This window comes from Zea mays, chromosome 10 (genome assembly GCF_902167145.1).
Source record: "Zea mays cultivar B73 chromosome 10, Zm-B73-REFERENCE-NAM-5.0, whole genome shotgun sequence".
Lineage (NCBI taxonomy): Eukaryota > Viridiplantae > Streptophyta > Magnoliopsida > Poales > Poaceae > Zea > Zea mays.
Window position 1 is genome coordinate 35,363,040 of NC_050105.1, and position 72,089 is coordinate 35,435,128.

The window sequence follows — 72,089 nt, forward strand, 5'->3', positions numbered from 1 at the left end:
GATAAGTATAGAAAGAACCAGAATAAGGTAAGTGGGTAAGGGTTTGTCCATTTCTATCTAGGTTCCGTCCTACAGTCAACATTTCCTCTGATACCACTTCTGTCACACCCCGGATTTAAGGGACAAAGCTGGGTGCATCTCATACATGTGCCAAAGAAGACAACATATATAATAACAGAGTGTATAGAGATAAATGTCACAATATAATCAGAGTACTTATTACATAGAGGAAGTCTTACAAAATAAAAGATAAATATAACAGGATCTAAAATCCATCCTTGGCGCCAGAAAGTCAACTGGGAGACGCCACCTAGATTGAATCGAACTCCTCGATATGCGGCTCCTCTTGAACCACCTGTACTTCTCCTGTGGGGGGGTGTGAGACAGCAAGGGTGAGCTCACACATGTTCATCGCTCAACAAGTTGTGGGGAATAATGTGCATAAAGTCACCAAAGGTGGGAGTTCATGTGATGTGTAAGGCTGATCAACAATAGGGGTTAAAGCTGAGCATTGCTTTTAATAAGTTGGTCAAATTTTATTAGCAGTTACTAAATGTAAGTTAATACCAAACCATAATAAATAATAGAACAAAATTAATAACAAATCTCATGCAATGCATATGACCAATTGAGTTTAAGTTCCATAATTTAATCATGTGAGGGTCCGAGCTGCTCATGACCGTGACCACTACTAGTATACCAGTTTTACACTCTGTAGAGGTTGCGCGTCTTTACCCACAAGTCATGATACCCATCTGCCAAGGGGTCATGAATCCCATACACCTCTACCAAGGAGGCGAGGTAGGGTAACACTATGAGGCCTTTACAAACTTCTACTAGATTCAGAAAACTCGCTACAGTTTATAGGAAGCTCCAGTGCTGGAATCCCTCGCCTGACCGCCATCGCAGCAAAATCAACCCAAGGACCTCCCTACACTGACCACTCCCCTACTGCCCTTGCCCCTTTCGGGTAAGGTAGTCATCCACTAGCTTTCCTAATTAATCAGCCAAAGGCGTCCCATTAAACCCTTTTGGTTGCACTGTTTTCCCGGGTTGTCGCTCCATGTTCCCATTAACATAATGATCTTATCATGAACATAAATAACATAACGGAATAATAGGAACATGGATATAATGAAATATTAACCCGAAACCACATAATGCAAAAGCATAAGTACCCAAGTGAATCAGGGGTAAACAAGGTAAACTGGATAAACAGACTAGGGTGACCTATTGGGTCCCATCAAAATTAAACCTATGCATGAATAGTGATAATAATGAGTATTATTGGGTAAATGGAAGTGATCAAGGGCACAACTTGCCTGGCACTTGAGATTCCAGTTACCAGGGTGATTCTTCAGATCCTCGTGACCGCACTGCTAGTCATAGCAATACAAACATACATGGTATAGACAAGATTAACATCACACCAAACATAAGTACAAACTGAATAATAGTAATCTACGCGTTGCTACGAGATCGCGGGATGGATAACTACTAAGGTCGGAGTTACAATTAAGAAGTTATGATTTTATAGAAGATCTATGTGATTAAAATACTAAACTATATTATAAATGGGTTAGTGTAAATCATATGAGAGGTTATTCTATAAATAATTATCTCAACTTTAATCTAAGTTATAAATTGATCATAGATCATCTTCTACTACATTAATAAGCAGATTAACAAAACTAACCAACATAAATTAAACAAAGATCTAATTATAAAAGAATGAGGCATGGTATAATAAATGTTATTACTAGGTAGTAAATATTTATACGAAGCTAACGCAACTGGAACGGATCAAATCGGAGTTATAGATTTTAAGTTATGAATTTCTAAAGATTTTATGTGTCTTGTACAAGATTAAATAAGATGTAAATTTAATGTGACTTTCATATGAAAACAGAGGTACTATGTGATAAACAATAATATTATAGAATTATAGAAACTGGAATGAACTAATTTGGACATCATATGAATTTTCTAGGAATTAAATAATTTCTATAGTTATTTCTATATTCACAAATCAATTTATAAATATTTTCTCTGATTTCTTTAATTCTTGGACTGCTCAACCATTTCTGAAAAGCCCAGGGGCACTGGCGCAATTTGCACAAGACTCAGGCGAACCTTATATGGACGGTGGGTTGATTTATAAAGTCTAAAGGGTCTCTTTTGCAAATGGTGCCGGCTGAAGGGGTATCCAGGATTGTTAGCCGTCCGATCAAGAACGGACACGCCAGATTAGAATCAGGCGCGCCACTCACCCGCGCACACCCCTGGCCGTTGGATCCGAGATTCTAGGGTTTAGATTTTATGAAGCCTAACGCATTCCGAACCGTCCGATTAAACCTACGGCCCGGATTGACCCATCCAGGAGGTATCTCCGATTAGATCTGCACCGCATATCTACAAACCCACGGTTATCTTTTGCCCAACACTTCCTCTAATCCCGTCCGGTCATCTCACAATCCACGGTGACAACCTACGCGCCCCAGGGAAGCACCGCTCCACCAGCGATCGAAGGGGCCCTCGAATGCGCACTGACACACGTTCTCGCCACCGCGTCTAACCCAAGTCGAACCAGTAGTGGTGCCGCGCCCTGCTACGTCGAGCAGTACGCCGACCCTTCTACCTCGCGCACAGATTAGCGCCTAACGGCTGCGAGTCCGCCAACGGTACGCCAAGCTAGAGAATTACCAAGGTATGTCGAGGCTGCAACCTACCACGCGCAAGCACTAATCACTAGGGAGATAAGAGCGAGGAAGAACATGGAGATATGTTTTACCGTGGCTCTGCACAGGAACGAGCAGCGTCGCACCTCGGCCGCGTAGTTCGGTCTTCTACACGCGGCTGGAAGCCTAGTCCTCCCGCCGCGCGGTGGTTTCTCGGCAACCACCACATCCCGAGCTCCGAGGGTGACCCCTTATCACCACCGCTTGCTACCTTCAATGGCGAGGCCGCGAACCTGGCGGTATGGTGGTGGCACCCGGTGGTGCTGGTTCGGATGACCCAGGACTTGCGTGCGAGAGGCAGTGGGGAAGGGAAGAGAGCACGGGTCGGTCGGGCGATGGGAGCGGAAGGGAGGCTCAGCTTTATACAAGCTACGAGGTCCGAGCCTAGGGGAGCCGGTCCACGGCAGTTTAGAACAGCAAGCGAGAGACCCGGGGATCCCAACGACCCCCATCTGGAAGGAGCACCTGACAAAATGGTCCCACTAGTCGGTGTTATGGGTGGCATGCACGGTGCAACTGGTGAATGGGCCCACGTCTGCACAAAGTCAAGGCTGGCGAGCGGGGATGCCTGGCGACGTTGGGGAATCCGTCCGACACATGGGACCCACCCCACAGTGACCCCATGGGAGGCCAGCGTGCGGCGTGCAGTCCATGGTTGGGCTGCCACCCAGCCCATGCGGGTGAGGGGAATTAGGGTTGGCTGGCGCGGAAGATGGGCCAGGAGCAAGGATTCGGCCCATTCGCTGGTATGTCCTTATCTTTTTCTTTTCTTCCTTTTATTCTCTTCTCAAATTCCAAACTCATGTATTCAACTTAAATTTAAACTCCTATTTTTGAACATCAAATTTCCTAGTGAGTATAACTACTAGTATTTACAATACTATTATTTATTATTTCTTGTTATTCATGTAGGGAAGGAATAAATGGTTTCTCATTTTCTACTTTATGTTTTTATTTAGAATTGAAGGTCAAGTTTAAATTATGATTACTTATTTCAATAAAATGTATTTCCCCAAATTCATAAGTATGAGATGCCCAATTTCTCACATGACTGTTTTAATATCTTTAATTGATTATGAACAAGAAATGTCCCACTAATTCTAAGGTTTCAAAAAAAATTCTAGAATTATTATCCTAGATATTCTTATTTCTTTATTTTATTATTTTATGATAGATATTTTTTTCTTCTACCAAATTTAGGTCTTACACACTTGTACAAGAGAAACAAGATGGCCAAGTAAAAACGCAAGCACCAGTATACTTCGTCTCTGAAGTACTCAGTCCGTTAAAGAAGAATTACACGGAGTGGGAGAAGGTACTGTATGCTGTATTGATGGCCTCCAGGAAGCTTCAGCATTACATCCAAGCATACCACATAATAGTTCCTTCATCACAACCCCTGAAGGACATAACGAGGAACATAGAAACAACAGGAAGGGTCAGAAAATGGGTTGCAGAACTCAATGAATTTACCATTGATTATGTTCATAGATCTTCGATCCAGTCTCAGGCGTTAGCGGACTTCACTGCTGATTGGACACCAGGGGCTCAGGATGAAGAAAGAATAAATAATGATGAAACTTGGACGGTATTTTGTGATGGGTCTTGGGGGACCTTCGGCGCAGGGGCAGCTGTCGTTCTACTTGCACCATCCAAAGCCAAAACCTGTAATGCAGTAAAATTAAACTTCAGCTGTACAAATAATATTGCAGAGTACGAAGATCTTCTCTTGGGGCTTCGAAAACTTAAGGCAATGGGTATAAGAAGGGCAATCCTTAAGACTGATTCATAAGTTATCTCGGGTCATGTAGACAAAAGCAGTATGGCAAGAGACCCGAAGCTTGAAAAGTACCTAGATGCAGTCCGAAGGTTGGCGGCCTCTTTTGAAGGTTTCTCTGTAAAGAATATCCCAAGGGGAGAAAATGAACATGCAAACTTGTTAGCCAAATCAGCGGCACAGGGGCTCCCATTACCTTCAGAAGTATTTTTTGAAACAATAAAAGCACCTTCAGTCGAGCTCATGGAAAGAGCGGTGCTCACAATTTCACTAGTACATAGTGAAGATTGGAGGACTGAGATTGTATCTTTCCTCCAGTGCAACTGTCTTTCGCATGATGAAGTTTATAATAAAAGAATGAAAGCAAGGAAAAGGCCATATGTAATAATAGAAGGGGAATTATACAAGCACGAAGTTTGCTCTCCATTGCTTAAGTGCTTGTCAAGAGCCGAAGGGCAAGAATTAATGAAGGAGATATATGCGGGGTTATGTGGGGCCCACATTGAGGCCTCTGCTGGGGAAGGTTTTCAAACAAGGTTTTTACTGGCCAAAGGCAGCTTCGGATGCAGCAGATTTAGTTAAAAAATGTGAAAATTGCCAAAATTTGCTAGAGACTAGAAGCAACCTTCGTCTTTAACCTAGCTAATACAGCCAACCTGGCCATTGCAAAGATGGGGCCTGGATTTATTATGTCCGCTCCCACCAGCACAAGGCAACTTGAAGTATGTTGTAGTGGCAGTAGAATATTTTTCTAAGTGGATTGAGGCAAAGCCCTTTGCTACAATAGCTTCGTCCATGGTCCAAAAATTCTTCTGGCAGAATATTGTTTTGTTCGCTTCGATGTGCCAAAAGCTATAACAGTTGATAACGGAACTCAGTTTGATGCTGAGACATTCAAAACCTTCTGTAGCCAGATTGGCCCAAAAATACACTTCGCATCACTGAGGCATCCGAAGTCAAATGGATTGGTAGAAAGAGCTAATGGAATCATAATAATAGGAATGATGAAGTCAATCTTCAATCAGCCTAAAGGAAAGTGGCCAGATGAATTAATAAAAGTGGTGTGGAACCACAACACTGTTGTGTCAAGTTCAACAAGATTTACCCCGTTCAAACTTCTGTTCGGTGACGAAGCAATTACACCGAAAGAAGCAAGAATGGACTCAATAAGAATTCTCGCTTCGACAGAGGACGAACGTGATTGCCAAATAACAAAAGACAACATAGAAGGGACCAGACTTCAAGCCATAGAGCACATCAATTAATACCAGGCCAAAAACAATCAAATGGCGTGACAGAAAAGTAAGATTGAAAACATCAAGCCAGGTCATTTGGTGCTTCGAAGGGTGGCCAACCCTGATACAGTGGGGAAGCTTCAGCTCAAATGGGAAGGCCCCTTTTTGGTGGTATCTTCGTAAAGACCCGGTTCTTACAGACTGAAAGATATGGATGGAAACGACTTACCCAGGTCTTGGAATGCGGATGAGCTTCGACGATATTATGTATAGACAATGTAATTTTCTTATTTTTTTCCTATGGTACCCTTTTCCTTTCAAGAGGGGAGAAAGGTTTTTAATGGGCTCGTAAGTTGTAATTTTCATTTTTTTTGTTTAGCCCTCTGCAATACAAGGGCCAAATTCCCCCACATGTAAAATGTAACACCAGGATTCACACCATCGAGTGCAAAAGATCATGGAGAAGCTCTAAAGTCGTCCCTATGGGGATGCAGAGCTAAAATGTCACCTAAGAGGTGAAGAAGCTACAAAGTCGTTCCTAAAGGGACGCAGAGTAAGTGAAGAAGCTACAAAGCCATTCCTAAAGGAACACAGAGTAAGTGAAGAAGCTCCAAAGTCGTTCCTAAGGGAATATAGAGCTAAAATACCACCTAAATCAAATGTGAAGAAGCTCCAAAGTCCTTCCTAAAGGGATGCAGAGCTTAAATGCCACCAAAATCAAAGGTGAAGAAGCTCCAAAGTCGTTCCTAAGGGGATGCAGAGCTTGGCTCCATAGTCGTTCCTCAGGCGATGCAGAGCCGAAATACCACCTAAGTAAAAGGTGAAGAGACTCCAAAGTCGTTCCTAAGGGGATGCAGAGTCTGGGTGTGTTCTTGGCATACATTTGCATATTTCATCACATCATTTTTTGCATTCATACAAACATTCATTAGACATTCGTAGGATCATCATCATCATGACATAGAGCACAAACATCAATAGGAAAGGCAGAAGATGATTATCTCCAGTGACAAAATGCTTTGTTGAATACAAAGTTTTGTCTCAGATAAAGCCTCATGACATATGGAGGTGCTTCGTCTTTAACGAAAAAATGCTTCGATGTGAACGAAAAGAAGGGAAGGTGTTTTTCGCCTTCGGCTCAAAAGAATGCAAACGTTGGTTTCGTCCACAACAAAGCAGTCTAAACAGGAGCGAAAAGGTGAAATTATATTACAAGGTATTCACAAGTAAGTACAATATTTTGTTCAACTGACAGTTACAGTTCGTTGCGAGAAGATGCAAATTTGTTGCCAATGAAAGTTTCAAGAATCTTCAGCCCTTCGGAACAAGCTTCGGCTTAACGGCCTTCGGCGCCACCATCTTGAAGAGAGAAGAAGGTATAAAGAAGTTAGGAAATATGGTAAAGGAAAACCAAGGTAAAGAAGATAGGTAAAAGTTTCATACTGAGTTAAGTAGTTTTCATGCTTCATCCCCGGCCAGTTCACGCCCGCCTTTTGCCCAAATTTGGGTGATAAATCTGTTTCCTATGCTTCGAGCTTCGGCTGGAATATCAACTAGATCTAACATTGAAAGATTGAAATTTGGCTTATTCACAATTTTGGCGTGAGTGCACCCGGCCTTCATAAAAGCTACAGTTGTGTCGCGTGAAGCCACCAGGGCACAGAAGTCTCTGTGCCTGGTTATAACTTCATCAAGGGCTTCAACTTCATTTTCAATATGATCAAAGGCCCTGGGGATGTCTTCGGCCGAAGAGGTAATCTCTTCAGAAGCAGCTCCAACCGAGTTGAATATCCCCTTCAGCCGATTAACGCACCGAGTGGCAAAATCAGCACACTTGTTCTGAAGGTTCTCAAAAGCTTCATGTAGGTTCGTATTTCTTTCAGTTTCAGCTTTGACCTTTGCTTCGAGCTCCTTTGTCTCGTGGTTAAAGCGCTGTGAACTTTCGTCCAAAATTGTTCGAGCTTTGTCAAGTTCCTCGCTCAACTTAGTATTTTGAGATCATACTTCTGCGAGGGAACCTTCGGCTGTTTGTAGCAGGATGTCTTTTTCCTTTAGAGAAGCTTCAAGTTATTTTATCCTCTAAGCCTTTAATTATGAGTTCGTTTTTCCTATCCTTAGTATCCTGCTGCATTTTCAACGCCTTGCTTAACAACATGCTCTGTAAAACAAGTTAGAGTTAGAACACTCAATCCACCACGAAGGTAATAAAAATCTAGACAAAGGTCCCACCTTGAAGTTGGAAATGTTCTATTTGCTAAATATTCTTGCACTAGGTCCCTAGTACTAATCTCTGCAGCTACCACTCTAAATTCAACTTCGGCCAGCTGGCACGGGGAGCCAAGTTGCATGTGGCACAAAGGCCTTGTCATTCCGAAGCTTAATCTCATCGGACTCATGACCATAGTCATCAATTTTTCTCTCCTCTTCTCATCAGCTTTTATATAGAACCACTCACTCGTCCACCCGGTCGGCCACTTGGTGCGGTAGCCGATTACCGGGGGCTTGGTATCTTTTCGATACGCAAAGTTATAGCAGCCAAAGTTCTTATGAAGGTCGTCCGCTCTGGCCTTCGTCTAGTAGTGCAGCTCATGCACCCGACAGAAAGCTTCAGCATTAGCACTCATACCCTGGCTTTGGAGAGCCCATATGGGTCTGTTTGGTTGCCTGTATCTGCGCACAGGATGCGGGTAGCTGCTGTTTGGTTGCTGTGAGCCAGGCTATGTGCGTGCGAGCTCTGTGTTTGGTTGTCTGCATGTAGATTTGGATCCAGGCTCGCACGATCCTTAAAGCACCCTAGGCCAGGCTCACCAGATACGAACAGATTGGTCGCATCTCCAGAGCCAGGCTCCAATGATCCTGGCTCACACAGGCAGGTTGGCAAGAGAAACCAACCAAACAAACCCTATGTAAATACTGAGTCTAATGATGGCATTGGGTGTTAACTGATGAAGATATATCTCAAAATTCTTTAAAACTTCTCCTATCATGTCTTGTAAAGGCAACCGAAGCCCTGCCCTGAAGAAGCTCTTGAAAACAACAACTTTGTCCTCTCTTGGCTCCAGAACCACCTCCTCCCCAGGAAAGCGGTCAAGTTTGCTCTCGGCCTCCCCAAAATAACCCAGCTTTTTCATCATAACCAAGTTGTCTGCTCTTACAGTAGATTTCCCAAATTTATTGTGGCTTGGCTTCGACAGGCTTAAAATATTGTAATCTTCCTCAACCTCGTCATCACTTCTGTCCTCAGCTGCAATCTGCTCAACTTCAGAAATAGCTTTTTCTGATGTCACTAGACCTGATTGCCTCATCATTTCTGATATCGGCATTGTCTCTATCGTCTCAGCATCATCTCCCTCGCGTGATACCCTAGCGGTGGATCCTACTCAAGCCATTTTGAGTTTTGTGATTCCTTAAAGCCGAAGGTGATTTCGAATGACGAAGTGTGTGTCTGCAGCAAACAATCTGGAAAAGCTTCGGCTATGGTTAAAATTTTTAATAGCACAACAGTCCAATGGCAATGAATGTTGTGGTAACTCCTCACCAACCTGTCTATTTATATAGTGCTGCAGGGGAAGAAGGCGAACGACCATACCGCCTACACTGGCTGAGCGGTGGACCGTCCGACATCGGAATATTTTAATCGTTTCTCGGCAACGAGCTTAGGGAAGGTGTTTTTCGGACCTTCGGCATTACGAAGCCTTTGTGTTTTTCGTGGATCGAGCTCGTTACAAAAAAACAATCTAGCACCGCGAAGGGGCTACTGTTGGGGGTCTTCTTCTCCGCCGAAGGTCCTCAAGGCAAAAACACCTTCGGCAAAAAAATACAAAGGCTCGTCAAAGCTACCTTCAGCCTCGGTTTAGCCCCTCAAGACGAAGACTCCGCGTAGAGACGACAATGCAGAATGACGAAGCTCAATACCTTCAGCCCAGACCAAGCAGAGAAGGAAAAAGGACTAGATGTACCTTATTAGTTTTAGTTGCTTGTAAACAAATGTCTAAGGGCATGGATGTAATTTTACCTGGGCTGTGTCTCGTGCCTATAAATAGATGAACAGTACCCTCGTACTGTTCACTCTGGATTGTAATCACTCTTGTGTCATTCTCGCATCCACACCTTCTGACGAGCTGAAGGTACTAATGTAATATGAATATTATTGAGGCTTCTTCATGTTCAAAGAATATAATAATAAACAGTGATACATAATTGTTGTTATCCTTATTCCTTTGTATTCTTTTACTTTCTTATTTGCATTTATATTTGTGTATTGAAATGACAAAGGTATGTTCTTCATGACCTTCGTCTGATGATCATTATATCCGAGAGGAAATAATGCTTCGAAAGACGAAGGTCTTTTACCATTAACAATTGTGTTGCCTTGTTCTTGATTTATAGCATTTAAGAACAAGTGACCAACAGGTCATGAATCCCATACACCTCTATCAAGGAGGCGAGGCAGGGTAACACTAAGAGGTCTTTACAAAGTTCCACTAGCTTTAGAAAACCCGCTACAGTTTCTAGGAAGCTCCAATGCAGGGATCCCTCGCCTGACTGCCATCGCAGCAAAATCAACCCGAGGACCTCCCTACACTGACCACTCCCCTACTGCCCTTGCCCCTTTCGGGTAAGGTAGTCCACCATTAGCTTTCCTAATTAGTCAGCCAAGGGCGTCCCATACCACCCTTGTGGTAGCACTGTTTTCCCGGGTGGTTCTCCATGTTCCAATTAACAATATGATCCTATCATGAACAATAATTAAACAACAACATAATTGGAACATGATCATAATGAACATTAGTTTCCCAAAACCAGGTAGAGCAAAAGCAAATCTACCCAATAATTCATCTGTTTGCAAGGTGGGGAATAAACAATGCTAGGGAAACCTATTAGGTCCCATCAAATTAACCTGAGCATGTCATAGTAATTAATAGTGAACATTATTAGGTAAAAAGGAGTGATCAAGGGCACAACTTGCCTGAGACTCAAGTTTCCCAGGTACCAGGATGATCTTTAGATGACTCGTAACCTCGCTCTAGACGTAGCAATACAAACAAACAGGGTATAGGCAAAATTAACATCACACCAAACATAAGATCAAACTGCATAAGAATATTCTACGCGTCATAACGAGATCGTGGGTTTGAGAATCACTAAATTCGAAGTTACGGTTATAAAGTTATGATTTATGGAAGATCTATTTGATTAAAATTTTAAACCACAATATGGACTGATTAGTCTACATCGTATGAGAGAATATTTTATAAATAATGAACTCAACTTTAATCTGGATTATAACTTGATTAAAGATTATCCTTTAGTCAAATTATAAATATAAGATCAAAACACTATATTAATCTTAGAAAAGCTAATCCAATGAACATAGATTAATCAAATTAGTTACCTAATTATAAAAGTATGTGATATCGTATAATTGGTGTTGCTACTGTGTAGTAAATATTTATACAAAACTAAGCAATTTAAACGGCTCAATCGGGGTTGAAACAGAGTAGTTATGGATTTTCTAAGTGTTTATATAAATTCATATTACAAATTAATTCCAGAATTGATTTTATAAAAATTTTGATCACCGAGGACTGCGAGCATTAATTCCCGAGAACACAGGAGCTAAAACATAATTTTCTAGGCTCGGCAGGGAGTGCGAGTGCGCCAAGAAATATGGGCCGCACGGTGATGAAGGGAAAATGGGCTGGTAGTGAGAGATTGGGAGTGTGGACCGAGCGAGGTGGAGTGGGCCGATTTCAAGGATTTGGTATAATTGGTGTTTTGTTTTTTCTTTATTTCCTTGTTTTATTTCTATGGCTTCATCTAAATTTGAATTCTTTTCAATTCCCAATTTCACAAAGTCAAGTGTTGTAGTAAATAATTTAGCATGGAATGCATCCTTCCTTTTATTAAATAATCATTAATGGCCTAACTTGATCTCCTTATTTGGATATGTAAAAAGAAGGAAAAAGAAAGAAGTAATCCCATGGTCTTTTACGTTTTCAAGACATTATAGAATATATATATATATATATATATATATTAAACCCCAAAATTTGGGTATTACACCAATTTACAAGAAACATTTGCCAATTTTAGAAAGGTCGGCCTCAAGCTCAACCCAGAGAAATGTGTCTTCGGAGTGAAGAAGGGGAAATTTCTTGGGTGCCTTGCGTCAACAAAAGGAATTGAAGCTAACCCAAACAAGATAGAAGCTATACTTCAGATGGAGCCATCGAAGTCAAGAAAAGGTGCCCAGAGATTGACAGGAAGGTTGGCCTCATTGAACAGATTTATTTCAAGATCAGCAAAAAGGAACTTGCCATTCTTTGAAGTGCTAAAATCAGCCAAAGTCTTTCAATGGGGACCAACCCAACAAAAGGCTTTCGAAGAGCTGAAGCAATATCTAGTAGAACTAACAACATTAACCCCACCTTCGTGAGGAGCCCCATTGTTGTTGTATGTAGCTGCTTCTCACGCTGCAGTTAGTGGTGCAAGAAAAGCAAGATGGCCAAGTGAAGAAGCAAGTGCCAGTGTACTTCGTCTCTGAAGTACTTAGTCCATCAAAGAGAAATTACACCAGAGCTGGAGAAGGTACTATATGTTGTATTGATGGCCTCCAGAAAGCTTCGGCATTATTTCCAGTCATACCATATTATAGTACCTTCTTCTCAGCCTCTCAAGGACATAATAAGGAATGGAGAAGCCACAGGAAGAGTTGGAAAGTGGGCTGCAGAGCTAAATGAATTCAATATAGATTATGTCCATAGGTCTTCAATCCAATCTCAAACGTTACCAGACTTTATTGCTGATTGACGCCAGGGGCTCAGGACGAAGAAACAAGAAATGATAACGAAGCTTGGACAGTGTTCTATGATGGGTCATGGGGAACCTTCGGTGCAGGTGCAGCTGCTATCCTAATTTCACCATCTAAGATTAGAACTTGTTACGCAGCCAGGCTGGAGTTCAACTGCCCAAATAACATTGCAGAATACGAAGCCCTTCTCTTGGGGCTTCAAAAGCTCAAGGCAATGGGAGTAAGAAGGGCAGTCCTCAAGTCTTATTCACATATTATCATAGGCCATATTGATGAAAGCAGCAAAGCAAGACATCCGAAGCTTGAGAAATATCTGGATACAGTCCGAAGAATGGAAGCCTTTTTCGAAGGCTTCTCAGTAAAGAATATCCCAAGAGGACAAAATGAGCACGCATATTTGTTAGCTAAGTTAGCGGCACAGGGGCTCCCACTATCTTCGGAAGTATTCTTTGAAATAATAAAAGCACCTTCTATTGAGCTCATGGAGTGAGCCGTGCTTACAATCTCACCAGTGCACAGTGAAGATTGGAGGACTGAGATTGTATCTTTCTTGCAATGCATTTATCCTTCGGACAACAAAGTCTATATAAAACGAATGGAAGCCAGGACAAGGCCTTACATGATCATAGAAGGAGAATTGTATAAACAAGAAGTTTGCTCTCCATTGCTGAAGTGTTTATCCAGAGCCGAAGGCCATGAGCTAATGCAATAAATACATGCAGGGGTATGCGGAGCTCATATTGGGTCCAGGTCGTTGCTTAGAAAAGTTTTCAGACAAGGATTTTATTAGCCAAAGGCAGCTTTGGATGCAGCAGATTTAGTTCAAAAATGTGAAAACTGCCAGAAATGTGCTAAAGACCAAAAACACCCTTCGTCTTTAACTCAGCTAATCTAGCCCACTTGGCCATTGCAAAGGTGGGGCCTAGATTTATTAGGCCCACTTCCACCAGCGCAAGGAAGTTTAAAATATGTTGTGGTAGCGGTGGAGTATTTTTCAAAATTGATTGAAGCTAAACCTCTAGCTACAATCACTTCGGCCATGGTCCAGAAGTTTTTATGGCAGAATACTGTTTGCCGCTTCGGTGTGCCGAAGGCCATTATAGTTGATAACAGAACTCAGTTTGATGCTGAAACGTTCAAAGCCTTTTGTGACCAAAACGATACAAAAATACATTTTGCATCTGTGAGACATTCAGAATCAAATGGACTGGTAGAACGAGCTAATGGAATCATAATAACAGGAATAATGAAGTCAATCTTCAATCAGCCAAAAGGAAAGTGGCCAGATGAATTAATAAAAGTGGTATGGAACCACAACACTATTGTCTCATGGTCAACATGATTTACCCCATTCAAGCTTTTATTCGGTGATGAAGCAATACCACCGGAAGAAGCAAGAGCGGGTTCGATAAGGACCTCAGCTTCGGCAGAAGACGAAGAGGATTGTAAAATAACAAAAGACACCATAGAAGGGACTAGACTTCAAGCAATAGATCACATCAATAAGTATCAAGCTGAAACAGTCAAATGGAGAGATTGGAAGGTGTTATTAAAGAATATCAAGCCAGGACACTTGGTACTTCGGAGAGTGGCCAACCCGGATAAAGTGGGAAAACTTCAGCTTAAATGGGAAGGTCCTTTCTTGGTGGTATCTTCATCAAGACCTAGGTCATACAGGTTGAAAGACATCGACGGCAATGACATTCCAAGATCTTGGAATGCAGATGAGCTTCGGAGATATTATGTGTAAATTTTGTAATTTTCTTACTTTTCCTTATGGCACCCTTTTCCTTTCAAGAGGGGATAAATGTTTTTAATGGGGCCATAGGTTGTAATTTTTATTTTTTGTGCAGCCCTGTGCAATACAAGGGCCAGATTCCCCCACATGTAAAATGTAAAGATCTAGGATTACACCATCGAGTGTAAAAAAGTATGAAGAAGCTTCAAAGTCGTTCCTAAGTGAATGCAGAGCTAGAATGCCACCTAAGTGAAAGGTGAATAAGCTCCAAAGTCGTTCCCAAGGGGATGCAGAGCTTAAATGCCACCTAAGTAAAAGGTGAAGAAGCTCCAAAGTCGTTCTTAAGAGGATGCAGAGCTTAGCTCCATAGTCGTTCCCCAGGGAATGCATAGCTGAAGTACCACCTAAGTAAAATGTGAAGAGACTCCAAAGTCATTCCTAAGGGGATGCAGAGTCTAGGTATGCGTTTGTGTGAGTTTTTTACATCCGACATACATTTGCACACTTCATTACATCATCTTTTGCATTCATACAAACATGCATTAGGCATTCGTAGATTCATCATCATGACATAAAGCATTAACAGGAAAAGCGAAGGTTTCTATATACGAAGATGCTTCGTCTCATTCCATATGAGGGAGCCGATGTTTGATTCTGCTGAAAAGGTGCTTCGATGCGAACGAAAAGAAGGGAAGGTGTTTTTCGTCTTCGGCTCAAAAAACTACGAGCACTAGTTTCGTTCACAGCAAAGCAGATAACGCACGGAGGTGAGGTAAAATAGCATTACAAAGCATTTACAAATATTTACAACTATTTGTTCACATTCAATTACAATTTTTTGTCAAATAATACCTCTCTTTCCACAAAGAGCTTCCAAAAGTGTTTTTACAGATACTAGCAAACAAAGCTTCCGAAGTTTCCTCTAATGCTTTAGATATAGCTTCGACCAGCTAGCTTTTGGCAACATCATCCTGAAGAACAACAAAGGCAGGTACTGAGGAACATGGTAAGATAAAATATAAAATAAAAGCACAAAGGTAAAAAGATTTTTTTACCTTGTTGAGCAAATTTCGAGCTTCGTCTCTAGCCAGTTCTCGGACGCCCTTTGCCCAGATCTGGGTAATAAATCTATTACCTATGCTTCGGGCTTCGGGCGGAATGTCAATAAGGTCATTTGGAGACAGGCTGAAGTTTGGCCTATTAACAGCCCTTGCATGATTGCATCTGGCTTTTATGAAAGCAGCAGCCATACCATGAGAAGCTACTAGCGCACAGAAGTCACTGTGGCCAGTTATGACTTCATCGAGGATGTCAACTTCTTTCTCAATGCATTCAAGTGCTCCTGGGATATCTTCGGTAGAAAGACTGGCTTCTTTGGATGTGGCTCCGACTGAAATGAATATACTTTTTAGCCGAGCAGTGCATTGGGCCGCAAAGTTGAAACATTTATTCTTAAGAGCTTTAAGTGCTTCACTCAGTTTCAGGTTCTTCTCGGCTTCAACCTTGATTGTCATATTTAAAGCTTGGAGTTCTTTTCCAAAAGTGTTTGAGTCTCCTTCAACTCTTTGCTTAATTTCTCATTCTGAGCCTGAGGTTCGACAAATGATCCTTCGGTTGAATGCAGCAGGCTATCTTTTTCTTTCAAAGGATCTTCAAGTTTTCTGATTTTATCTTCAAAGCCTTTGACGATAATTTCATTCTTCCTATCTTTGTCATCTTGTTGCATCTTCAAGGCTTTGCTTAGCAATAAACTCTGAAAAAAGAACGAAAGTTAGAATACCTAAATCAACACGAAGATACCATCGATAACTTGCAAAGGGGTCTTACTTTGAAGTTTGAGTAAAATAAGCTACCAATGATGCACTAACGTCTATAGCAGCTAATATCCTTTTCAAGCTTCGGGAATCCAATGCTCTTAGACAAAGTGCTTATAATCTTAGCCCCCGGCGGAGTAGCGAATGCATCCCACAATTTCTTCATCAACCCCACCGAAGAGCATTGATCCAGGTTGGTAGCCGCGGGATATGGCAAATTCCTTTTATTCTGATATGTCCTCTTCGGAAAGCTGTTGGCCGCCCAGGTGCCGAAGGTCGAAATTCATATTTTCCAACGAGGTTTCTTCAATTCTTTTCCCCTTATCAGAAGGCACTGTGGCTACATCTTTCCAAATAAGTCTGTCGATTTCAGATAGGGTGGTTGCAAGATTCTCGGCTTCGGCAGTATCTTCGGCATCGATGGGTATAGTAGCTTTGTCCGCCGAAGCTGAGGGCAGAGTCTATTCAATAGCTTTCATTATATTCATCATACGCCGCTTCTTTTGCCCCCCTGTTTTCCCCTCGGTAGCCGAAGCGATTTCCTTTGACTGCAAGAGGCTTGTCAGATCCAACCTCAGAGGACTTAGAAGTGCAAATGGGAAAGGTTCAGTCATTACCTTCAAAATCTCTGAGACCTGAGCAGCAGAAGACAAAGAAGGGCTCATAATCTGCTTTGGCACATCTTGTACCTTCGTCTCCTCAGAAGATATCTTGACAAGTTTTTGTTTCTTAGGAGCCGATTCCTTCGGCTCCGATAGAGTTTTCTGCTTTTTCAAAGCCTTTTGGTCCTCTTTAACTGATCGGATGGCCTGCCTATTCAGAATGCTTACAATTCTCTTCCTTTTGACTCCTCCTGCCCCTTCATCAGCCTTTCCTAATCAGGATACTCAAAGTTCAGAGCATCCATCACACGATTTAGCCTTCGCTTTGGGCGGGTCCTGAAGGCAGCAGTCATTAACTGATCTTCTTTCTTTGTATAATTTCCAAGAATTTCATTACTCATGGTTTCTGTTAATTCTAACCATTCATTGCATGGTTTTTTGAATCTTTTCTAAAACTTAAAACAGTAAGGCAGCCGGACAAGCTCATACTTTTTCCCCTCTTCTTTCTTCTTCGGCATTCCCCAACCGCTAGAGGTAGGAAATGTCCGTTTCGCCAGATATTCTTGTACTAAATCTCTAGTACTGATATGCTCAGCCACGACGCTGAACTCCACTTCAGCTAGCTAACAAGGAGACCCCAACTGCATATTGCACAGGGGCCGAGTCATGCCAAAGTTTAATCTCAACGTACTCATCACCATGCTCATAAGTTTTTCCCTTTTCTTCTCGTCTGCTTTCACATAAAACCACTCGCTTGTCCATCCAATTGGCCATTTGGTGCGGTAGCCTATCACGGGGGCCTTCGTGTCCTTTCGATATGCAAAGTTGTAGCATCCGAAGTTCTTGTGCAGGCCGTCAGCCCTCGCCTTTGTCTGCTAATGAAGCTCATGTACCCTGTAGAACCCTTCGGTGTTAGCGCTCTTTCCTTGGCTTCAGAGAGCCTAGATTTATATGCTGAGCTTGACAATGGCGTTCGGGGTCAGCTGATAGAGGTAGATCTCAAACTTCTTCAAAACCTCACCTATCATCTCATAAAGAGGGAACCGAATTCCTGCCCTGAAGAAGCTCTTGAATACTACAACTTCATCTTCTTTTGGCTCCGGAATAGTCTCCTCTTCAGCAAAGCGGATTATTCATCATCATTCTCTCCAAAATATCCTAGCTTCTTCATTAGAACTAGATCTTCAGCTTTAATTGTGGATCTCCCAAATTCAACATGGCTGGGCTTAGTCGGACATAGAATGCTATCATCATCTTCACTTTCATTATCACTCTCAACTTAAGTCACGGCCTCTTTAGCTTCGGTATTAGGGGTACTTTTGGCAATAGTTACTTCCTGCACATCCAGCCCGGAGCACCTCATCATTTCTGAGATGGGAGCTATCTTAGTTGTTTCAATCTCATCTCCCTCACGGGTTACCCTTGCAGTCGATCTTACTCTGGCCATTTTTGTTGTTTAGATTCTCACAGATGAAGTCGCGATTAAGCAGTGAAATGCTTGTTCGAAGTACAATGTAGAAAGCTTCGGCTTCAGTGAAAATTTTCAACCGCACAATGATGCAATAGCAATGAATGATGTGGCAACTTCTCACCAACTTGTCTGTTTATATAGCCCTGCAGGAGAAGAAGGCGAACCGCCAAGACGCACGTACTGGCCAATCGGTGGACTGGCAAGCGCTGTGGATATTTTATTCATTTTTTAATAACAAGCTCAGGGATGGTGTTTTTCGGATCTTCGACATTCCAAACCCTTCGTATTGTTCGTGGATCGAGCTCTTTATGAAAAAACGATCTAGCACCGTAAAGGGGCTACTGTTGGGGGGTCTTCTTCTCCACAGAAGGTCCTCAAGAGAAAGACACCATGGGCAAAGTGATTGTGAAGACTTTCTTCTTTCTGTCGAAGGTCCTCAAGACGATGGAAGTGCCAAAGTTGCCTTCGGCTTAGACCAAATAAAGAAGGAAAAGACTAGCTAGTCCCAAGTGATTTATGTTATGATTATGAAAAATATTAAAGGTTAAAAATATACTTTTACCCGGGTTGTGTTCCGTGCCTATAAATAGGTGAACAGTACCTCGTATTGTTCACACTGTTTTGTAATCACTTTCGCATCAGCACCTTTGAGCAAGCCGAAGGTATCAATGTAATATAAACTTTGTTAATACTCATGTGTATATTATGGAATATAAATGTGAATAAATTAATGAATTATATTCTTCATATTTACGTATTATTATTTGCCCATGAAATGATGAAGGCATGTCGTTCACGACCTTCGTCCAATAATCATTAAATTCGAGAGGAGGCAATGCTTCGGAGGATGAAGGTCCTTAATACTTAACAATTGTGTTGCCTTGTTCTTGATTCACAACATTTGAGAACAAGTGACCAACAATTACTCCCCCTAAATGAGTGTTATCCTTTAGAAAGAATTTTCTCCCCCTTTAGGGCTGATTTGGTGACCCAGGATCCTAGGAGGATTGGAGGGGATTGAGTGGGAAATTAATTTATTTCCCCCTCAATCCCCTCCAATCCTCCCATGATCCCCTTGTCACCAAATCAACCCTTAGAGACGAAGAAAGACTCCCCCTGACAGAGATCTTCTATTTAGGGAAAAGCATGTGAAAAATAGAGGTGCAAGACATGATTTGATTAGACTAACTTCCCTTATGCATATGTAACGGAATATGATTTAACCACTTATGCATGTATAGCAACATGGGAAGTATAAGATATAAAATATAGTGTAACCAAATGTTGGAGAAGACATGTAAATAGTACCAAATGTAGTCTCAAAGTTACCAATTGAAAATCAATGGTGGACCATTTGAAGACAAATGGTAGGCTTGTGAGACATAAGAGTTCATGTAGATTTGCAGTGGAAGCTTGTTGTCTTTCTCCGGGGACTTTATTTTCCTTACAATGAGACTACTACATGAAATAGACTTGAAAAAGGTATTAGTCTCAAAGTCTTAGATTATAGAGTAACCTCCCCTTGAAAGTGTGCATACAAGTTTTGAATACTTGTAGCAGACATGCACTCTGATTTGATATCAAGAGGGGCAAATTATCCATAATCCGAGCTTTGGCACATATAAGTTAAATGATACTAATTGAAACATAATTGAAGCATTTTTACCACTTGTAGTATTTCAAAATATCAATTGATGTATCATTTACTTTGGAATGTTAAATAAGCTATGTGTCGTGCTTTTCATTTTAAACCATGTAGGTTTGCTTAAGAGTGTGAATTGAAATTGAGAAATCCTACCATATTATTTACCTAGTATGCATGCATTTCTAATCGAAAGTAAATACCAATTGTAATACTAGGTATGAAAGGTAAAACTAGATACGATAAAATAGATACACATATCTAACGACAGGTAATGAATCTAGCTACCTTAGTCATGGGTCGGGAATTTGGGTCCAAAGTATGCACTAGCCCACTTGGCAATAAACTCGATCCAATATAATGCATCCCATGATATACATCCCAAATTTGCCAAGTCTCCAAATTCCCCGAAGTCTGTCGGACTCCTCACTTCCCTTTAGGGATCCAAACCTTCTTGATGCTTTTCATAGATGAAATTATTTCCTATGGCACCCAGATGCGTTTGGCCCCCTTTTCTTTGTTGGCTTGCTTGTTGGCCTTGATTTCTATCACCTTTCCATTCTTTTTATTCTTAATCAAATATGGTGTAGTAGCCTTTTTATCCACCTTGTTGATGTAGGTCTTACGAATTTTGCTTGTTGGCTTTTGCTTGAGCTTTTGTTCTTGCTTATCCCCAGTCTTCACCTTGCATTGGAAATACTTGTGGCCTTCCTTGTGGCATAGCCTACAAATCACGGTTTCTCCCTCCACAGGCTTGTTCACTCCCGCAGTGGTGTTATCCTGTGCAGGTCGGATTTGTTTGGCTTTGCCTTTCATGTTGTACAAAGCCTTCCCAAGGCGAGCCACCTCTTGCCTTAATTGCTCATTCTCCATTGCAACCTCATTTGAACATGTTTCTACAACAATATTCTCAACAAGAACTTGGTTGCAGTGGTTAGAATCATCAATTAAATCAAAGCAAGAAGTAGAAGCATCTTTCTTAATAATTTCAGGAATTTCAACTGAAGATGCTCCTGGGTGCTACCAAAGTTTTCTAGCTTAGTATTTAGCTCATTATTGTGAATGCTAAGAATTTCCATTTTTCCTAGCAAATTCTCAATAGCTTCTTGAGAGCTAGCTAACTTAGCTTTAAGTTTTTCATTCTTTTTAATAAGGCCATCATTGGCAGCTTCAGATTGAGCACTAGGCTCTAATTGCTCAATTTTAGTTGTTAGCTCGCAGTTCAAATTTGCAAATGTTTCAAATTTTTCTAGCAACCCTTTATAATCATTTTGAGAGCTAATCAACTTATTTTTTAAAGTTTTATGTTGAGCCTTTTGCTTAGTGCAAACATCCTGGAAAAATTTAACGACTTTCGCAAGCTCATCTACGGAGGGATTTCCCTAACCTTCATCATCACTACTGCTATCATCACTAGAGGATGGAATACTCATTTTACCTCTTGCCATAAGGCACTAGCGTGATGACCATGATGAACGTAATGAGGACCGGTGGCTGCGCGTCCTTGGGGGTTCTTCTTCGCTAGAAGAGTCATCCCAAGTCTTGACACTTGTGAGCGTCTTGCCTTTGCTCCTCCTCTTTATGGGTTCAACCATAGTTGGACAATTGTCCCTGAAGTGGCCCTTCTCCCCGCATGCAAAGAATCCTCTCTTTCTTTGCTTTTTCTGTCAATGTTAAAGAGAAGATCCTCTACCTGCAGAGGCACACCCATTTGATTAATCTTGCGGATCATCCCCATTACCTTTCCGACGCGTCAGATTGTTTCTTCGTCCTCAAAGGATGATGTTGATGGTCGATTATCTTCATCATCATCACTTTCTTCTTCTTCCTCTTCTTCACTTGAGGAACTTGGAGTGGGACTCTTCTTGCCTTTTCTTTCATCACATGCAAAAGCATATGGTCTTGAAGAAGTGGGCTCCTCTCCCCAACACATTTTTCGCGACATCTCAAAAGCCACGATTTTCCCAATCAAAATTGCCGAGGTCATTGTACTCAAGTCCTCCATGTTGTGAAGAATAGTGATGATGCTCCCATATTTTTGTTGTGGTAGCAGGGAGATAATCTTCCTCACAATGTCCGCATCACCTAGCTTATTAATGTCAATAAAATTGAGCTCATTGATGATTAGATTCAAACGAGAATACATATCTCTAACAAGCTCATTATCCTTCATAGCAAAAGAATTATACCAATTTAAGACTAGGCAATGTTTTTGCTCACGGACATTGGATGTGTCGTCATGGAGCTCATGCAACTTTACCCAAATCTCATTAGCAGTTTTTAATGTAAAAACTTGATTGAAAATATCCATGCTAAGAGATTCATACAAGCAATTTTTGGCTCTAGCATTCAAATGAATTTCTTTTTTCTCACTTGTGGTGGGTTTCTCAGGATTCTTGAGTGGTTTCATCCCATCACGAGTGACTCTCCAAACACCTAGATCAACAGCCTCTAGGTAACAAGCCATTCTAGCACTATAATATGGGAAGTTAGTGTCGTCAAAGTGTGGTGGCATATGGGTATCCATCCCCTTTCTCAAAAAGCGTCGGCTCTTTTAGCGATGAAGCTAAAGCGTTTCAAATGAGACAAACCAGCCTCTGATACTGTCACACCCGGATTTCGGGCCACTAAGACCCGAGCGCGAACATAATCACCAGGTGTGATGGGACCAAGTCTCACACATATGATGAATCATGGCACATGATCGAAAGTCACATCTTTACTATATAATAGGAGTTCTGTACAAAATAAATAATTAATTACATTATAAGGAGACAACGGTCCAGCAACCCAAAGTTGATTGGGAGACGACGGCCTAGACCTCTCACGAACACATCGCAGCATCCTCCATACGCCTCATCCTGTGGTACCTATTCTTGACCTGTGGGGGTGTGAGACAACAAGAGTGAGCTCACATACGTTCATAGCTCAACAAGTTGTGGGGAATAATATGCATGAACTCGCCAAAGGTGGGAGCTCATGTGAAGTGTAAGGCTTACCAAAGAGGATGATTGTAGTTGAGCATTGCTTTTAAAGTTGGTCAAACTTTTATTAGCAATTACTAAGTATAAGTAAATACCAAACCCAGTTAAGTAGTAGAACAAAAATAACAACATCACCTGCGATGCAATGTATATGACGAATTGAATTTAGTTCCATAAATTAATCATGTGAGTGTCTGAGCTGCTCATGACCGTGAGCACGACTAGTATACCAGTTTTACACTCTATAGAGGTTGCACATCTTTACCCACAAGTCATGTTACCCATCTGCCAAGAGACAGCCAATCCCATACACCTCTACTGAGGAGGCGAGGCAGGATAACACTATGAGGCCTTTACAAAGTTCCACTAGCTTCAGAAAACCCGCTACAGTTTATAGGAAGCTCCAGTGCAGGAATCCCTTGCCTGACCACCATCACAGCAAAATCAACCAAGGACCTCCCCACACTGACCACTCCCCTACTGCCCTTGCCCCTTTCGAGTAAGGTAGTCATCCACAAGCTTTCCTAGTTAATCAGCCAAGGGCGTCCTATTAAACCCTTGTGGTAGCACTGTTTTCCCGGGTGGTTCTCCATGTTCCCATTAACATAATGATCTTATCATGAACAGTAAATAATGAACAGATAATAAAAAGTGTAATCATGAGTAGTGAATTTCTCTATACCCAAAACCACATAAAGCAATAGCATGTACTACCCAAAAATTTAGTAGTAAAACCAGTAGTGAAACAAGGTATAAAGATAGTCAAAATCTAGGGTAACCTATTGGGTCCCATCAAAATTAACCTATGCAGATCATTATGATTAATAAGAACATGACTGGGTAAAAAGAAGTGATCAAGGGCACAACTTGCCTGGGACTTGAGATTCCAGGTACCAACTTGCTCTTCAGATGACACGTGTCCTCACTGCTAAACGTAGCAATACATACAAACAACGTATAGGAAAAATTAACATCACATCAAACATAAGTATAAACTGGATAATGATGATCTATGCGAAGCTACGAGATTGTGGGATCGAGAACTACTAAAATCAGAGTTACGGTTAAAGAATTAGGATTTATGGTGGTTTAAATATTAAACTATATTATAAATTGATTAATATACATTATATGAGAGAATATACTCTAAATATTTAATTTATCTATGTTATAACTTGTTTAAAAATCATATTACAGTAAAATTGTAATTATATACATATCAACATTGATTAGTAAAATATCTCTACTACCCAAAAGGGTAAACAACTTCTAATTTTAAAAATGTGGGATATGACACAACTAATGTTACTACTGCGTAGGCAAATTTATCATAAAACCATCGCAACTTGAACAGACCAAATCAGAGTTACGGATTGTGCGTTATGAATTTTCGAAGGTTTTATGCATTTGATACAAGATTAATTAAGAGATTAATTTTAATACAGTTTTCATGTCAAACCAGAGACACAATGCGATGAAAAATATTATTATAAAATTACAGGAACTGTAATGGGTTAAAAAGGAGTTAAAATAAATTTTATATGAATTTTATAAGTTTCTAAAATTATTTCTAAACTAAAAATCCTTTTTCTGAATTGTTTTATCCCTTTTATTCTCAGATTGGACTAGGGACACTATTCTGCGAAAGACCAGGGGCTGTTTTATAAGAAACCAGGGCCCAACTGTAATTACTTTATGCCAGGAGAGGACGGCGGGTTGATTTCTAAATTAGATAGGGACTCATATGAAACTTTGCTCAGCCAAAAGGGTATGTATAAACTGGACCATCGGATCCATCCCAACGTTCAGGATTAGGTCCGCCAGAAACTGAATCGGTACGGAGTGGTGGCCGCAGGATGGAGGATCGACGGTTCCGATCTAGCCTGCAAAGCGGTACGCGATGATTCTAATCTTAGCCCTCTGCTCAAATCCGACGGCCGCGCGACGTCTTCAACCTCCCAACGCTAGACCGAGCTGGCGTTCACCCAAGCGACGGATGCACACCGAGCCGGCCAACCGGCATTCGCCCAAGACCTTACGGAGATATCCCGATGGTTCGCCGGCCACCCAGAACCACCCCAACCATGTCATCAACACCCGCCCAGAACACCGATGCATACCCAGATATTGCAGAGGAAGAGTGGCTCACCAGCGAGGGCGTCCTGCGCTGACCATCGACGTCGAGCGATGACCCACCGCCCGCACAGATCCCGACGAAAGAGCCACGCCCTTGCGGTCCGCTGGTTCCTCCATTGAAGTACTTCGGCCGCCCATCTGACTCCAGCCACAAGAATGATGCGATGTGTCTGCTTCCCCCGTGGGCAGCACAGGGTGGCGATGAGGTTGTTCAGTACAGCCGACTTACCAGCACCAACATTGCCGAGTGCGATGGCGTGAGAAAGGTGAAGGGGCAGCGCGAAGCGGTCCGCCGCATGGACTCGGAGAGCTGAACAAGCTCGTCGATTGCCTCCATGACTGCCGACGACGACATGGCCGCAGGGATCTCGAGGTGGTGAGCTGGGGACGTACGGGTGCAGGACTGCGGAGAAATTGGAGGCACACTGGCGTAAAGGCTGGCTGATATGGTTCAAAGACGAGGGCAGCACGGATTTATAGCCAGCATACGCGGCAACAACCTACGCACATACGGCGGCGCTAGCAGCGGTGAAGTCCGTGACGGCAGCAGCGTTTGTTATAGGGAGGATACCCCTGTGTACCCAGCCCCACATGGCATACGCACACAGCGCCCAGCTCGTGTACATGAGCGTGGCTGTGGGAGCTATGTGCAGGCCTGACAAGGGGAATTCAGCCCATGTTGAGTCTCGGTGAGTTTTTTTCTATTTTCCTTTTCTTCATTTCTAATTCAAACTCAAATTCCAATTTGTATTTAGGTCTAGGTTTCAACTTTAGAACATAAAAGTACAAGCAGAAATTCTAGCACGCCAATTTAATTGTTTTATTATTTATATTAATTATATTATTTAGGAAAAAAATGCTCCATTTCATTCTAAGAAGGTAATCCCATACATTACGAGAGGATTATTCTACATTTAGCAAACAGGTTGAAGGAATTCTTAGTATTAGGGTTTTTTTAGAAGTTGGAAATTAACTTTTTGTTTCAAAATATTATGACCAATTATTTTGGGAGATAATAACTTCAAAAGGTCGAGGAATCCCATGTTAAGAGTCCTTTTACATATTTAATCTTTTGGAGAGAGTTTTATAAATCCCAAAATAGGATTTTGGGTGTTACAGTACCAATTGTAGGAAACGGGTGACGCCTAAGAGGTGGGTGAATTAGGACTTCTAAAACTTTCTCTAAACTAGGCCACAAATAAATCCCTAGAGCAAAACCTATGCAAATAATCAAACTAGAATGTGCAAATTAGGTTTTGTCCAAGTGTTGCTATCTCTACCATGAAAGCTAAGTTTCAATCTAAACAAACTAGCTAGAATGACATGAATGAAATTTAAATGCTTAATGTAAATGTGGAAGCTAAAGAGTAAGGTAGAGATGCAAACTCTCGTGGATGACGCCGGTATTTTTACCGAGGTATCCGAAACCGCGCAAGGTCCCGACTAATCCTCGTTGGTGCCCCTACGCAAAGGGAAGCCCACTCGAGGGCCAAGCACCTCAGTCGAGTAACTCCGTAGAGAGCCGCGGGCCTTCTCCACGCGCAAGTGGTGCTTCGCTTCCGCCTCCTTTCGCACGCCCCCCATTGTCTCCACTATCGAGCTTCTGGCTGAAAATGTCGCGGGCCTCGTTTCCTCCTGTACACGGTGGAGGCCGTGATACAAACGCGGTTGTCGCGGTCTCGCAAGACTCTCGCCCCACTCGGTACAATTACAACAGCTCACGCAAGAGCTGAGGGGTTGGTGGTTTATCTAAACTCACTCAACTAACTAGGATTCACCTAGAACAAGCGCTAAAGCGGTCTAACTAACCTAAGCACTTCTCAAAGCACCTATGCTAATCACCGAGTGATTTTATTAAGCACTTAGGTGTATGAGCACTTGGAAATGTCTATGCTATGACTTGGAATGTTGCTTGGGCTCCCACACCTTGGAATGACCGATTGGGGGTGTATTTATAGCCCCCAACACAAAACTTGTCGTTGGAGAAAAGTTGTGCTCCCTGCGGCACACCGGACAGTCCGGTGGTGCACCGGACAGTGCATTGTTCACTGTCCGGTGCGCCTAGCCGTTGGTCTGACACTGCAGCCGACCGTTGGCGCGCAGGCTTTTTACACCGGACACTTCGGACATCACACTGGACACTCCGGTGGTCTTCTCTCCAGAGTGCCACCTAGAACTAGCCTTTGGCGCTACAGCATGGTGCACCAGACAGTCTGGCGTGTGGCACCGGACAGACCAAAGTTCCAGACCAGACAATCCATAGACAACACTTTCTTTATTTCTTGGACTTCGCTTGGTCTTCATAATGTCTTCTTTTGAGGTGTTGCTTTCCTCAATGCCTTGGTCCAAGTAAATTTAGCATCCTGTGAACTACAAACACAAACACAAACACTAGCAAATACATTAGTCCACATGTTATGTTGATCATCAAACACCAAAACCTATTTAGCCAAATGGCTCGGGGACCATTTTCTTTACAGGGTGAATGGGAGCCACTAAAAATCTATTTCGAGAACAACATCGTGGCTGCGATCCCAACTTTGACACGATCCCTAAGAGACAAAAGAAACTACGTAACATAGTATTACTCAGTCCAGTGTCGACTGAATATACCAAACTGATACATGGTGAATTTCCCCACTGTCTATAAAATCTCAGTCAAGTTCACACAGAAGGGCGAGCGGCAGTGCCGCGCAGACAAGTGGTAGTACCAGGCACTAAAAATCCTCAGAAAATTCTCAAACTACTCAGGAAGTTTGTGCAGAGAGAAAGAATATGAATCCTAAAGTATGAACATGATCAACTGAAAAATCCATGCGCAGATGTAAAATCCGAGAAGAATGGGGTTTCGTCAAAATTTTCTCAAACGAACTCAAATGGGGATAAACTCGGATCATAACCTAGAACCGCACCAAAAGGGCGTATGTAGTGATCCAAAGAGTGTACTCCAGCACCAATCAATCCCTATCAACACCCATAACACAAAAACTCGAAGGTTCTTCTGCAAATCCAAAGAGAAGGAGAGGGAAGAAACAAAGAACAAAATCGACTCCAAAACACAGCGAGGCACAAACTGACCAAACAAGTCGAACAGGCCCTGTGGATGGATCCGACCACCCTTCCATTGGATTAAGGAGTGAAGATTATAGACACAGACGCAAGTTCAAAACATCTGTGGATCTCAGCTACTCTAGGAGATGGAATCTAGAGTTTCTAAGTGGAAGCCTAAAAATAGCCAAGGACACATGGAAATTAGAGTTTCTAAGTGGAGCTGGTGGTTTTTCGAGGCTCAACCACCAAACCACGGTGACTATCACACCGCGTGCGCGTCTCCACATCCAGGACACATGTGTCACCAGTCCTCGATCACGCGGGCAACATGGCCCGCTCGAACCATGTCCTTGCGTGTGTGCGTGTCCCAGGTGTCAGCCACCATGGCTAGTCACCCGCCGACTCTGGTCCTTCAGTCAAGTCTCAGCGCTCGTCCTTCACCGCTCCTGGTCCATCGACATGAAACTATGTGACCTTCACCTTCACCGTCGACCACCAACACCACTAGCCGACAGATATGGTTGCACAACACATAACTAACACCTCGGTTAGTCCATGACTAAACCCTAGACGCTACCCGTTGACAATCACTCATCATCAACCTGAACCAAAAAAGGGACAATTCCAGACCGTAACACATAACATGTATGGTATATACATGGGATGCGTAGCGGTCCAAAACGGGTAACACATAGTTTTCGAAACCCTAACCGTGTAATGACCCGATTAAAGTAAGTAGTAAAACTATATATACAGTTACAACAATATTATAATAGAATCAATACTTACATAACATCACATTCATCAATTAACAATATGCACAACAATTAATATTCGCATAACATCATATTCACCATGAAATTTGAAAGTCGCCTAGAGGGGGTGAATAGGCGAGACCTAAAATTTATAAACTTTAAACACGCACTAAGGCCAGGGTTAGCATTAGAATTAAATCAGAGTATGGAAGATAGTTCTCCTTGCTTAGAGTTGCTCAATCAATGCGGATAACGTTTGGTAGCAAACTCAAACAATATGAGCAAGGGAACTTTTAGAGAGAGGAAAGAGGGAAACAAATCAAGTGAAGATTAATGCAAGTGAACACGGTGATTTGTTTTACCGAGGTTCGGTTCCAAAGAACCTAGTCCCCGTTGAGGAGGCCACAAAGGTCAGGTCTATTCCAACCCTTTCCCTCTCTCAATCGGTCACACACACCGGTCGAGGCTTCTCCTTAATTACTTGGGTCACTAAGACCCCACAAGGATCACCACACACTTAGGTGTCTCTTGCTAGCTTTAAAAGGCACTTAGAGAAATAAGAATTAAAAGGGGAAAGCAATCCAAACAACAAGAGCAACAAAAGAACACAAAACACCCTCTCTCATGTCACTAATGAATTGAGTTGATTTGGAGGCTTGGAGAGGATTTGATCTTTGGAATGTGTCTTGGAGTGAATGCTATTGCTCTTGTATTGAATATGAACTTCAGAAAACTTGGATGCCATTGAAGGAGGTGGTTGGGGTATTTATAGCCTCCAACCACTTCCTAGTTGTTGGCTGAGTTTGCTGTCGATGGGCACAACAGATAGTCCGGTGGTGCACCGGACAGGTACTATTCAGTGTCCAGTGTGTGCCACGTCAGCACGCCCGTTGGGGTTTGGAGCGTTCGACCGTTGAAGTCCTTTGTCCTATAGTTGCACCGGACAGTCCGGTGCCACACCGAACATATCCGGTGTGCTCTGACTTCTCTACTCTTACTTCTGCAGTGCACTGTTCACATTTGCAGTCGACCATTGGCGCCAGGTTACCGTTGCTCAGTTGGCTCACCAGACATGTCCGGTGCACACCGGACTGTCCGGTGAATTATAGCGGAGCGCGCCCTATGAAAACCCGAGAGTGGCTGGTTCGAGTGGAGCTCGGCCTGGAGCACCGGACACTGTCTGGTGCGTCACTGGCACCACACTCTCAAGTCTTTGCTCCAAATTATTTTGAGTCCCCAACTAAATTTATTTCTAGGTTTGTGTTGAACCTTATGCACCTGAGATAAATGACATCTAAGCAAACTAATTAGTCCACGTGGTTTGTGATGGACGTCAACCACCAAAATCGATTATAGGAAATGATTAAGCCCATTTCCCTTTCAATCTCTCCCTTTTTAGTGATTGATGTCAACACAAACCAAAGCAAATATAGAGTGTAAAAATGTAACTAGTTTGAAATTATGATTGATGTGCATAGGTTACTTAGAGTTAAACCAATTGAAAGACTTTATACATATGTCTAAGAATAAACGTGATTGCTTTCTTCTATTTAACATTTTGGACCACATTTGCACCACTTGCTTTTTTTGCAAATCTTTTGGAAAAATCTTTTCAAATTCTTTTGCTAATAGCCAAAGGTATAAGAATATGATTTCTAGAAGCATCTTTTAAGATTTGAAATTCCTCCCCCTGTTTCAAATGCTTTTCCTTTGACTAAATAAAGCTCCCCTGAAGAAATTCTCCCCTTAGCTTTCAAGAGGGTTTTGAAATGATTTTCCCTTTTTGAAATAGATATCAAGTGAAAGTATACCAATTGAAATTGTTGTACTAAGTGACAATTTGAAACCAAATGAGATATTAATTGAAATTTTTGAGACTGACTGAAATATCAATTTAAATAATTTCTTCCTTTATTTTTTGAAAATTTTGAAATGGTGGTGCGGTCCTTTTGCTTTGGGCTTAATACTTTCTCCTCCTTTGGCATTAATCACCAAAAACGGAGAACTTGAGAGCCCTTACAATTCTCCCCATTTGGGGTCTATTTTCTACCCCTTTGGTAAAAGAAATATGAGTGAAAGGTCATACCAATGGAGAGCTTATGAGTAAGGCAAAGGATAAATGATACCGTCAGAGTTGCAGTGGAAGCCTTGCCTTTGCCGAATACTCCATTTCCCTTTAAATTTAAGACTAATCATAGAGATACACTTGAGAGCACATTAGTCTTAGCCTTGGAACAAGAAGAATAAGAAATATGCATTTGTACCAAATGAAAGAGACATGATCAAAGGTATATAAATTAGCTATGTGTGCAATGTTTCAATCAAAGTTTCGAGAATCAAGTATATTTAGCTCATTCCTAAGTTTGCTAAAAGTCTTCTCATCTAGTGGCTTGGTAAAGACATTGGCTAGTTGGTTGTGGGTGCTAACATAAGCAATTCTGTTAGTGATATCTCAAAAAGTGATATCGGATGTCTATGTGCTTAGTGCAGCTGTGTTCAACAGGATTATCCGCCATGCGGATTGCACTCTCATTATCACATAGGAGAGGGACGTTGCTCAACTTGTAGCCATAGTCCTTGAGGGTTTGCCTCATCCAAAGTAATTGTGCACGGCAATGGCCTACAGCAATATACTCGGCTTCGGCGGTGGAAAGAGCTACTGAGTTTTGTTTCATTGAAGCCCAAGACACCAGGGATCTTCCCATAAACTGACAAGTCCCTGATGTGCTCTTCCTATCTATTTTACATCCAGCATAATCGGCATCGGAATTCCCAATTAAATCAAAGGTAGATCCCTTGGGGTACCAAAGCCCAAACTTAGGAGTGTAAACTAAATACCTCATAATTCTTTTCACGACCCTAAGGTGAACTTCCTTAGGATTTTCCTAGAACCTTGCACACATGCATACCGAAAGCATAATATCCAGTCGTGAAGCACATAAATAGAGTAATGATCCTATCATCGACCAGTATACCTTTTGATCTACGGACTTACCTCTCGTGTCGAGGTCGAGATGCCCATTGGTTCCCATGGGTGTCTTGATGGGTTTGGCATTCTTCATTCCAAACTTCTTAAGTATGTCTTGAATGTACTTAGTTTGGCTGATGAAGGTGCCCTCTTGGAGTTGCTTGATTTGAAATCCAAGAAATACTTCAACTCCCCCATCATCGACATCTCGAATTTTTGTATCATCATCCTACTAAACTCTTCACAAGATGACTTGTTAGTAGACCCAAATATAAAACCATCAACATAAATTTGGCATATAAACAAGTATTTAGCAATTGTTTTAGTGAAGAGAGTAGGATCAGGTTTACCAACTTTGAAGCCATTAGTGATAAGAAAGTCTCGTAGGCATTCATACCAAGCTCTTGGGGCTTGCTTAAGCCCATAAAGCGCCTTTGAGAGCTTATCAACATGGTTAGGATACTCACTATCTTCAAAGCCGGGAGGTTGCTCAACATATACCTCTTCCTTGAGAGGGCCATTGAGGAAGGCACTTTTCACGTCCATTTGATATAGCTTAAAGCTATGGTAAGTAGCATAGGCAAGTAATATACGAATTGACTCAAGCCTAGCTACGGGTGCATAGGTTTCATCAAAATCCAAACCTTTGACTTGTGAATAACCTTTGGCAACAAGTCAGGCTTTGTTCCTTGTCACCACACCATGCTCATCTTGTTTGTTCCGGAATACCCACTTGGTTCCTACAACATTCTGGTCAGGACGTGGAACTAAATGTCATACCTCATTCCTTGTGAAGTTGTTGAGCTCCTCTTGCATTGCCACCACCCAATCTAGATCTCTTAGTGCATCCTCTATCCTATATGGTTCCATAGAAGACACAAAAGAGTAGTGTTCACAAAAATGAGCAACTCGAGATCGAGTGGTTACCCCCATGTGAATGTCACCAAGTATGGAGTTGATGGGATGATCTCTTTGAATTGCTTGGTGGATTCTTGGGTGCGGCGATCTTTGATCCAGAATTTCTTGATCATCTTCCTTGTATGTGCTCCTTTGTTACGTGGTTGCCATGCACTAACGTCGAGCCTTGTGACCGCGGATAGCTAGCTAGGTTGCCACCCCTTTAAATTGCGCCATGAACCACCGTGAAGTCTTCACTGTCTTCTGGTGTGATCAGTAGAAGCCAAAATTCGTGGTGTCTCCCCTTCCTCGCCCCAAATTGGTAGTGCATGGTAAATTAGTAGTACCTTACGGCCGTATAGCCCCAGCGTGACTGTCCATTTCCACCAGAATTCATCGCGACGCCCATTTCCCCTCATCGAACCTCGCAGAGCGCACTCATCTCCGTGTTTCCGTGGTCAGGCGAACCCGATATGGTTCTATGCCTTTGAATTGGTGTTTAAGCATCCCTGTGTGCTAATGAAGCGCACCGTGGCGGTCGTTTGGCCATTACTGGCATAGTTTTGTTGGAACGCGAGCTCGATGTCGCGTGCTCTACCGAATACGACGCCTACATCAACCAACTAAAATTTTGTTGGACCGACACTGGTTTTTGTGAGCACCATGACCTGCATGACCCACTGATGCTCTCTATTCCCTTAATTTGAAATTCCCATGGCGAATACCGCCAGTACTTGCTCCGTGGAACCGGCACACTGTCGTGGCCATGCGTAAGTCTCTGGGGGTTTATGAACTGGATTCGTGCCCGAGACTGTTCGGTCTAGGTCTGGGTTACGTCTGGTACGTGTCTGAGGGGCGCTCGAGCTGTCCGTCGCCGTGGCATGGCGGGAGGTTCGTCCGTGCCGCCGACCGGAGACGAGGACCCGATTTTAAAAGACAAAGCATTCAGAAGGGGCAGGGAGTAAAATGTCAGTGACTCATTGAATTCGGTCGAGGACTTCCTTTCTGATATTTGAACCGGTAAGGATCTTTGCGCAAATCTACCGCGTGGTCGCGACCACGCCCGAGTTCAGCGTAAGCCTGGGCCTACTGGGCCTGTTTCAGCCCAACACTGTTAATAGTTTTTCTTTTTCTTTTTCGAGAAAGTTTAGAAATCCATAGAGAATTCTAGAAAAATGATAAAACCATGAAACCAATTTTACGCGACTCCTAAATTCCTATAGTATTTGATAAAAATAATTCCAAGATTTTTAGTCCCAACCATGAATTATTTAGCATTTAAGAAGGCCTAAACTTAGACTTTTGGAATTTTAGAAATTATTTGATAGCCCTAAAAATCATAAAACTTTTTGGGCAAGCTTAATATGGTAATTACCCTTGGGTGAAGTTTGACATGTTTTGGACATTATTTGATCCCAAACCCAAAACCCTAGCTTTCTAAGGTAATATTTGTCTTATCCTAATAAAGTACTGACTCAGAAAACCAGTGACTCATTGAATTCGGTCGAGGACTTCCTTTCTTATATTTGAACCGGTAAGGATCTTTGCGCAAATCTACCGCGTGGTCGCGACCGCGCCCGAGTTCAGCGTAAGCCTGGGCCTACTGGGCCTGTTTCGGCCCAACACTGTTAATAGTTTTTCTTTTTCTTTTTCGAGAAAGTTTAGAAATCCATAGAGAATTCTAGAAAAATGATAAAACCATGAAACCAATTTTACGAGACTCCTAAATTCCTATAGTATTTGATAAAAATAATTCCAAGATTTTTAGTCCCAACCATGAATTATTTAGCATTTAAGAAGGCCTAAACTTAGACTTTTGGAATTTTAGAAATTATTTGATAGCCCTAAAAATCATAAAACTTTTTCGGCAAGCTTAATATGGTAATTACCCTTGGGTGAAGTTTGACATGTTTTGGACATTGTTTGATCCCCAAACCCAAAACCCTAGCTTTCTAAGGTAATATTTGTCTTATCCTAATAAAGTACTGACTCAGAAAACCAGTGACTCATTGAATTCGGTCGAGGACTTCCTTTCTTATATTTGAACCGGTAAGGATCTTTGCGCAAATCTACCGCGTGGTCGCGACCGCGCCCGAGTTCAGCGTAAGCCTGGGCCTACTGGGCCTGTTTCGGCCCAACACTGTTAATAGTTTTTCTTTTTCTTTTTCGAGAAAGTTTAGAAATCCATAGAGAATTCTAGAAAAATGATAAAACCATGAAACCAATTTTACGAGACTCCTAAATTCCTATAGTATTTGATAAAAATAATTCCAAGATTTTTAGTCCCAACCATGAATTATTTAGCATTTAAGAAGGCCTAAACTTAGACTTTTGGAATTTTAGAAATTATTTGATAGCCCTAAAAATCATAAAACTTTTTCGGCAAGCTTAATATGGTAATTACCCTTGGGTGAAGTTTGAGATGTTTTGGACATTGTTTGATCCCCAAACCCAAAACCCTAGCTTTCTAAGGTAATATTTGTCTTATCCTAATAAAGTACTGACTCAGAAAACCCTAGTTACCCAGGTGTACCGTGAATGAAATTTATATTCAAGATATAACTTACCATGTTTTATCCTAACTGCATATTCATAACATCACATGAGCATTCATTTATATATATGGTTATGTATAGAAAACGAAGAAGAAGTAATTGTCGAAGAAAAAGAGACTGCACCACCAACTGATACTCCACCTGGCGAGAATAGTTTTTATTTTGATATCTGTGGAACAGATCCCGAATCCCCTACAACACAAGGCAAGCCCCGGTGCATTTACCTTTTTCCTTGTGTTTTTAAACTCTTTATCACTTGAATGATGCATTAGGTGATAGGAGTTGGGTGCTAAACCAATTGTTGCATTTCCTTCCTTGGAACTGGTTACCCTTCATTGATTACCTGTTTTGTTAATTAGTTTTCTGATGCTTAGTCTTGCTTTAGAAAACAAAAATGTTTTGGTTTTAACAAAAGTTGATGCTTCAGATGGAATGGGATGTTTTCAAAAATAAAACTGGATGGTGGGTCCATCATGGCCGTGATGGGTTCAACATCTGAAAAGATGTACCTCTGCCAGGTGCCAAACTTTGGCTTTTAAATGATAAAGCTGAGACTAGGCGGATGACTTGCACGAGAAGAGAGTCTCGGTGTAGTGTCTCTGTCTGAGTCGATTAAGCACCGTGTCGATGTAGGCCTGATGATCGAGGACCTTTTAACTAGCCACATGCCTCGTCATGGGTAAGCTTTGCCTCCGATAGACCAATACCAAAAAGGCCAACACGCAATGGGAGTGGAGAGATGGCGAGAGTAGCGTGTACCCTCCATGTCAAGAGGCTGGACGGTGGTGTATCTGTGCTCTCGGTTGGCGCGAACCCGGTCTCGTGTTGAGAAACCTGGTGACGAGTTGACATATGCAAGGGTCAAGTGCTACATATGTCATGTGGTTGGAGATCCCCAGCTGGGTATTAATCAATTCGGATCGCCGTTAGTTCTCGGATATGAAGACTTGGTCACTGACTTACACGTAGCAATCCAGTGAACTGAAGGTTTGATAAAAAAGACGGCTAGTGTAGGCCAAGTGCTTGAACTAGGATAGAAAGAACTGTAGATGCAGGTAACTTTACTTAACTTGACAAGTAAAAATGGATTTTTAAGGATCCACTCATAGTAAGCTTTTCTGCAAACAGAGTCTTTGATTCTTAATAAGCTTTACCTTGATTCCCAAAAGCCAGCATTTCCTTGAGAGTCTTTTTCCTTAAACGGGTAAGACTTGCGAAAGTACACTTCATACTCAGGGTTTTCGAACCCATGTTGTAGTAGGTGAGGAAACAGCAGAGGTGGTACCCAAGTAAGAGTCCCAGCAGTGAAGTTGGTCTCGGGAGGATGTCTGCCTCCCACCTTGAAAACAATAAACTTTTGTGCGGGAGGGTGTTTTGCCTCCTTGGTCTGTAATAATACTTTATGCACTCGTAATACCCTGGTATTGTAATAATAATACTCTCTCTATATTTTATAAATGTAAATTAAGTTATTGTAATATGCTTCCGCTTATTCTTTCCTCCGATGTGATGTAATATCTGTGTGACGGGTGAAGCGCTCTTGAGCGAAATGATAAGGATACAATTGCCAAACTTGTCGAGTGATTATGTGCATCTACAAGGTTGTCCAAGGTCCTTAGGACAAGGACACCTGTAGGTGGGCTTAATCCCTTGGGAGGTGCCGTCACAGCTGGTATCAGAGCGAAGCCCATCTCTCCAGATATTACTTAGTACTTCAAAAAGAATTTTTAAACATTTACCAAGAAATATTTTTTCATTCTTACCTTACCACTTTCTGATAGTCCCTTATCTTGTAAAGTCAGGGTAATAGAGTGCAATCTATAGGAAGTTGGGGATCAACGAAAGTTGATTCCATAATTATCAGGTTATGCATGCATCATGTTTAAGAATATACTAATAAATCTTCCCCTCTTATGGAGATATGGCACGTACTAGGAAAACAGCGCGCAAATCTACTGAACCTTTTGGTGTGCCACAACATCAGCTAGCTTCCAGGCACGAAGGAAGTAGTAGTGGCAGTAATGACCCAATTGGAGATCTAGAAGTCAGGGTGGAGCAACTCCGGTCAAAGTTATGTCACGGGAATAGGGCACGTGAGCAGGACAGTCGTCGTATAGCGGAATTGTCAGCCGTTTGCAGTATGAGATCTCAGAATGGGATACAGCCATTGATTGGGTCGTCAACTCGTGTTCGTTCTCTTGGGATTGCGAAGCGAAAGCTCTAGCTCATGTGGCAGAGCTTAGTGCGTCCCTCAAAATCCTACAAGTGTACTGTAATACTTTACATGAAGAAGTACATGTATTGTATGCTCGACTGCACCCGAATGTGCCTTCTGACGTTGCTGCAATGGGAGCCGGACCATCGGGTACGGCAAATGAAGGACCTGATGGGGAGCTGGACCTTTTTAGGCCCCCTCCTTCCATGAACCTTGCTAATGAACGGTCTCCTGCAGCAGGAAATGAAGCAACAAAAGATGAAGAAGACTAGAATAGTATAGTTTAGATATTATACTTATGTAAAATAAGTAATGAAGTCAAGTTGTACACTGGAGTCTGTATAATTATTACATTTTGGTAATGTAATATGATGGTGTATGCTGGCATGTTATATTTTTTCCAAATGTTTCTTTGCCTCAGATGCCATCACGGATTCGCGCACATGATGGTGTGGGGACTTCCCGCGGTAGGGACGATACTCTCAACCCGCCACCTGTACCACCGACTTTGGCCGAGGCTATCGCTACCCTGGTCAATGCCACCGATGATAATACGCGCTTCTTGCGCGAAATGGCGGGCAATCAGTTCCAACAGCATGGAGGAAGAGCTCGTCCTCAAGGACCGCGTGATACTACATATTTGGAATTCTTTAAGACTCGACCCCCGCTCTTCATCAAAGCAGAAGAACCTTTAGAAGCCGATGAATGGGTAAGAGTAATGGAACAAAAGTTTGGATTGATTCGATGCACGGAGACGCAAAAGCCATTGTTTGCCGCACAATAGCTAAGAGGGCATGCCAGCACTTGGTGGGCAAATTTTTCAGCAATCCAACCAGCTGGGCATCAGATTTCCTAGGAGGAATTCAAGCTAGCATTCCGGGAGCATTATGTTCCAGAGGGAGTGCTCCATATGAAACAAGAAGATTTTATCTGGTTAAAGCAAGGGGGAGATACTGTAATGCAGTATCTCAATAAATTCAACCATCTCTCCCAGTATGCCATTGACCAAGTGAATACAAATTTGAAGAAAAATAATTGTTTTATGAGGGGACTCAATGACAGGCTTCAGCGGAAAATGGCAACCTGCTTGGACCTTACCTACAGTAGGGCTATCAGTATAGCACTGGCAGTGGAAGCCAAAAATGCAGGACACGGAAAATCAAAGGGGTTTGGAGGGGAAAGATCAAATCAAGGGCCTGAGAAGAGAACCAGGTTGGTGATCCGACCTTTTAATCAAAATCGTTCTTCGCCTCGCCCACCTTCATATGCATTCAAGCAAACTATTTTTATTCGTCCCACTACTGCCCCCGCTCCTACCAATCAGCCGAGTGCCCCTGGTACTCGTTTCCCCGCTCTTCCTAGTTCTTCCATTGGTTGCTTTAATTGTGGAAAGTCCAGACACTTCATCAAGGACTGCCCATACCCGAAGCAAAATAAAACCAATTTTCAACAGAACTCTGGGAAACCCAACTAAGGAAAGGGGAACACGGCCAATACTTCAATGGACAAGAATTTCAAGAAAACTAGGCCGATTTATTATACCCAGGTGGCTACCACACCGGGGGGCGAGCCAAAAATGATTGGTACGTTCCTTGATGCAAATCATCCAGCAGTTATTCTCTTCGATTCTGGTGCATCACATACCTTCATAAGCAAGAATTTTGTGGAAAAACATTGCATTCCTTGCACTGAATCAAGGGAAGGATTTATTATCCACTCACCTAGGGGACGAATATTTACTAAGGAAGTAGACTTCCATATACCAGTAACGTTGGCCGGACGGGAATTTCTTACCAACATGATTGTTTTAAAAGGTCAAGACATAGATGTAATTCTGGGCATGAACTGGTTAGCCCAACAAAAAGCCATCATCAATACGGACTTAAGGACCATCAAATTAAGCCATTGTCATGAAGAGATTCAATTGTCCATCCCTGTAGTTGTCCCAGCCAAAACATTTGGACGAGTCGATGAAGCTACCGTACAAGAAATTCAAGATATTCCGGTGGTATGTGAATTCCTGGATGTCTTTGTCACACTCGGTTTTAGAAGGCCAACCGAATGCGAACCATGTACGTGCCAGGATCAGCAATTCACGTACACAGCAGTTACATAACATGGACATCATCACACAGTGCTCAAATAGTATTAAAAAGGGAAATAATAGTTGATTACATCATATGTCTGAGATATCCACATAGTCTTTACAAATAATCAAAGTGCGAAAACGAAACGTAGATAGATGCGGCCTTCACAGGCAGCCGACTGGGGGTTGCCGCTAACCCACGCCTAGAACTCATCGTAGTCTTGGAACTCCTGGAAGTCTCCTTCCACGGCTTCATCTTCTCCTGAGCAGTGGTTGCAATGTGGACAACCTAGGGGGGTTGGCGTGTAGAGCAAGGGTGAGTACACATCAACATACTCAGCAAGTATCCTGTTTTGGCTGTAGTAGACTAGCTTTATGTGGAGGGTAAGTCAAGGAGTTGCTTTTAGTTGGTCAGATTATTATTACTAGTAGAGAAAGCCAAGTTTTAGAGTTAACCCACATTATTAACCCAAACGTACTCCTTTCCAAATGGAAAGAGTACCACTTACCATTACCAGAGCCAATACCAAGAACCATGAATCTCATTGCCACCTGCAAACCGAACATCTCTAATCAAGTGTCACTAATCACTGGAGCTCCCTTGGCCGCTCATAACCGCGAGCACGGCTGATATATCAGTTTCATAACACTCTGCAGAGGTTGCGCACTTTACCCATGAGCCGTGATTCCCTTTTTGCCTCGGGTTGTACGGACCCTTGAACACTCCCAAGATGAATAGGCAGAGTCTCACTACGTAGCCTTTACAAAGATTCCCCGGGGCTGTAGCCGCCCGTTAGGTTTCCTAAATGTACCGCACTCCTCCCCAAGGGACAAATCAACCTTGGCAGAGCGATCCGCATACACCGAGCCCCATTGACGGCACAACGGCGAAGCGATCTACACCCCGGATCCTCTAATTATTCAGCTAAGGGCACCCCATTCCACCCTCATGGTTGCACTGTTTTCCCGGGCGGTCATCCAACGAACAGGTCCTTACGGAGAGGCACTCGAGAAACCGCTCGAGCCCCCTTAAAGGCCACAAGTATAACATCATAATAAAAGAGGGAAAACAACGTATCATAGATCATTCTCATCATGTTCATTGATTAGAGTTAAGCAATAGCATAAGACTAAGCAATAATAATCCAACCCAAATAGGTAAACAAGGACATGGATAACAAAAGCTAGTCAATCCTTAGGTATAAATGTGTAATGCGGGAGGTGAATTAAAGAATGTATAGGACAGAGATAGGTCAAGGGACACTTGTCTCCACCAACCGACTGCTGCTCAGGGGCTTCTCCTGCGAGTTCTTCGGGCTCTTCGACCGGATCGTTCTCTATGCGAGTGCAAACATACAGACATCCATCCATTCAAATTAGGAAACAAACAGTACACCATACAAGAGAACAAGTAGATTAAACATGCATAGAATATGACATACGATATTGCATTGGACATGGCTAGAAAGAGACGGGGGAAGGTCTCGCAGGGGTTAAAGCTTATGCTCGAGGCGCATTACGGGTAGATGAATAACTAGACATTACGTGCTCTAGTTCCACTTAGCTCCAATAATAAGGATTAGTCACATGCACTAATAGAAACATAACCACTTTTAGTTGATCAACATTAAATGAGATAGACGATTAACTATATGAATTAACTAACGTAACAAAAATTTCTAAATTGAGTTTCCTATTTCATTAACATGAACAACGTGATTAACGCGCATAAAATATACGGGGGGGGGTTAGACGGGCACGTCTAGGGGTAGACGAGGGCACGGCGAGCCGTGCCAACGCACCGCGCGCACCACGCGAGCACGCGCGCAAGGCCGCGCTAACGCGCCGCGAACTAGCCGTGCACACGTCGGGGTCACGCGCTGGCCGAGCTCAAGGCCGCACGCCATAGGCACGCTGGGCCGAGCTTCAAGGCCGCGCCGGGGCAACACGACACGAGCAGGGCATGTCGAGGCGGGCGGGTTGCGGGGGCCGTGCGCCGGGACAGGGCCGCGCAGGGAGCCACGGCGGGTGCACGCGCAGGGAGGGGGCCAAACGCTCGGCCGAGGACGGGGACGCCGCGCCACGCCCGGTAGGCGCACGTGCAGAGCGCGCCATGGCCATGCCATCATGGCCGGCGGGGCCGGAGGGCGAGCGCGCGCGCAGGGCGCCGCGCCAGGGGGCTCGCCGGAGCGAGTGGACGCGAGCGCGCCGGGGCGGGGCGAGGGCACGTCGGAGCCGTGCCGAGGGGCAGCCGCGCGGGCGCGCCGAGGCCACGGCCGGCCACCACGCCGGGGCAGGGGGCCATATGGGCGCAAGGAGGGAGGGGGGCGCCGAGGGAGAGCGGGGTCGGGCGGGCGCCGGGCCGCCATGGCCGGGCCGAGCGCCGCCGTGCCGAGCGAGGGCGGACGAGCCGTGCCACCGCGGGCACGGGGAGGGAGCGGGGTCGGGCTGGGGGCGAGCGTGCCGCTCTGCGCCACCGGGGCGGACGAGGCCGGCGAGCGCGAGGGCGGGGCGGATGGGGCCGGTGAGCTCGAGGGCAGGCGCGGCCGCGGGCGCGGGGAGGGCGCCGGCGTGCGCGGGGAAAGGAGGAGGGAGGGGAGAGGGAAGGGAGGCCGGGCTCACCACGGGCGAGGATCGGCGGTGGCGGTTCGGCGAGCGAGCAGGCGAGCGGGCGGGTTGGGCAGGGGAGGAGAGAGAGATTTGGGGCGGGGAGAGAGGGTGACAAGTGGGGCCCGCAGGGGGGAGAGGCGGCGGCGGGTGTAACCGCCGCGCGCTGCGTGCAAGGGATGCGGGAGGGGGGGCGCTGCTGGGCCGCCTCCTGGGCCCAAAGCGGGGGGCACCGAGGGGGCGAGCTGGGCCGCGGCACCACCGGCCCACGGCGCGAGGGGGGGAAAGGGGGAGGGGGCAAGGCCGGTTGGGTCGGCCGGCCAGCTGGGCCGCGCGCCAGGGGGGCGGCTGGGCCAAAAGGGGAGGAAAGGGAGGGGAGAGAAAAGAAAAAGATTTTCCTTTTTCTAATATCTATTTTTTCTAGATGAATGCTTTCACACTTTCAATCAATCAAAAAGATGCGTGATTCGGCATGGTGCAGCAAACCAAAGAAAATAACTCTAGGGTTTACTATTATCACATGACTTAGAGTTTTGAGGACGGGTGAGGTTTTAGCGAAAAGAAATGGGAAAGAGGGGTAACACCCGAATTTAGCGAGCGATAGGGAAAGAAAAAAATTCAACTCGAAATTCGGGGCGTTACAAACCTATCCCCCTTAAAAGAATCTCGCCCTCGAGATTCAAGGTTGGCTAGCAAAGAGCTCAGGGTATTTGGCCATCAGATCATCTTCGCGCTCCCAGGTTGCTTCTTCCTCAGAGTGATGATTCCACCTGAATTTGCACATTCTAATGGTCTTCCTCCGGGTGACTCTGTCTACAGTCTCAAGGATTTGCGTTGGCTTCTCAATGTAGGTCAAGTCCTCCTGGACTTCAAGACCTTCAACTGGCAACTGCTCTTCTGGCACTCGCAGACACTTCTTCAATTGAGACACATAAAAGACATCGTGCATAGCAGACAAATTTTCTGGTAGGCTGAGCTGATAGGCCACTTTTCCACACCTTGCGAGAATCTGATACGGACCAATGTAGCGGGGCGCTAGCTTGCCCTTAACTCCGAATCCTCTAACTCCTCTGATCGGTGACACTTTCAGATAGACAAAGTCACCGACTTTGAAACTCAGATCTCTTCTTCTTGTGTCTGCATAGCTTCGCTGCCTTGATTGCGCTATCTTCATATTCTCTCGGACCATCTTGATGTTCTCTTCGGCCTCGAGCAAAATGTCTGGCCCGAATACTTGCTTTTCTCCAGGCTGATCCCATTGCAACGGAGTTCTACAACTCCTTCCATAAAGCGCCTGAAATGGTGACATCTTCAAGCTGGCCTGGTAACTGTTGTTATAGGAGAACTCTGCATAGGGCAATCGCTTGTCCCATCTAGACTGATCTTGCAACGCACAGGCTCTCAACATGTCTTCAAGAATTTGATTGGTTCTTTCGGTCTGACCATCTGTCTGCAGATGATAAGCTGAACTGAAATTCAGATGTGTGCCCAAGGCTTCATGCAACTGCTGCTAGAAATGAGAGGTGAACTGCGTTCCTCTGTCTGACACTATCTTCTTTGGCACACCGTGAAGACAAATGATCCGAGACATGTACAACTCTGCCAATACTGCACTTCTGTAGTTGGTCTTGACAGGTATGAAGTGGGCTGACTTGGTTAAGCGATCTACCACTACCCAAATGGAATCGTAGCTGGCTCGAGTGCGAGGCAGTCCGACTATGAAATCCATGCCGATTTCATCCCATTTCCACTGAGGAATTTGCAACGGTTGCAACAATCCAGCTGGTCTCTGGTGCTCTGCCTTGATCCGCCGACAACTATCACACATAGCCACATGCTCTGCGATTTCCCTCTTCATTCCGTACCACCAGAATTTTTTCTTCAGATCCTGATACATCTTCTCACTACCAGGGTGAATCGAATAGGTTGTCTCATGAGCTTCCTCGAGGATCAACTCCCGAATAGACTGGACATTGGGAACACACAAGCGGTCTTTGAACCATATCACACCTTCTGCATCTTCCCGAAAATCTTTGCCTCTGCCGTCCAGAATCAGTCACTGGATCTCACTGATCTTCTCATCGTTCTTCTGTGCTTCTTTGATTTCCCGCTCCAGGGTAGGTTCCAACTCAATTGTGACTCCTCGCGTGTTGTTCAGAAATTCGAGACTCAACCTGTCAAACTCTTTGGCCAATTCATAAGGCATCGGACGAGCGACCATCAGATTGACTTGACTCTTTCTGCTCAAAGCATCTGCCACTATGTTTGCTTTGCCTGGATGGTAATGGATCTCCAATTCGTAGTCTTTGATCAGCTCTAACCATCTTCATTGCCTCATATTCAGCTCTGACTAAGTGAATATGTACTTCAGACTCTTGTGGTCTGTGTAAACATCACATTTCTGTCCATACAGGTAGTGCCTCCATGTCTTCAATGCGTGAACCACTGCTGCCAACTCTAGGTCATGGATTGGGTAATTCTTCTCATGAACCTTCAACTGTCGGGACGAGTAAGCCACAACTCTTCCCTCTTGCATCAACACATATCTCAAACCTGTGTAACAAGCATCGCAATACACCGAGAAGGGCTTGTGCACATCAGGCAAGACTAAGACAGGCGTTGCAGTTAACTTCTCTTTCAGCGCTTCGAAGGCCTCTTGACATTTCTGGGTCCACTTGAACTCGACCTTGTTGCCTAGCAACGCTGTCATTAGTTTTGCAATCTTCGAAAACCCTTCAATGAATCGCCGATAATATCCGGCCATCCCAATGAAGCTCTTGATTCCTCGGGCATCTGTTGGCGCTTTCCAGTTCACAATGTCTGCCACTTTCTTCGGATCCACAGCCAATCCTTCTTTGTTGATTATATGACCAAAGAACAGGACTTCACTAATCCAGAACTCGCACTTGCTCAACTTCGCATACAACTGGTGCTCTCGCAATCTCTGCAATACCATACTCAAATGATCTGCATGCTCTTCTTCACTTTGAGAGTATATCAGAATGTCATCAATAAATACCACCACAAACTTATCAAGATAGTCCATGAATACACTGTTCATCAGATTCATAAAGAAGGCCGGTGCATTTGTCAAACTGAAAGACATCACAGTGAACTCATACAACCCATACTTGGTAATGAATGCCGTCTTCGGAATGTCTGAAGGTTGGATCCTGAGTTGATGATAACCTGACTCAGGTCTATCTTGGAGAACACGCTGGCTCCTCTCAACTGGTCGAACTGATCTTCTATTCTGGGCAAAGGGTACTTGTTCTTGATTGTGACTTCATTCAGAGCTCGATAATCGATACACATCCTTTTGGTGCCATCTTTCTTCTCCACAAATAGGACAGGGGCGGCCCAAGGCGAGATGCTTGGCCGAATGTAACCTTTCTCTGATAGCTCGTCAATCTGCTTCTTAAGTTCAACCAACTCTGGTCCGGATATTCTGTAAGCTCTCTTAAAGATGGGGGCGGTTCCAGGAAGAAGCTCTATAGCGAACTCAACTTTCTGCTCTAGTGGCATACCTGGTAGGTCCTTTGGAAACACATCTGGGAACTCAGACACAACCTTGATACTTTCAATCGGGTCTGCTTCACTACTTTCGACAGCCATCTGATAACAACTTCCTTTCCTCGGCTCAGGCGGGACTAACTCGGTCACCACTTCCTCTCCTAGTGGGGACACCAACTTGATTGTCCTCTTATCACAACTGATAACTGCCTGATACTTATCTAGCCAATTCATCCCTAGGATGACATCTATTCCCTGAGTACCCATTACTATGAGATTAGAGGGAAACGCTATCCCCCTTATTTCCACACATACATTCAAACAAATGCTATCGGCTCGAATTCTACCACCGGCTGAGTCAATTTGAATGGGGGTTGACATGGTAGTTATTGGAAGATTATGTGCTTCTACCCATGATGCAGTAATGAAAGAATGCGTTGCTCCAGTATCAAATAACACTTCTGCAATATGAGAGTCGACTAGGAACATACCTACTATCATGCTGGGGGTCTCCTGAACTGCTTCAGCCTCCAAGTGGTTCAATCTCCCATGATTATAGCGTGGCTGAGAGCGGTTGCCTGCTCCAGGCTGAGACACATTCTGCTTTGCTGGGGCATTGGGGCCTGACTGTTGCTGGGCTGCCTTCTTCGGACATTGCATCACCTAATGGCCTTGCTCTCCACAGTGGAAACATGCTCTATTTCCAACCTGAGCTGGTGCTGCCTGACTGTTTTGCTAGTTGGCTGGGGCAGGAAGACGAGGTGCCTGCTGATTCTGCCTCTGAAACTGACCTCCTCCTGACTGATTGTTCTGACGATTCTGATACTGGTGCTGAGGATACTACCTTTGGAACTGCTGCTGCTGAGGTGGACGCTGGTTCTGCCTGAACTGCTGAGGTTGATTGCTTGAGAAACGAGGACGATTGCTGCTTCCAGGCTGGGGTCCACTGATCTTGCACTTGCGATCCTCCATCTCCTTACGCTTCCTCTCCGTCATGATTGCTCTATCAATCAGGTGCTGGAATGTCGGGAAGGTATGATTCATCAGTTGATACTGCAGAGGGTCAACCAAGCCTTTCAGGAAACGATATTGTCTCTTGGCGTCGGGGTTGACATCTTCAGGAGCATAGCGATACAGTTGCAGAAACCTGTCCCGGTACTCACTGACAGACGATGACCCTTGCTTGAGGGCCAGGAACTCCTCCTTATTCACTGTCATCAGACCTGCGGGCACATGGTACTGACGAAAGCTACCTCTAAACTCTTCCCAGGTGATGGTGTCGGGGTTGGCATGGGTGGCGAGATAAGACTCCCACCATGACTGAGCTGCTCCTCTCAACAGACGGGGACCATACAGAACTTTCTCCCTGTCATCGCACTGAGCGGTATGCAACTCTCGCTCCACAGTGCGCAGCCAGTCTTCAGCATCCATGGGGTCAGAAGAATGAGCAAACGTTGGTGGATGACCTCTCATGAATTCAGCACGCTTGTCCCTGGGCATCTAAGGTTGAGGTGGTGGCTGTTGTTGCTGCTACTGCTGAATGGCGGCCAGAGTCTGGCCGATGGCTTGAACTGCCTGAGTCTGCATTAGGAACATCTGCTCGATGGACATCGGGGGCGGGGGTGGAAGTTGCTGTTGCTGGGGTACCTCTTTCTGCTAGGCTGGCCGCTCCTGCTGAGCACGCCTTCCTCCTCTGCGCATGTTCTCTGACATCTGCAGAATGCAACCACACATCAGAACCGATCTTGCAAATCTTGCAGCATAAGAAAAGAGCATAGAATTCTTCAACAACCCTGAACAGATGAGCATCTTCACTGATCTCCAACACAGACCAACATAGCTTCTCAGATAAAGAGGAAAGTGGAATAAAAGGCTTCCCAACTAGATAACTAACTCCTTTAACATATAACAGGTAAACCAAAATGCAGGGGATACCCACACTCTGGTGACAGTCATTACAAAGATCCAAATCAAACATAGTTCATCATGACAAACATAAATGCACAGGATATAGCAAACTACCCTATCTAACTAAGACTAACTAAGAGCGATACTAACGCTAAGACTGAGACTAGGACTAAAACTTCTATATTAAGCATTTATTACAAGACTCAACACTGATGATCTATGGTTCTAAATCTATCTTGGTCTTGCAATCGGGATTGCCATAAGGCTGGTGTCCACACCGAGGTGAGCGGTACGGGTGCTGAGTCCCGACGGGAGCGGGGGAACCATCGTCCAGGTGACAACGCTCTGCGCGCTCAGCCCGCAGCTGGGCGATCTCAGCACGAGCCCTACTCAGCTCGTCTAATGCATGGTCCAGCTCCGTGTTTAGCACAGCGGCTAGGTTGACTGTGCTGCTCAACCTAGGATTGTCCTCACTGACAGGTGAAACAATCACGCCTCCTGTGCTGCCAGATGGACGGTGGGGGTAATACTTCAGGTTGAGACCATCAGCTACCCCGCCGAGCACTGAGCAGTAGTGCGAAAGCGCACGCCGTGCGGCATCTTGCATGGCCACCTCATCTGAGTCCCGCTCAGAGATGGAATAGTGCTCTGAGCAGACCTCCGCACCCTGGAGACTATTCTCCAGACGGCGCACCAAGCAGGTCGCCTCCCAGCGGTCCGGGTAGACCCCGCAACTATGCTGGTAGACCACACAGCGATACTCAATGGACCAAGTACGCCAGTCAAGTGCCCGACGTAGCAGGGTGTCGAGCGCATCGTGGAAGTGACACCCGCGAGCAGCGTCACGAGTGATGGGTCGAGCAACCCATCCTTCCGGCTCCTGGTCAGGAGAAAAGTCGGTGTCGTGGCTCGAGCTGTCGTCGCCATCTCCGTCGACTGGGTCTCCTCCAGCAGCTACTCCAGAGGCTAGGGCGCCCAGTGGTGGTGCAGGGGGCGCCTCTAGGGAAAGCACGGGGAGCAGCTCCTCACGGACTCTATCTCCTGCTGAAGCGAGAAAGAAGAGCCCTGCTGCTTCTGTCGTCGACGTTCCTACTCCTCATGCAGGCGGTGGTGCAGCCTCTCCATGTGACTGGACTGACCGGCCACGGGACGGCGAAGCGGACGCTCCGCGAGACGAGAGGGTAAGAAGGGGATGATAGACTTCCGTGCGGTGTGTCTAAGACGAGCCATCTACAAAAGACACCGCAAGCATAAGAGTGAGAACAGAACTAGTATGACCAGCAAATAATGAACCATAAATAAACGAAGGATTAGAATAAAACACAGTTTTTCAGCAAGGTATAATATATAGTAGAACATAGGTTTGGTCGATATGACCAACTTTTGAAGGGATACCAAAGTCAAGGCAGGGACAGAGGTCTATAATCCTTAGAACGACCATTCTACTCTAGGTTAGCGGTCCTACAGTCAACACGGCTTTGATACCACTTATGTCACACCCAGTTTTAGAAGGCCAACCGAATGCGAACCATGTACGTGCCAGGATCAGCAATTCACGTACATAGCAGTTACATAACATGGACATCATCACACAGTGCTCAAATAGTATTAAAAAGGGAAATAATAGTTGATTACATCATATGTCTGAGACATCCACATAGTATTTACAAATAATCAAAGTGTGAAAATGAAACGTAGATAGATGCGGCCTTCACAGGCAGCCGACTGGGGGTTGCCGCTAACCCACGCCTAGAACTCGTCGTAGTCATGGAACTCCTGGAAGTCTCCTTCCACGGCTTCATCTTCTCCTGAGCAGTGGTTGCAATGCGGACAACCTGGGGGGGTTTGGTGTGTAGAGCAAGGGTGAGTACACATCAACATACTCAGCAAGTATCCTGTTTTGGCTGTAGTGGACTAGCTTTATGTGGAGGGTAAGTCAAGCAGTTGCTTTTAGTTGGTCAGATTATTATTACTAGTAGAGAAAGCCAAGTTTTAGAGTTAACCCACGTTATTAACCCAAACATACTCCTTTCCAAACGGAAAGAGTACCACTTACCATTACCAGAGCCAATACCAAGAACCATGAATCTCATTGCCACCTGCAAACCGAACATCTCTAATCAAGTGTCACTAATCACTGGAGCTCCCTTGGCCGCTCATAACTGCGAGCACGGCTGATATATCAGTTTCATAACACTCTGTAGAGGTTGCGCACTTTACCCATGAGCCGTGATTCCCTTTTTGCCTCGGGTTGTACGGATCCTTGAACACTCCCAAGGTGAATAGGCAGAGTCTCACTACGTAGCCTTTACAAAGATTCCCCGGGGCTGTAGCCGCCCGTTAGGTTTCCTAAATGTACCACACTCCTCCCCAAGGGACAAATAAACCTTGGCAGAGCGAGCCGCATACACCGAGCCCCATTGACGACACGACGGCGAAGCGATCTACACCCCGGATCCTCTAATTATTCAGCTAAGGGCACCCCATTCCACCCTCATGGTTGCACTGTTTTCCCGGGCGGTCATCCAACGAACAGGTCCTTACAGAGAGGCACTCGAGAAACCGCTCGAGCCCCCTTAAAGGCCACAAGTATAACATCATAATAAAAGAGGGAAAACAACGTATCATTGATCATTCTCATCATGTTCATTGATTAGAGTTAAGCAATAGCATAAGACTAAGCAATAATAATCCAACCCAAATAGGTAAACAAGGACATGGATAACAAAAGCTAGTCAATCCTTAGGTATAAATGTGTAATGCGGGAGGTGAATTAAAGAATGTATAGGACAGAGATAGGTCAAGGGACACTTGCCTCCACCAACCGACTGCTGCTCAGGGGCTTCTCCTGCGAGTTCTTCGGGCTCTTCGACCGGATCGTTCTCTATGCGAGTGCAAACATACATACATCCATCCATTCAAATTAGGAAACAAACAGTACACCATACAAGAGAACAAGTAGATTAAACATGCATAGAATATGACATACGATATTGCATTGGCCATGGCTAGAAAGAGATGGGGGAAGGTCTCGCAGGGGTTAAAGCTTATGCTCGAGGTGCATTACGGGTAGATGAATAACTAGACGTTATGTGCACTAGTTCCACTTAGCTCCAATAATAAGGATTAGTCACATGCACTAATAGAAACATAACCACTTTCAGTTGATCAACATTAAATGAGATAGACGATTAACTATATGAATTAACTAACGTAACCAATTTCTAAACTGAGTTTCCTATTTCATTAACATGAACAACGTGATTAGCGTGCATAAAATATACGGGGGTAGACAGGCACGTCTAGGGGTAGACGAGGGCACGGCGAGCCGTGCCAACGCACCGCGCGCACCACGCGAGCACGCGCGCGCAAGCCAGGGCTAACGCGTCGCGAACTAGCCATGCACACGTCGGGGCCGCGCGCTGGCCGAGCTCAAGGCCGCGTGCCATAGGCACGCTGGGCCGAGCTTCAAGGCCGTGTCGGGGCGACACGACACGAGCAGGGCATGTCGAGGCGGGTGGGTCGCGGGGGCCGTGCGCCGGGACGGGGTCGCGCAGGGAGCCACGGCGGGTGCACACGCAGGGAGGGGGCCAAACGCTCGGCTGGGGATGGGGACGCCGCGCCACGCCGGGTAGGCGCACGCGCAGAGCACGCCATGGCCATGCCATCATGGTCGGCGGGGCCGGAGGGCGAGCGCGCGCGCAGGGCGCCGCGCCAGGGGGCTCGCCAGAGCGGGCGGACGCGAGCGCGCCGGGGCGGGGCGAGGGCACGCCGGAGCCGTGCCGAGGGGCAGCCGCGCGGGCGCGCCGAGCCGAGGCCACGGCCGGCCACCACACCGGGGCAGGGGGTCGTACAGGCGCAAGGAGGGAGGGGGAGCGCCGAGGGCGAGCGGGGCCGGGCGGGCGCCGGGCCGCCATGGCCGGGTCGAGCGCCGCCGTGCCGAGCGCGGGCGGACGAGCCACGCCACCGCGGGCACGGGGAGGGAGCAGGGTCGGGCTGGGGGCGAGCGTGCCGCTCCGTGCCACCGGGGCGGACGAGGCCGGCGAGCGCTGAGGGCGGGGCGGACGGGGCCGGCGAGCTCGAGGGCGGGCGGCCGGGGCCGGCAAGCTCGAGGGTGGGCATGACCATGGCGCGGGGAGGGCGCCGGCGTGCACGGGGAAAGGAGGAGGTAGAGGAGAGGGAAGAGGAGAGGGAAGGGAGGCCAGGCTCACCGCGGGCGAGGATCGACGGCGGCGGCGGCGGTTCGGCGAGCGAGCAGGGGAGCGGGCGGGTTGGGCAGGGGAGGAGAGAGAGATTTGGGGCGGGGAGATAGGGTGACAGGTGGGGCTCGCAAGGGGAGAGGCGGCGGCTGGCGTAACCGCCACGCGCTGCGCGCGAGGGATGCAGGAGGGGGGGCGCGGCTGGTCCGCATCCTGGGCCCAAAGCGGGGGCGCTGAGGGGGCGAGCAGGGCCGCGGCATCGCTGGCCCACGGCGCGAGGGGGGGGAAAGGGGGGAGGGGGCAAGGCCGGTTGGGCCGGCCGGCCTGCTGGGCCGCGCGCCAGGGGGGCGGCTGGGCCAAAAGGGGAGGAAAGGGAGGGGAGAGAAAAGAAAAAGATTTTCCTTTTTCTAATATCTATTTTTTCTAGATGAATGCTTTCACACTTTCAATCAATCAAAAAGATGTGTGATTCGGCATGGTGCAGCAAACCAAAGAAAATAACTCTAGGGTTTACTATTATCACAAGACTTAGAGTTTTGAGGACGGGTGAGGTTTTAGCGAAAAGAAATGGGAAAGAGGGGTAACGCCCGAATTTAGCGAGCGATAGGGAAAGAAAAAAAATCAACTCGAAATTCGGGGAGTTACAGTCTTTCCTGAAGATTTGCCTGGGTTGCCTCTAGAAAGGGATGTGGAATTTGTGATTGAACTAAAGCCTGGTACGGCTCCTACTTCTAGAAGGTCGTACCGAATGCCACCTAATGAATTGGCTGAACTCAAGACTCAACTACAAGACTTGCTTGAGAAGGGGTTCATTAGGCCTAGTTCATCACCATGGGGATGTCTAGCAACTTTTGTTAAGAAGAAGGATCAGACCTTACGAATGTGTGTGGACTACAGACCCCTTAATGAGGTTGCCATCAAGAACAAGTACCCTCTTCCTTGGATCGATATCTTATTCGATCAACTTAATGGAGCTCGGGTATTCTCCAAGATTGACCTTAGGCCAGGTTATCATCAGATCCGTATTCGACCCGAAGATATACCCAATACTGCATTCACTACACAGTATGGGTTATTTGAATATTTGGTTATGTCTTTCGGATTAACCAATGCTCCAGGACACTTCACGTATTTAATGAACTCGGTATTTATGCCCGAGCTAGATAAATTTGTGGTGTACTTCATTGATGACATCCTGATCTATTCCAAAAATGAAGAGGAGCATGCTAAGCACTTGTGAATCGTGCTAACGCGCTTAAGAGAACATCAGTTGTATGCCAAGTTCAGCAAATGCGCGTTTTGGTTGGAGGAAATCTAGTTTCTTGGACATGTATTATCTGCAAAATGGATTGCGGTCGATCCTAGCAAAGTCAAGGATATTCTAGAATGGAAACCGCCAGCTACAGTACATCAAGTTCGAAGTTTCCTTGGACTAGCTGGATATTACCGCAGGTTCATTCCGGATTTCTCCAAGATAGTTAAACCTATTACGAGTTTATTAAAGAATGATATCAAGTTTGACTGGTCCTCAAAATGCAATGAAGCCTTTGAGCAACTGAAGGTGTTATTGACCACTGCTCCGGTATTGGCTCAACCGAATATAGAAAAACCTTTTGATGTGTACTGTGACGCATCAGGCAGTGGACTCGGATGTGTCCTAATGCAGGAGGGCCGAGTCATAGCGTATGCTTCAAGACAACTACGCTGGCATGAGGAGCACTATCCAACTCATGATTTGGAATTAGCTGTAGTTGTTCATGCCCTTAAGATATGGCGTCATTATCTACTGGGAAATACTTGTCATTTATATACAGATCACAAAAGTCTGAAATATATTTTTACCCAGTCAGAGTTGAATATGTGACAACGAAGATGGCTTGAGCTAATTAAAGATTATGACTTGGAAATTCATTATCACCCAGGAAAAGCCAATGTGGTGGCAGATGAGTTGAGTAGCAAAGCTTCCTGTCATTGTCTTACAGTAAGGACCCCTGACACCACACTATGTCAAGAAATGGAAAAATTGAACCTGGGTATGATACAACATGGAACTTTGACACAATTAAAGCTTGAGTCAGTTCTTCTATAGAGAATTATTGATGCCCAAAGAACCGACAAGGGTATGAAGCATATTCATGAGAAAATAGAAGCTGGCAAAGCTAATTTGCTTCAGAAAAGATGACCAAGGAATAATATGGTTTAATGATCGCATAGGTGTGCCTAAAGATGCTGAGGTCCGCCAACAAATTTTGGATGAAGCTCATCTTAGTCGATATTCCATTCATCCCGGAAGTACTAATATGTATCAAGACTTAAAGCAACATTATTGGTGGACAAATGAAGATTGAGATTGCACGCTATGTGGCAAGATGTGACACCTGTAGACGTGTCAAAGCAATACATATGAAGACCGTTGGGCCATTACAATCCTTGCCCATCCCAACTTGGAAATGGGAGGATATTAGTATGGATTTCATTGTGGGATTGCCCAAAACAGCCAATGGTTTTGACTCTATATGGGTTATAATTGATCGGCTTACAAAAATAACCCATTTTCTACCGGTCAAGACATCTTACCCGGTCATCACCTATCCCCAGGTATATATTGCTCATATTCTCAGTTTGCACGGAATTCCAAAAACAATAGTGTCGGACCGCGGACCATAATTTGTATCCAAGTTTTGGCAAGAGTTACATAAGTCCCTGGGTACTAAGTTGGTCCACAGTTTGGCATATCATCCTCAAACAAGTGGACAAACTGAAAGAGTAAATCAAATACTTGAAGACATGTTGTCGGCATGTGTCTTGGAGTTTCCGCAAAAATGGGATGATTGTCTGACATTGGCAGAATTTTCTTATAATACAGCTACCAAGAGAGCATTAAAATGGCACCATTTGAAGCACTATACTGGCGACGGTGTTGGACACCCTTAAATTGGTCAGAACCTGGAGAACGGTGGTATTCAGGCCTGGCTTAGTCAAGGAAACAGAAACAAAGGTTCAACAGATAAGGCACCACTTGAAAGAAGCTCAAGCTCGGCAGAAAAGTTATACAAACAAACGACGCCGACCCTTGTTCCTTCAAGTCAAAGATCATGTGTACCTGAAAGTATCACCAATGAAGGGTGTTAATCGATTCGGGGTAAAAGGAAAATTGGCACCTCGATACATTGGTTTGTTTCCCATTCTTGAACAATGCGGGCCAGTGGCATACCGACTTCAACTGCCAGAAACATTATCTGTAGTACATAATGTGTTCCATGTATCTCAATTGAAGAAGTGCCTTCGGATTCCTGATCGAACCATCGATGTGGTGGATGTTGTCTTGGAACCAGACTTAACTTATCCAGATCATCCCATTGGAATTTTGGATCAGAAGGACAGGATCACCCAAAAAAGGACTCTTAAATTATATAAGGTACAATGGAACCAGCACACCGAAGATGAAGCTACCTGGGAGACACAAGATTTCTTAGAAAAGAATTTTCCTAGGTTCTTAGCTTCATGTAACCTGTAAGATATGTATATTTTATTGTAAGAGTGGAATAAACCCCATACCACCCCTGCCCTATAAGACAAATAAGGAAATAAAGATGTGACGTGTTTCCTTTTCCATTACTTACCCTAGAACCTTAAATCTCGAGGCGAGATTCTTTTAAGGGGGAAGAATGTAACACCCCTGGTGTTACTGGCACTAAAACTTGAGCATAACATCATGTGCATTGACATGTCATGTTGTTTGTTACACCTAGAATGCATTCACTAGGTAAAATTTCAAAACAAGTTGTGATGGGGTAGGGTACTTACCGTTGGATTAGGGCATGAGGGTAGTAGTAGCCTAAAATGACTAAAACTCAAAATCCATGATAAATGTTCACAAGATATCAAATTTGATGAACTTTAGTGGCACAAAAACCCTAGTGTGCCCAAATCCTAAAAACAAACCCTAAAAAACCTAATTGGAACCCTAGGGGGGTAAATGCAAAACCTATGTACTTTTGGACCAAAGTGCAAATGTCAAAGTGATAGAACATAAAAAACTAAGTAACTTGTACATTAGAGGATTTTCAAGTTGTGTGGAGAAGTTTGGACTTATTTGCAAAAAGACCCAAGAACCCTAAATGGTTAAGTTTAAATTTCAGTGGAATTGGGCCATCTTTGGAGCTTTATATCTCTTAATTCATGAGGATTCTGCCCTGGATCAATACATCAAAATGGTAGAGCTATGATAAGAGTATAAGTTTGATTGAAAGACCCAACCCTAAAACCTTGAGAAATTTAATGAAAAACCCCCCTCAAACTTGAGCTATCAGACAAGGACCCTATTAAAATTTAGAATTTCAGTTGTGTTGGGGGCAACTTTAGAGCCATGTTGTGCTCGGTTCAATGGGTGTTTAACTAAAACCTTAGTAACAAAGTTAAAACTGGTTTGTAGGGGAGTAACTTTGGTACAGTCGTCCTAACGGGTTGTTGTATAAAAATCAAAGAAATAGTGGCACGAAGTTGCTCTGTCAGAAGTGAGTTGCGTGATTTGGGTGACGCTGAAAACCAGATTCAGAACAGTAGTGGTCCCAGTGAAATGTGGCCGATTTGAGAGTACCAGATTTGAGAATCTATTCAGTTTAAGTCCAAGAATCCTATAGTAAGATTGAAGACCATTGTCTGGTGAACAATTCTTGTTAATAGAGATTAACCTGTTCTTAACAAGAATCAAGCGAAAAAGGGGATTGAAGGAAGCCGATTCAGTTGAGTAAGGAAGATCAGTGGCTCGGGGAAATATCTGAAGGTAAGATCCATGGTACTGTGGGATTCAGATGTGTCCAAGCGAACTGGAGATAGGGACGGTCGGGGCGGGATAACTTCGAGCTGATTCACCATCTTGCGGATTAGGCCGGGGTCGTGTGACACCCCAGTGTCACCTAGGGTTTCTCTTAAAAAGCCAAACCAAGAACCATTATTTTATGTGAACCAAAGTAAGCATGAACATCAAAACAATTTAAGTGAGGAAGAATTCACCAAGTATATACTTAAAAGTGTCATGATCAAAACAATTGAGACTTTTGAAAGAAAAGAATGTGCAACCCTAATTCAAAACCCTAAGTAAACCCCATGAACAAAATTCAAGAAGATGTGAAAAGAGGATGAAAAGTTTAAAATTTTGAGTTGAGCCAATTATATAAGTTAAAGTATATTTGTTAAGCAACAAGAAAGATTGAGAAGGCTTAGCCAAAATAACTCAAATAAATCCCCAAATCAGCCCTTGATCAATGAACCCTTAGAGAAATTCAGATTTCTGAATTTCTGAATTTCAGACCTCTTCTCAAAGATCATCTGTGTTCTCTGCTTTTCCAAACTCAAAGCCAGAAGATCCAAATATCAAAGTCGTGCCAAATTACCTTGAACACATTCTGGGAAAGTTTGAACTCAAACCAAATCCTTTTGACACGGTTTTGGCGCAGCTCAACCTCGGGGCCAGGCATTCTGACACTGGCACCTTGGTGACGCTACAACTCCCTGTCCCTAGCCTAAAACCGCACGTCGTCCATACACAAAAGACAAAGCTTGGTCTGGTGAACAAATCCCTTGCAGTGATCTTGCCCAAATTCGCGAAGATTTGCTCCCAATCGGCGCTTGAACAGGGGCAGAGGCAACGGGAACACATGTTCGACCGCGGCTGACACCCCCGGTTCACGCCCGTTCGCGCACCGCGCCTTCCCAGTGCACGCCCGCGCGCACTCGCCGGTCCACGACCGCCCGTGCACCGCGCCGCGCCTATAAAGCCTTCCCAGGCGCGCCCCACTTCGCCCCAAACTCACCCTCACCGACCAGCTACTTCCCCTTAGCTCCGGCGAGCTTATTTCCGCCCGCCATTGCCGCCAGAGCTTCGGCCACCGTGGCCAGCCCACCCCAGCCATCTTCCGGGCAAGCCAGTGCTTCGGCTAGCTCGGCCAGTAGCCCGTGAAGCTTGCCAAGCCCTCGGACCCGACCGGACTTCACCGGAGGCCCGAGATCGACCTCACCGGACTTCGGTCTTCCGCCGCCGCGCGTGGACCGAGCTATCCAGTGAGTCTCTGCCCAATTCCTTTCGCTCATGTCTTCTCTGGCATCCCGTGGACCTCCCTGACCTATTTGATTGAACTATCTCGCCGTGACCAGGCCGGTCTCCTCGCCGCCAACGAGCATCCCCGCCTGCGTGCGTGGACCGACCGACTCCGGCCATCTCCGACGGCGTTCCGCACACCGTTGTGATCCCCGCGACCTCCCCTTCACCCTCGACCACTTCACCGGAACAGTCTCGCCGCCGGTAAGCCCCTCCGCCCTTTTCTTCGCCGCGGCTACTGTTTAAGGTAGAAGAAGGACCTCGGGTTAGGTTCTGTAGAACCCGAGGGGTTTTCTGTAATGTCAGCGACTCATGTGAATAGTAACCTAAGGACTGATTCGCGAAGGAAACTTAGAAAACCGCCAGGGACCCTAGTGCAAAGTGGATTTCCACTTAATCAATTCTATTATTCTTTTTAAAATGACCAGAGAACTTAGAAAATCCATAACTTGATGAAATCTTAATAAAAAGTTGTCAAACCAATTTTGCTAGCTCTGGAATATTGTAATCTGTCATTTAAAAATAGTGAACCCTATGCTTTCTGTTCTAAATTTTAGAGTTTAAAATTAAAAACAGAAACCCCCTAAACCTTGTTTAATTAAGGAAAATTAGTTTTTCTTTGTGCTGAGCTTAAGAAAATTTGTAGATGTTTATACCTTATTTAGACACTGTTTAAAAATAGTAGGAACACCGGCATTGGAAAATATGATGTAGTTATTCATTTAAAGCTATTTTGTCCAAAACTTAGAGAAAATCAGAAAGGCCTTAGAAATTAATGAACAGTGATTAATAATATTTTCCCTAGTTTACTTATGCAACAGAGAACCTAGGAAAAATACAGAGACCATTAATTTGGACCAGTTTTAAATTAAGATGATTTGTTTAGCCTTATATAGACTGAAAATCAATTATTAGAATTGCAAAACTATAACCAAAGGGGTTAATAAAAATCCAGTGAACTTATAACCACCAGAGCCCCACTACAAAAATATAGAGCACCCCAGCCCAACTCTTTAAGTAAGGAAATTAAATGCAAAGTGATAATAAAACATTTTCCAACTAAATCATGAACAACCCCAAATAATGTGATAATGAGCAACCAAAAATTAGCTAAGTCCATGATGAGACAATCCACCAGAGAAAAATGCAAACCCATGAAGAAGAAGTAAACTCATACCTTTTGCTAGTGATTAAAGAGAAAGACCACTTAATTCAAATAATGCAAACCACCCCTTCCCTTAAGCAAAAAGAAGCCAAACTTCAGAATGATTGCTCTTGCACAAAATACCAACTAAGAAAAATAAGAATTCTGTTGTTTGATGTTTTTCAAATATAGTGGTAGTAGAAAGCACCCATTTGGCTAGAAACTTGAGAAAACCATAGGAAAATAATTAAAAGGTATTAATGATTAGAAATTTGTATCAAGTCATGTTATAACACCTAAAAGCCAGCAAAAATAAGTTTTAAAGAATTACCCACTGTTAAATAATAGTTGTAGTTCAAAGCACCCCTTCTGCCCTAAAATGTGATAATTTTATCTAGAGAAAACTATTCACTTTCTGATCCCCAAATTTTGAGGCAGAGAATCATACACCAGTAACAAGCCACTGTAATTTTTGCAGAATTTTTAGAATTTTATAATAGCAACTTGTAGTTCAAACCTACTCCAAAACCTTAAGAGAATAAAAGAAAAGGGAAGAAGAAATAAACCTCACCTCAATAAATCTAACTTGAGTACTTATCATTTATCCCTAAGACTTAAAAGGAATTCAGTGGAACCCCAAAAATAAACCTACCACTTACCTTAGCTAAGTTTAACCCAATTTACCAAGTATACCACTAAGGGTTTTACATAAGTAAAGTTAACTTGTTTAAACTCAAAAGGCCATACACCTTTAAAAGTTGTAATTTCTAAAAGCACATATCATACCATGCATATATCTTACGCATTGCATTCATTAGATTGTAATCTTGCCGACGGAGAGTACGTGCTCATCCCCGAGCAAGGACCTGTCCAAGAGGAGGACCAGGAGCAGGCTTCAGAGGCTGCTATCGAGGATCTCCCCGCAGCCCCAGCAATTGAAGGCAAGCCCCGGTTTTATGCATAACCATGTTATTATATGCTACTTTACTACACTTAATGCTTGTAGGATTGCAATATGCACTTAAGTGTAGGAGTTGCTTGAAACCTCTAGTTGCATGAACTTAGGATTCCTTTTTGAGATGAATACTAGTATGCTAGGTCGAGTAGCTGCTTGCTAATCAGGATCTCGGTAGAAGTCGAGTGATTTTTCTAGCACTCGCGCGAGGTCAGGAATTGATTGTATTCATCTTGATAACGCGATCTATGTTGGTCTATGGATTTGGATCCAGGGAGGATGCCTTGTCCATGAGACGGGAAAAATGAATTAAGGATTAATGTGTGGATACCTGAGTCAAGCTTTTGAACGTACTAAGCACATGCCAGGAAAAATGGTAACCGGTAAACCTAGTACCTGAGTGAAGCCGGGCGCGGACTTTATCCCTCATGCGACCTGAGACTGGGTCTCCCATGCTAGCTATGGTGGGTACAAGTGCGGTCACTGCACGGCGGCAGCCGGGGTCAGTGGAGCATTGTATGCCAAGGCGGTGAGGCCTGGACGCGAACGGGGAATCGATGGGGACGGTTGTCATGTGCGGGGTCGGAGTACCCTGACATGTCGTGTGTTTAGGTTTACCTTGCAAGGTTTAAAAACTCGATTCGAATCGTCTGCTTCTCACAGCTAATGAGACTGCTTGATTCCTTGTACTGCATCGAGTAAGAAGTGAAATGTGGATTATATGAGATAACTTGTTGATTGAACTAATTGATTGTTACCATGTATGCTTAGAAGGAGCAAATCTAGCTAAGTTAATGATGGTAGAATTTGAAAAGCTAAAAATTGATTTTAGAAACAGCTAGTGCTTTGGCAAACCAAACCCCTCAGCCAAACAGCTGCATAGTCTAGAGGTAGAGGAGTAGACTCCTCACACCGGTTAAGTCTAGCTGAGTATTAGTATACTCAGCCTTGCTTGTGGCACCATTTTTGCAGGTACCATGCAGGATTTGGTTGATGGTGTGACTTGGCCTACCACCCTGCCACCGGGTTGGACGGTCGAGTGGGATGTTGCTCCGACAGGAGAGGAGCATGAGGAGTAGTGGGCTAGGCCTTGCCCATTTCCTCATTACCGACGACATCGATTATCCGCTGCACTTTATTTTGTGAACTTTATTTGCTACTCAAAAACTCCGATTTATGTAATAAATCAGTACTTAATTTGAGGTTTCCTGTTTTATTGTATTTCTTCTGTGACTCACCTTCGAGTGGGATTGTGGAATTTGATCCTTGTTAAGTGGCTTCATCAGACTAGATCTGAGGGACTGACGGGTTATTCCGATTTAAGTGTGTTACGGCCCCTGAGGCGTGACTTAGGCACTTAAGCTAGAATAATTCGGGCGGTTCTGCCACAGCTGGTATCGGAGCAAATTCCACCATAGAGAAGGACAATAAACCATGAATACCGATTTTCAAAATCTAAAACTTGCCTAGAAACTACGACGGATCGTCAGGACTAGATCGCTAGACCTAGGACGAAAGGCCTTAGGCGTAGAGGGAGAAATAGGTGGCTAATTAATTAGGCCCTGTGGGCCAATACTTATATTTTTAAGGATGCCCTAAAAAGGCACCCTATTTTCTTGTGAGAGGCAACGTTTCTTACAGCATGCATGCATTGCAAAACACCAACAGGAATTAAAATTTGAGCTAACCCTTTTTCCTTAAAACCATCCGGGCTCTCTTTTTCTTTTTCCTTCCACCATAATCTTTATCTTTGATTCCCTTCTGCAGATGAATTCACCCACCCCCGCCAGTGGAGGAGACTCTCGTTTCAGTTCTGACTTCCTTTCTCGCGATGGCTTTCCTTCCATCTTGTGGGAAGTGCTTAACTCCGTCGGTTACCCCACGCCCCCTTTATACACAGTGCAGTTGTATGAGGAGCATCGGGTACCTCGTTGTCGGGTCTGGCTAACTTTGGAGGCTCATCCCCTTCAGCCGGGTTGGCGTTCTCTTGACTCTGAGACGATTGGACTCAGGACGGACGACACCGTTGAGGCAGCAGCCATGAAGACTCTGACGACTTTTTGTGGCTACCATCCCCTGGAGATGGTGATGCACCCCTTGGGACTCTTCCCTGCTGAGAAGAAGGATGATCCCATGTGGTGTAACCGCGTGAGCCATGTGAAGGATGTGTGGGCAATGTATCCTGACTTGGTTGGGAGGGTCACTGTTCAGTGCATGAGTGCGCTGTACCGCCTTCAGGCCCTTCAGAGCGATGCTATGACACTTCTTGCTAACACCGCTCAGGCTGCCAAGCTCACCCTCGACAATCGGGAAGATTTTGTGGTCGACCTTTCCACAGAGTTGGTGGAGAAGGATCTGCAGGTGGAGAGGCTGAGCCAGCGTATCGCTACCCTGGAGCAGCAAGTGGAGATCCGATACAACACTATTGATGTCTTGGAAAACCAGCTTCACGACGTGCAGAGGGAACTCGAGGAAGCAAATGACCACTTGGACATGCACCACCTGGAGATGGAGGCCAATGAAGCAGGAAGCGAGGGAGAACACTACAGGAAAACACTTAATTCCCGTCGGTTTCAGGCCGACGGGCGTCCCTTGTCGGGGATAAGGTAATCCCCGTCGGCGGCTGACGGGAATAATTAATTCCCGTCGGCTAGATAGTGGCCGACGGGAATTACGGCTAATTCCCGTCGGTTCTGATGGCCGACGGGAGTTATTAATTAATTCCCGTCGGTTCACTAGGTCGACGGGAGTTATTAATTAATTCCCGTCGGCCCCACGTGGCCGACGGGAATTAACTGGGCCGACGGGAGTTAATAGTTAATTCCCGTCGGTTCGACCATAGCCGACGGGAATTACTGTATACTGCTACAAAAACAGCACTAAATTATGTCACTATTTCTGCACACATAACATATATCAAACATAATCACATATAACAGCCACATTACAAACACATGTAGAGATACGACATCCACAAACACATGCATTTAGACATAGTGCATTTATAATTAAAACATCCACCAACGTGTACGACATAGTATCAAACATAACATCCACCAACATCAAACAACGAGTACGACATAGTATTGAACATAACATCCATCAACGAGTACGACATTTCAAACATAAGTTTAAGTGTTTAGAGATAACCACCACTTGGGTGGTTAGAGCTTTGACCGCTGCCGCCTTCACCACCAGGAGGAGGGAACGCGAAGAGCGAGTCAACAAATCCAGTCCCTACTGCTGGATCAGACCCACTGCCACCCGCTTCAGGCGTAACCTATGCAAGTTAGCAAATATCAACACGTTAAATGCAAATATCAAAAAGTATACAAGTGTATAAATTAATGGAGAGTTATCAAACGTACCCTATCTCCAGGTGCAGGTATATGTGTCGGAGGGGTGGTGAACTGTGGTGGTGGAACTGGTGTGTTTGCAAATTGGCTCCATTGTGGTGGCGGTGGAAAATTTGATGTAATGCCCTGTTGCTGCATTAACTGTTAAACACATATGTGTTACTACTGAAGATGTTGTATTGAAATATAATAATTTAGAGTTCGGATTATGTGTACTCACTTGATACATCGCTTGATTATGAGCATTGCAAGCTTCCATAAATTCGCGTTGTTGTCTCATCTCTTCACGCATCCTCATAATCTCCAACTCCTGCTCGTTCGGTCGACGAGAGCATGAGCTACGGGAAGATGAACCCGTCCTCTGAGATCTCACCGACGACGAGTCAATGAATCCGTCGAAGAGTGCGTATCTATAAGTGATTCAAAAAATGTTATTACTGCATAATCAATTTAGTGTCAACCATATAATTTCATAAGTTAGAGCTTACCGTCCATGCGCTTTGCCACCACCACTTGCGTACACCACTGAGGGATCCACCGGTTCATGGCGCCAGTCGTAGTCAGGGCCATGGCGACGAACCATCTCCTCCCCATATGCCGCCTATACATCATTCACAACCTTACAAATGCAGGAATTTATATACTTTGAACGTTTGAACTTTTGAGCCAAAACTCACCAAGCGATCCGTGGCTGTCTGGCTGCAGAGCTGGTCAGGGTTGTTCGGGTCTGGTCCTTTGTGGCCCTCCTGGTAGACCTCAATGTCACTAGGCTTTTGGCCACTCGTAGCTTCCTGTATAAACAAAAAACATTCATAAGCAATCGTATTATTTGTTGATCGACATAGAAAGATGAAACTTACCATTCTTTTAGCTTTTCGTATCATGTCGTCACCGCCAAACTTGTGGTTAGGATTGGTTCCTCGACATTGTCTGTGATGCACTGACGCTTTCTGGAAGCCTTCGGAAGCCCAATATCGACACCAAGCATAGTACGCATCAGGCACGGGCGCCATCCATGGAACCATCACCTGCACACACACAATGTTACATATTATATCAATCACGACAATAAATATAAAGGGTAAAACAAATTGAATACTAACCTCACGATATTGATCCTCAGTCAAATATATCTTTGAGGACCCTTCCTTTTTATTCAAGGGGCCTGCTTCTTCCGGATGCTTTTGAAAATACAGGTTTGTAGCCTGAATTCTCGCATAGTATATGGCATCCTTCACCAGCTTCTTTGCATTGTTTTGCAAGACACGTTCAGCGTGCCCCATGTAATCCTCTCTGTCAGGCAACCGATATCGAAGCTACAACATAAAGAATACAAATGGTATAAGTCATAGATTTACAATATTAAGAAACATAACAAAAATAATAAAGAATTCATACCCAAAAGTCATTACGCACAAGTCCCTGTCTGTCGGTGTGGTTTCGTTCCTTTTTAAACTTGTACTCATCCCAGGTACTGACGAGCACGTCATCCTCGGTATCACCGTTTGACACCTTCACTATACCAGGGTAGTGAAGGCGGCAAAGAGAACCCAACGTAAGGTTAACCTGAGTGTGGTGTCCCTTGCCGTCAAAGGACAGGTCCTCCCAATTCCTGCATTACACAAAAACATTAACAATACACATAATAGTTATATTAGATAAGTTAATATATTACACTCACCGATCTCCATGTGGCATGATTAAAGTCCTATCAGCCTCTCGCTCTATCGCGTGACGAGGCTTTACTGAGTGGCTTTTTCTTGAGCGACGTGTGCGTGTCGCTGAAGAGCCTCCCGAGCCATCATCCATCGGGTTGTCAGCCGGTTCGCCCTGTTGGCCCCACTGGTCCCACGCCTGTTGCTGCTCTCTCTAGTGGTCCCACTGGTCCCATGGCTGGTGATGCTGTGCGGCCTGGTCCCATGTCACGTGCTCCACCTCCTCATTGAGCTCCACCTCCTCATTGTGCTGCTCAGCCTCATTGTGCTGCTCCTGCTCAATGTGCTGCTCCTCAGTGTGCTGCTCATCCTGGTACATACAACTCAAGATTTATTTGTAAATATGTAAACAAATTTATTTGTACAAGATATGTTACCTCATCTCCATGTACCGCGCTCAATAGCTCTCGACGTCTGCTGCTGCTCGAAGAACTGCCCTGAAAAAGGCCCAGGCCCTTGAACAACCCCTTCACTGACTTCTTTGATTTTGGCGGCATCCTGCATAAAAAATAAGAAATTATTCATTAGTGCATCAAAATGACATAATACTTAAAATATAAACAAATGAAATAACAAAACAACTTTACTTGTTAAATATCATCAAAATCAGGATCTATTTGTTCTCTTCTATGCAGAGGTCGCCATGTAACTTTTCTCCTAACAGGTTGTCTTCTCCGTCTCTCGGGAAAAGTTAAGTCGTTAACGTCTGCAACTAGTGAATCTAATGCCGGTGCAGGATCAATATGAAAACTAGTTGGCAACTCTTCTTCTTGAAACACCTCATCAACCTGCTCAAGGTGACCAATTTGATATTCGTCCTCACCAGGAGTGTATAGGCGTTCTCGGGGATTTACATTGTACACAACCCTCCATTTAGACAACTTTTTGCATGGATATGTCGAGAAATAAACTTGGTCTGCTTGATGGGCAAGGATATACGTGTCGTGTCCTTGAAGCAATTTCTCAGGTTGGATCTGTGTCTTCCCAAATTCGGTCCTATAATACTTCGGGTCATACCATTTACACTCAAAGAAAACTAGCGCTAAAGGCTTATTTCCAGCAAATGTAATCTCGATTATATTTTTGATTTTCCCGTAATAGCAGGCTTCGTGTCCTTCCATGTCGGTTGCCCTAGTAACGACTCCACTATTTTGAGTGGCGGCCATAGGATGACTTGATTCGAAAATGCTTGAACGAAAGCGATATCCATTGACGTCGTAACGTCCATAGCTTTTGGCAGTTACGCTTCCAATAGATAACTGACGTAAGTCATCATTCAAATTCATTTCCTCCCCAAACTGTCAATCATGCCACAAAGCATTAGCAAATTCTGTAATATTAGTTAAATGAAATTAGCTCTCGGAGCCACATAATTAAGACTTACACGGTCCCGAAGCCACATAATGAAATTAGGTCGCCCATGCATACCATCGCGTCGCAATTTGTCTATGTCTCTCGCTGTTGGCCTACCGAGACACCTCATGTTTTGTTCATCAAACTCGATGTCAAATATTATTGTATGACATGAGATATTTGATAACATAAACTAATTCACATATGAACAGTTTAAGAAAACAAGTCTTACACAAAGTATTTCTCCACCTCAGGCATATTCGTGAACATGTACAGTAAAGCAGACTTCCGTTCTTCCATACTGAGGTGATATGACTTGGGTGGACCAACGGCTTTGCCGTTTGTCTGAAAAATCGAAAGATCACTACACGGAGGCATCTCTCGTTCATCATCATGGTACCTTTTCTTTCGAGCAAATACATTATGTTCTTCTGCAAAGTAACAACTTGTGAAGTGTGCTACCTCCTTTAGTTTAAATTGTTCCGCAATACATCCTTCAACTCTTGCCTTATTGCCCACCATTGCTCTAAGCTTCTTTAATGCTCTTTCTATATGAAACATCCACCTATACTGAACAGGACCACCGACCTTAGCCTCATATGGAAGATGTATAAAGAGATGCTGCATAGGATTGAAGAAACCCGGTGGAAATATTTTTTCCAATTTGCACAAAAGCACCGGTGCCTCTTTCTCCAGCTGTTCCATCACATCTCTTCTGATTTCTTTAGCACACAACTGTCTGTAGAAATAGCTAACTTCAGCTAACGTTTTCCACACAGCTTCGGAAATGTACCCACGAAACATTACAGGCATGAGCCTCTCCATAATTATGTGGAAGTCATGGCTCTTCAGTCCATTCATCTTCATTGTCTTCAAGTTCACAGATCTTCTAAAACCAGCGGCATAACCATCGGGGAATTTAATATCCTTCATCCACTTCATCACTTCTTTCCGTTGCTTAGATTTCAGACAATAGTCAGCTTTTGGTTTGCCTCCGTTTTCTCTAAGCACTTGGGTTGGACGATCACATATCACTGCTAAGTCCATGCGTGCCTTGTCATTGTCTTTCGTTTTATCAGGGAAATCCATGCATGTATTTATGAGGGCTTGGCAAAAGTTACTCTCTTGATGCATGACGTCGATGTTGTGCATCAAAATCAATGACTTAGCATAAGGAAGCTCCCACAAGCCACATATGTGAGTCCAGTTATGCTCCTCACCGAAACCTTGATACCTTTTCCCACTCTCGTCTAGGACAAGTTTCATATGCTCTTCTGTAATTTCTATCCCACTACGTCGCTTGGGCGGTCCCTTCGTGACGATGGTGCCCTTCCTAAATTCCGTTCTCTGCCTTCTGAAGGGGTGATTGAAGGGTAGAAAACATCTATGGCAATCAAAGTAACATATCTTGCCACCAGCACTAAGACGAAAACAATCTGTATCTTTAGCACAATAAGGACACGTCAATCTACCATGCACGCTCCATCCAGAGAAAATACCATACGCCATAAAATCATGAACCGAGAACAGATATGCAACACGAAGATTGAATTTCTGCTTCTTGAAGCAGTCATAGGCTTCCACACCTTGCCATAGCTTCTTTAACTCTTCAATCAGTGGTTGAAGCATCACATTGAGGCGTACGCCAGGATGCTCAGGCCCAGGTATAACAAGACATAGGAACATAAACTCATATTTCATGCAAAGAGCAGGTGGAAGGTTGTACGGTATGGCAATGACAGGCCAACATGAATACGACGCAGCGGTCATATTGAACGGCGTGAAACCATCAGTTGCCAAGCCGATACGAACGTTTCTTGCATCGCTGGCAAAATCTGGATCAAATTTGTCAAGAGCCTTCCATGCATCACCATCTGACGGGTGCACCATTAACCCATCTTGTCTGTCCGTACAATCTTTATGCCACCTCATGTGCATAGCGGTCTTCCTCGAGAGAAACAAACGTTTCACTCTAGGAGTGAGAGGCATGTACCGAAGCTGTTTATGTGCAACCTTTGTCACCACCTTCTCCCCATCTTCATTTACAAGCTCCACGTACCTCGACTTCCCACATTTTAAGCATTTCTGTTCTCTGCCATGTTCCTTCCAAAAAAGCATACAATTGTCTTGGCAAACATCAATCTTCTCATACTTCATACCAAGACCTTCAAGCAATTTCTTGGACTGGTACATGTCTTTCGGCATCTTGTGACCCGTAGGAAGAACCTCGCTAATCAAATCCACAAGCTCCTTATAACAATTAATTGAGAATGCAAACTTGGACTTGATTGACATCAGCCGGGTCACAAATTCCAGTACGGTCACGTCAGTGTGCCCGTGAAGAGGCTCTTCTGACGCTTTGAGTAGGTCGAAGAACTTCTGAACCTCCGGTGTAGGTGAATCATGATGATCTGGTGCCAGTTCAGGCTGCAGATCCTCAAGCATCTGGTCCATCCTATCAACATCATCTTCACCGTCATCAACTTCTACTTCTGCTGCTCGTTCAACATCTTCACCATGGAGATACCAGACCTTATAGCCTGGCACGAAACCATGCGAACACAGGTGTAGTGTGACCTGCCTCTTGGTGTGGCTCGTCATATTTCTACATTTATTGCATGGACACCTAATATTATCTATTTGTGACAAAGCAGCTGCATGGTCCAGAAACATCTGCGTCTTGACAAACCATTCACTTGTGTGACACCCACCCTTCTTGAAACCTTCATACATCCAATCACGTCTATCACCCATTATTGCGGCTGTGTGTACGAGTAAAGAGTGCGTGTGAGACATTCATGTTTCTACACGTCACACATACATCTATAGGTAAGTAGTAAAACTATATATATATATATATATATATATATACATAACATCACCTTCAACACAATAACATGATATTCATTAATTAACAATAATGCAACATCCAAATTTAGATAAACAATATTTGCAACATTTTCAGAACATCAAATTTGCAACAAATACCAATATTAAATAAATTGTAATCGCATTACAGTTAACTCCCGTCGGCCATAAAAACCGACAAAAATAAACAATATTTGCAACATTAAATCCATTAAATTAAATAAAATTTTTAGAACATCAAATTTATTAACAATAGCATCAAATTTATCAATATCGAAACCTTCATACATCCTAATATTATAAGTTAAATCTAATCAATAAACAATTAACAATTTTAAATTAACTCTAATCACATGAAACTTAACTCCCGTCGGCCATAAAAAACCGACGAAAATAAACATCTACACACATATTTAACTATTATAATCACACTCGTATTCACAATTTAGGATGTATACCTCAACGACAAGGCGGCAACGGCGCTCGGGGAAGCGGTCGGGACCGGCGGCGGCACTCGTGGAGGCTCTCGAAGGCGACGGCGGACTTGGGGCTGCGGCGGTGCTTGGAGAGCCGGTCGGAGCGATGGGCGGCGGTGGAGGAGGCCGACGGGGGAGGCTATTGCGGCGGCGGTGGGGTCCGGCAGGGGCGGCGTGGTGGTCGGCCGGCCGTTAGGGGCGGCGCCGGGCCGGTACGGGAGTGGCGGCGGCGGCGGTGGATGGGGCAGGGGCGGCGGCGGACGGGGCTGGGGCTGGGGCTGCTGGGGCCGCGTGGGGTCGGGGCGACGGTGGGGCTTGGGGAGGCGCGACGGCGGGGCTTGGGGAGGCGCGGTGGGGCTTGGGGAGGCGCGGCGGCGGCGGAGCTAGGCGATGGCGGCTGCGGTTGAAGACAGACAGACAGAATGCGTCCGCGCGGGCGAACCCGCGCTCATAAACGGTTAATCCCCGTCGGTTTTCTCCCTGGCCGACGGGAGTTAAGTAATCCACGTCGGCCTACGCTCTAGCCGACGGGAGTTAACTTAACTCTCGTCGGCTGCGTTTTAGCCGACGGGAGTTACATTATCCCCGTCGGTTTTCTCCCTGGCCGACGGGAATTACCCTGGCCGACGGGAATCAATAGGATTCCTGTAGTGGAAGAGGCTCCCGAGGAGCTAGGACCAGCCCCTGGTGCCAATGGGACTACCTCCGCGATGCCTCCTTCACCCGTATCCAGTGTCGCTTCCACCGCTCAGGGTTAAGCAGTCGCTTCGACGTTTTTAGGCGGATAGAAACCTATGCGAGCTTAGTAGTATCACATTTTGGACTAGGCTTATGGGTACCTTCCCCTGATTAATGTAACCCTGTAAACTTTTGATATCTGTGGGATCCTTGTCACCATGTTATCTTCATTTCGAACCTAATATTATGATTATGGCATTTTCCTTCCATATGAGATGATATCTTGTCGTTCGGAAATGTGAGTTGGGATAACAATGGCGACAATCTCTGTTTTCAGATGGCAGCTAGGCAGCGTCGCGGGCAGAATGAGCAAGCTCCCCCGCCACCTCCCCCAGCTCCCACAGTGCAGGAGCTGATGGCCCAGCAGAATGAGATTCTGTGACAGCTCTTGCAGCGCCAGCCCCACCAACAGCATCATGGTGGAGGCCAGCATCAGCGACCTCCGGCTATGGCCACATACCAGGAGTTTCTGAGCATGCAGCCGCCCTTGTTCACCAAGGCAGAGGATCCATTGGACGCCGACGTGTGGCTTCGCGTCGTCGAGTCTAAGTTTCCCCTCCTCACGGGAGGCTGCCCTGATGAGGCCAAGGCTCGCTTCGCCGCACAGCAGCTTCGCGGCCCTGCTCGGACTTGGTGGGACCACTTCCGTGCTATGCTCCCCGCTGATCATGAAGTATCTTGGGAGGAATTCAAGACTGCCTTCAGAGGACACCACATTCCAGCTGGCATTCTTGATCGGAAGTTGAATGAATTCCTGGCCCTCAATCAAGGAACCCGCACGGTACTGCAGTATGCGCAAGCCTTCAACGACTTATGCCAGTATGCAGGGTATCATGCTGATTCTGATGAAAAGAAGAGGGATCGCTTCCGCAGGGGTCTCAATACCAAGCTGCGGGAACGACTCAACACTGTCCGGGCTGATAGCTTCAATGAGTTGGTCAACATGGCCATCTCTCAGGAGGATTGCATTGTTGCTCACCGGGCAGAGAAGAAGAGAAAGGCACCAATGGCAGCACCATCCGCTCAGGCTCAGAGGTTCCAGATTGTTTCTCACAATCAGAGCAGGGGTTTTCAGCAGCAGGCAGGCAGATGGGTGATCAGGCCACCTCAGCAGCAGCAGCAGCCGGCACCCAACCGCTACCCAGCTCCCGCCCCAAGGAACAATCAGCCTCCTCAGCAGCAGCAGTTCCGCCAGGGCAATGGGAACAAGTGTTTCACTTGTGGCAATGTGGGCCACTATGCCAAGAATTGTCCCAGGAACCAGCAGAGGCAGATGCCAACACCAAATCAAGACAAGGGAAGAAAGCAGAAGGTGCAAGTCAGGCAAGGGAAGCTCAATTTCACTGCTCTAGAGGAAGTGCCAGAAGGAGCTCCTATCATGACCGGTACCTTTTCAGTTTATAATCAACCTGCTTTAATTCTGTTTGATTCTGGTGCATCTCATAGTTTCATTAGCCAAAAGTTCAGTGCTAATTGCAAACTGCCATTCTCTCACTCAAAAGGGTCATTCGTGATAGTCACACCTGGGGGTAAAATTGCAACTAATCAATTAAACCAAAGTGTGCCTATTCAACTGGGAAGCCACATTACCAAAACCACTCTTCTTGTGTTGGGATTGGAAAATGTGGACATTATTCTAGGAGCAAATTGGATGACCTTGCACCAAGTTGTGCTTGATG